General features: G+C 45.3%; 1 protein-coding gene and 1 long non-coding RNA gene across 6 annotated transcripts; both read left to right on the forward strand.

The window, feature by feature from the left end:
* Positions 1 to 36,096: 36,096 nt before the first annotated feature.
* Positions 36,097 to 50,385, forward strand: Kcna2 (potassium voltage-gated channel subfamily A member 2). 5 transcript variants are annotated; one of them, XM_047562190.1, is made up of 4 exons: positions 36,097 to 36,146; positions 36,337 to 36,430; positions 38,308 to 38,647; positions 39,086 to 50,385. In XM_047562190.1, exon 4 carries the CDS (start codon positions 39,249 to 39,251, stop codon positions 40,746 to 40,748), a length of 1,500 nt encoding a protein of 499 aa, XP_047418146.1. In that variant the 5' UTR covers positions 36,097 to 36,146; positions 36,337 to 36,430; positions 38,308 to 38,647; positions 39,086 to 39,248; the 3' UTR covers positions 40,749 to 50,385. The 5 variants fall into 5 exon arrangements, with proteins under 5 accessions (XP_047418146.1, XP_047418139.1, XP_047418151.1 ...); XM_047562195.1 differs by lacking the exons at positions 36,097 to 36,146; positions 36,337 to 36,430 and adding an exon at positions 37,110 to 37,770 and having other exon boundaries at positions 39,086 to 40,142; positions 49,768 to 50,385; XM_047562183.1 differs by lacking the exons at positions 36,097 to 36,146; positions 36,337 to 36,430 and adding an exon at positions 36,682 to 36,773.
* Positions 50,386 to 60,082: 9,697 nt separating this feature from the next.
* On the forward strand, positions 60,083 to 68,401 carry LOC124965299 (uncharacterized). Its single transcript, XR_007105160.1, has 3 exons — positions 60,083 to 60,162; positions 66,349 to 66,493; positions 67,568 to 68,401. It is a non-coding gene; the product is annotated as an uncharacterized LOC124965299 (long non-coding RNA).
* The last annotated feature ends 3,461 nt before the right edge of the window (positions 68,402 to 71,862 follow it).

A 71,862-nucleotide genomic window follows, 5' to 3' on the forward strand; every position in this document is an offset into this window, starting at 1 on the left:
CAGAGAGATATGTCCTTCAGCAGCTCTACATAATTTCCTCTGATAAAAGGGAGATAAAGAAAGGATCATCCAAAACTCTTTTATTTATTTTTATTTTTTGGTACCAAGAATTGAACACCAGGTGCTTTACCACTGAGCTACATTCCTGGGCCTTTTTATTTTATTTTATTTGCTTTCGTGAGACAGGGTCTCACTAATGGGCTTAGGGCCTTGCTAAGTTGCTGAGGTTGACCTTGAATTTACGATCCTCCCACCTCAACCTCCTGAGTCGCTGGGATTACAGGCATGAACCATCCTGTCCAGTCCAAAATTCATTTTTAAGGACTTTGTAATGCACTAAACAAATTGGACTGTGGCAGAGGCGACTAACAGATGTTTGGGATACGTTTTAAATGATATTACATTTTCTCCTGTACTCTGAAAAGGATAGCAAGGGAAGCTAGTTAGTGGGAAAGACGGGGATTGAAAACTGGCTTCAGGGAATCCACATATGACCTTGCAAGAGTAGAAAGCCATGGTGCAGACATCTGGGGTACAGCATTCACTCCAGCTGACTGTCTGCTGGACAGGAGTCATGCACATGGTAGAGTTCAAGAACACTGACATTGTGACTGAAGGGATTGGCGCCACCTGAGAGAAAGCGGCCTCATTAGGTGCAGTAGGGCCTCCTCAAACTGAAAAAAGTATGAAGGACACGAGAGAAGGGTCTGGTGCACGCTTGTAATCCCAGCAGCTCAGGAGACTGAGGCTGAAGAATCGTGAGTTCAAGGCCAGCCTCAGCAACGACGAGACACTAAGCAACTCAGGAAGACTCTGTCTCTAAATAAAATACAAATAGGGCTGGGGATGTGGCTCAGTGGTTGAATGCCCCCAAGTTCAATCTCTAGTACCATAGATAGATAGATAGATAGATAGATAGATAGATAGATATAGATGCCCAATTAGTCTTAAAAAAAAAAATAGAGTAAAGGGTCTGGATAAGATAATGTGTGCTTGGTCACCAGATCCCCGAACACTGTTCCTGAAGTGTGCATTTACTTGGGGAGGTAAATTTAGAATGAATAAAAGGAAGTTTTGTCCCCCACAAAAACTCATGTCAAATTTTAAACCTCACAGGGCTTAAATGTGATTACATTATTTAATTCTTATTGTAATAAGAAGGTGGAAACTTAATCAGAAAGTGGTATTTGAAAGTAGGACCTCTGGGGGATAATTAAAGTTAAAGGTGGGGCCCTAGCGCGAGGGAATTGTGACTTTAGAAGAAGAACAGGAGAGCGCAGAGTAGGATGTGCTCTCTTGCCCTGTGGTACTCTACAGCGCATTCTTGGGATCCTGCAGAGTCCCCACCAGCAAGAAGGGCCTTGCTAGATGCAGCTGTTCAGTCTTGAACTCTGCAGCCTTCAGAACCACCATGAGTAGAATAAATCTTTATTCTCTGCAAATCACTCCATCTTTGAAATTCAATTATAGCATCAAAAAAAAAAAATAAGCTAAGACAATAAGTAGTCAATTTATGGAGCTCATTACCCAAAATGTGATACAGATTACAGTGTAAACAGATTTCAAAGGAGTTCAGATAAATTCACATGAAACGAACACAAAATAAATTATTAAGGGAAACTAGGACAAAATGATAACCTTTATTCAGCACCTTCAGGTTATCAAACACTTACACATTACTTATTCAATCTCTAAGACATTCAAAAAGGTTAAGTATTAGGGCATCATTCCAGGCAAGCACACTGGCGGCTCTGAGAAGACAGGTCATGAATTTGAATAGTGCATCAAATCTTTTGATCTGATAGTCTCGGTATTCTGTCAGGTTTTCTGAGGCAGGGGAGGGCTGGGGAAGATAGTTACTAACTGGGGCAAACTGTCTACAAAGCCAAAGTGAAAGAATCTGTGGTTCTAGACTATGTCTGTAGCTTTGACTGAGAGGATTGGTAAAGGCTCCGATATTTACAACAGCAAAGTGTGAAGCCACAACTTGGAGAGTTTCCAGTGTTTATATCAACCATGAAACCATGCCATGAAACCCATTTCCCTCAGGCACATAGTGCTGCCTTTTCCCTAGTTTTGTTATCATCATCTCCCCCTACACACACACACACACACACACACACACACAAACTCAGACTTGTACTTCTGTTATCTCCCAGTCCCCTCTCTTTTCTCTTCTCATTGCTTTTTTTGTTTAGTTACACACAATCTTTCACTTCTGCATCAATTTTTTTATCTATTTGAAGCAATTTTTTGAACATCTTTCCAGTTAAATTCCAGGGCCCAGACTACCAAACCACTCCCACTGAAGATCTGAGAAAATTCATATAGTCTTGATAGTTAATGTCTACTGAGCACCTGATTATGGGTACCAGGATATCTCTCATGCACTCAGATTTCTAAGTAGTTCATTTAGTCCTTCCAATAACACATCCACCTTGGGAAGTGTTACTATCTGAATCAAGCTGAAGGAATCTGAGACAAAGACAGGTCAGTGACTCTCAGGAGTTGTATGTGGAATAGTGGTGCAGTTGAATTCCTGTGGGGCTTCCACTTCACGACTTTTGCCTCTCAATAACTTTTCAGATATACTTATATTTTCCAAGATGTTTACCTTAAGAATAAATGTTTCATATTAAAATATTTTCACTGACTCCTGTTAGGTTTGTAATCAGGCAATTCTATTTTATGATATTGTTTTCTTAGTGATTGGTCTATATAGGCCCACTCATCTTCTCCATGTTACTAACATCTATTTCTTAATTTCCTGGCATCAGCAACCAGCAACTTCTTTCTCTACTTCTCTTTTCTGAACTTGATTCATGCATAGGAAGATAGGAAGGCCTTGAGGGTGTTTAATAGCTCATCTCCTCCCTTATTTCCACAAGCCTCTCAGGTGTTCCCACAATTCTTTGAATTATCTCTTCCTTGCACTGCCATGTTCTCTGCCCATCCTGGAACTCATGCAGAGGCGCTCAGAGGTCAGCAGCAGATTCCAAGCAGTCCTTCCCCACGTCTCATTCACTTGAACTTCTTCATATTGTCATGGCTTCCATGATGCCAAATGCCTTGCTTTCCCCTCATTAGGAATTATTCCTCTTTCATCTTCCTTCTGGCTCCTTTTCATTTGCCTTTCCCCTCAGTGTCCCATCTCTAAGGTTCAGCCCCACTTCTCTAGTTCTGCAGTTCCTCCCAAGTTATTGCATACACTCCAATGGTTTGACTCTATGTAGCCAACTCCCAAAGCCATATTTTTATCCTTAGCTGCTCTCTTTAGCTCCTCCTCCATTTCCAGTCACCTGCCAGTCAATGCCACTGGGATGACTCCTTGGCACTTCTCATCCAAGCTGTGCAAGCAAAGCATTTTCTTTCTCCCAGTGAAGTATCCCCTTCTGCTATTGCTGTTCATAGCAGATACCACTATGACTTTAGTCACCCTGGAGGGAAAGAACAAAAAGAAACGAAACAACAGCAATGATCAAAACAAAAAAAAAAAACACCGATGCTGTCATCTTTGATTCCTTCATCTTCCTTACCCACTATTTCTATTAGTCTTAAAATATAAAAAGATTCTACTGCTACATTCTTACTACTACTCTGTTCAGAAAGTCTTGAGTGCCTTCCATTGCCCATTGATGAAAGGCCTGACTTTGCATTTCCCATGATCCATTGGTAGCTCAAGGCAACCCTGCTTCGCTAGTGTGGTCCAACCAAACCAGACTCCACCCCGTTTTCAGACACATGACAAGCTTCTTTGTCTCCCCACTTTGATTCATTCTACTCTTAATACCTTCTTCTCTGATGCACAGGAGGGTTTTCCTCACCCCACACACACAACTTAATGAGTTTTCTGCTACAGTTTGGATCTGAAATGTTCCCCAAAGGCCCACATGGTTGTCAGCCTGCAGCATCATCAAGAGATGGCGGACTCTTTAAGAGGTGGGGCCTAGTGAGAGGAAGTTAGGTCACTGGGGGCATGCCCTTGAAAGGGGTAGTGGGACTCTGTTCCCTTTCTCTCTCTTTTTTTCTCTCCTTGCCTCCCAGTCACCATGAAACAAGACGATGCACTCCCACCCTGATGTACTATTTTGCCACAGCTCCAAAAGCAACAGGCTATCTGATAAAGGACTGACCATAAAATTGTGAGCCAAAATAAACCTCTCCCTTCTTAAGTTGATTATCTCTGATATTATCACAGCGACAGAAAGCTAATACAACTTCCTAAATTTTTCAGGTAATTATCAAGTTGCACTCTTTGTTTTTATATGAATTCCACCTCCTGAAGTAGGATAAGGCCTCCAGGCCTCAAGCATCTCTTTTCCTAACAGCTGCCCATGCCTTACGCATGGCAGAACCTCACTATTCAATTTGATGAGTTAGATGGAGTTGGGTCTCAGCCTAGGAACCGTCAATTTTCCAAGACCTCTTTTTCTCTCTTTAAATCAGGAAAATATTCTCTTTCTTGTTTGGGTGTCTGTTTTCTCCTATGACCGGAACATCTGTTGTTTGCCTCTGCCAACAGTGAGGAAGTGGGTCAGATCTTTGGAAAAATGGTCATAGCAACTGAGCCCTGCCTGTATGCCAGGCACTGTTGGAAACAAAGACATTTTTTTTAAACCTCTCAGCAACTCTATGAAATTGGCACTGTGATCCCCCTTTTACAGATGAGGAAACCGAAGCACTGAGAAGTGGCATTTCTAAGCTCAAACAGCTAGTGTGGAGAGAACCAGATTCCCATGAAGCACTAGAGCTGATGCTCCCACCACTGTGCTATATGGAAATGCATATTCAATAGGGGAGATTTACTTGTAGGTTTTGATGGTGCAAATCTCAAAACCCAGAGCCTAGGTTGGTCTTCATGTGTTTGATCAGACGTGCTCTGATCTGTATTTGAATGTGAGTGTCTGAGGTGGGGGGATGAGGGCAACCTCTGTTTGCATTCTGCTGTTTAGGTTTCTTATTAATTTCTGAGAGAATACAGAAGTTTCCATGACTTTATTCTCACACAGTACCCTAATCCAGGGTTCATCACAGTAGGGACCCACACTTTCAGGACTGAATTGTATTTTCATGTGTAAGTCAGTGCGCAACCCATACCTCCATTTTAATGCTTCTGTCGACTGCCCTCCCTCTCCCAGCCTCCTGACACACACCCACTCCCTCATGGAGCAGGTGTACTTCAGCAGAATGTAAGCAAATCAGCTCTGAATGTCAAAACAGGATTTTACTCAATTATTAATTTGGGGGAACCAGGAGAGCAGCAAATAAATATCCATCCCAATGAGGTCATGCTATGAAGTGTGTACAGTCCTCTCTGATCTAATATTTAATGTAAACTTGACTGCCTGAACAGCTTTCCAACTTCTCATATGCAAGCCAAGAGCCATCAGACATGGCTTGTGATAGTAATGCAGCAGCTGTAGAGGTTCAATGCAAAGGCCATGGCTGAATGAGAAGCTGTCCTTCAGAGACAGGTGCCCAGAGGGCAGGTGCTAAAAAGTTTCTCCAAGGAGGCCAATCCTTTCTAGCACAGGCCCAAAGTTTGAGCCCTGAAGTCTGAAGAAATCAGGCTGCCAGTGAGGGCTTTGCCTCATGTCTGTGCCAGGAGGGCAGGCCCTGGTCTAGCACCAGCCTCCTGCTTCTCCAAGTTCCTTTTAGTCAGCTACACAGGAGACATAAACACCACCAAGGGCAGAAGCAAGTGGACTGGTTTGAAAGCTGCTTTCTGGTTGTCATATATTTAGGTATTGGGGCCACTGTGTATGCCAAAGAGGAAAGGAGAGGAAAAACAGAGAAGTGGAGAAGAAGGAAATATTCAGAGTGTAAATGTCCCAGCTCATCCAGCTCACCCACTTTGTTCACCAGTTCTTGGCATTCTTGTCTTTATAGTACCGTCCTCAGATCCCAGCAGGCTGCCTTCCCATGGCCTCCAGAACTGGTGATGCCTCCCTTTGTCATCCAAGTTTGCGCCCAGCATATCTGGTACACCAGGACACACACCACTGTGTTCAAGACCTGTATATTCACTGGTTCCTCTTCTCTAATGACTCTGAGTGTTAGGATGTGTCTGCTCTTAACTCAGCCTCCAGACTCCAGACTGCTGCCAGAGCCAGGAAGTACATGAAGGTGTAAGACACAGAACTGAATTAGTCACTCCAAGTTATTCCAGCAGAGGGCTTCTCAGGGTCCAGTGGGAACCAGCTGCAAAAGTCTCCCATCAGGCTGGGTTCAGACCACCTGAAGGACATCCATGCCACCCAGGCTGCATGGAAGAGCAGACCTAGAGTTCAGTCAGGTTCCAAAATGCTGGAATACTCTATCACACACTAAGGTATGGGTATGGGTTTGGCTGCCTTGGGCTACTCAGCCTGCAGAGCTGACGAGTGAACAGACGCCCGCTCTAAAGGGAGGAAGTGCTGCCAGCGAACACAAAGTTGCCCCGCAGCAGAGAAGGAAGGGGAAGGAAATGCTCCCACCCCTGGTCAGTTGGGGCTGGAAGGCCCACCTCACTCTGAGCACACTTCAGCCTCCCATGTAGATGCATAGGACTCTAGTTCTTTCCTACTAAGTTTCCTTCCAGATTAAATCTGATTTTAATGAACATCAAGGGCAGCTGTAAACCAACACCTTTGACTGGGTCATTGGGAGAACTGATTCATGCCATGTATTTCAGAGATTCTTGGTGGTTGTCTCTCCATGCAGTCCTGACTTCTGCCAGGTTGTACTGTCTCTTTAGTCCTGATGTTGGTAATGGAGTCCTCAAGTCTTTGTGAGATGACCCTCTCCACTGCTGGACAACTCCCTGGCAGCTGAGAGTTAGTGTACCCCCACTACCAGCCTCACCCTGTGCTATCACTGCAAATGCCATCCATGCATTCTCTAATCCTACAAGGTATTATTACTATTCCATATTCAGATAAGAAACTGTGTCTTACATAAGTTGACTTCTTGTCTAAGCTCACAAGAACCTCCAGTGATAAACCCGAACTGAACCCCTGGGAGCCCAACTAGAACAGGGTTGCAAACTATAATATGTACAGGGGCCAGACATCTGGGCAGCAGTGAAACTGCACAAGAGGAAGAAGGGTGCAGGGAGGTGGCACCTGTGATGAACAGAGGTACAATTTCCTTACTCAGAGGAAACAGCTGCGTCCCCCGATCCCATTCATTGTTTCATGAGAGCGTAAGTTTAGTTGATCAGGTCTTCAATTTTTTCAAGAGGCTATAAATATGAATTGGTAAAAGCATAGTCTCCCAATTTGTGTTGGTGGTGGGTGCAATTTTTTTAGAGTCCCAGTACAAGCCACCACCGGGTGGATCTCACAACCTCATCAGTGGGCATGAGATGTTTGCCCTACTGCAATTCAATTTCAGAACTTGGGGTCTTAACCTTTGGACTTTACTGTCTTAAAATGATCAGAGAGATTCATCTCTGAGGAACGATTTTTCTTCCATCATTGCCACCTACTGGCCTCAGTTCTGCCATCTGAAGCATCAGAGTTTCCCAAACACCACCTTTCCACCTTCCTCTTATATTGAGCGTGCCCAGCCCTGAAGCATCCTCCTTTTGGCCTGATTTGTTGGACCTTTGCCATGTTGTCCTACTATTCCACGCATGCTCCAACCCTGCCTGATCACATGACTGCCAAAATCCACTATTTGGACATGCTCTCTGTGCCTGCTCTGCGCATGCAGAGCAAAGCAGACTCTCAGTCCACCAGGGCTCATCTGAACATGGAGTCCAAAGTCACAGGCCTTCCTTGACACCAAAGGGTTCACCTCAGTTTAAGTGAAGAGATTCCAGTCTTCCAACCCTGAAGGAGGCTTCTTGATCTCTACAGTGACTGTCACTGTGTGGAAAGTGACTTCCCCTACCGTGGTCCTGAACAACTGCCCCAATCCTTGAATTCTTGCAGGGACTACTCCAGGGTCATTCCTTTAACACCTATGACTTACAGGCCCACAGCAGGCTGAGCTTTTCTTCAGAGAAGATGGTTCATAGTGCCAAAAATGCAACTTACTGTGTTGTAAAGAAAACCTCATTCTCCTAGTACCTCTTTCCCAATATTTGGAGGATTTCCCCATGATTCATCATGCCTAGTGTAAGGTTCACCTCTGTTTCCTGATACTGATTTCACTACCTAGAACAACCACATTTAGAATACAGTAAAGGCCTGGCCTTTACTCCATGTAGATTGAGAAAAAACTGATGAGTCCAAGTTGAGGACTCAGGATCAGAGGAGCAACTTTGATGGCACAGCCCAAAGTCCCCACCCTCAAGAGATGAGCTTCACGATATGCAAAGCGGGCAGCTCCTTTGGTTCCAATCCCACCTCCCAACTTCCCTTGTGAAATAAGGAACTGCAAATCTTGTAAGCTGCTGTGGAAACCGAGAAAAGTAAAGTGGCCTCTCTTCTATTCTCTCTCTGTCTTCTGGGCCCTTTCTTGTAGCTTCTGGGGCTGAGGCTGAGCCGAGCAGCTGGGTTTTCCCCTGGGTGGTGACTCACAGATGTAGTTTCTCTGGCACAGATTCTCAGAAAAGTCCCAGCTGGGAAGGTTCCTGGTGGCCAAGTGATCCTTCACAGCTGCCAGTCCAGCGACAAGGGATTCCAGCTGGTGCTAGGTGATAAAGAACAGACCCAGGCTTTTTCCCTTGGCTGAAGAACTTGTCTGTTCCACTCACTAGACTCAGGATGTAATTCGTCATGGAGGATCTCATGGAGCACTGGAGCCCTTGACCCATCAAAACCACACTAGTAAAGCTACCACTGCCAAAGAGTATCAGGTTATCACCATGTGCAGTGCAAAGAGGTCCCAGAATGCCTGCGTGCCTGCCAAGTGCTTAGGCATTAGAACTGGTGCCAGGACAGACAAACTTCCAGGGATGCTCTATAGCATATGAAGGTAAGTTATACCTTTATAAATGTAAACCAAGCTTTCAGTGAACCAAAACATTGTATAGGATCTGGGTTAGGCAAGAGTGTTTTAGGCAACAGAATCCTTTCCAAAAAAAAAAAAAAAAAATCACATAAAAGCACAGAACTCAGGCAGGTCCAAGGGTGGATGCTCAGGTGGACACCAGAGTGGAACCCTCTCAGGTTCCCTGTGAACCCCACCCCGGACCTAGGAACACTTAGTTCTTCCACCAAATCACAATAGCTCCACTCCCAAGGTGGAAAATCCACCACTCTGGTTTAACCTTTTATTGTTCAGAGAGGGAAACTGAGGCTGGTAGAACATGATGTGTAGTTCTGTGTTAGTAAGCTTTTCTGTTGCTGTAACCAAAATATCCAATAAGAACAATTTAGAGGAGGAAAGTTTATTTTGGCTCATGGTTTTGGAGATTCAGTTCATGGTCAGCCACTCCATTGTTCTGAGTCCAAGGTGAGGCAGACTATCATGGCAGAAGGGCATGGCATGGAAGTTTCTCACCTCGTGCCAGTCCAGAAGCAGAAAGAGAAAGGGGAAGGGGATGCAGGGAAGATGAACCCTTCCAGGTCATTCCCCACCTGCCAAAAGTTACCACCCAGTTAGTCCATTCAAACTAAGGTGGGTTGATTGGTTCACAACTCTTATAATTCAATCATTTCACCTCCAAACATTCCTGCATGAACATGGGAGCATTTGGGGAACCTCATAGCCAAACCATAACAATTTCCCAAGGTCACAGAGTGCACATGTATTTTAAATTCAGCAGAATAAGAAATCTTGTAAACCAAGATTTCAGTGAACCACAACATCTGTGCAAATGGGCTGTCCTGCAGGTCGATTTAAATTTTGTCTTGACCACTTTCCAACTGTCTATCCTCAGGTAAGTTGCTCTGGTTCAACTGGCCTAAGCATGGTCTAGTTGTGGTGGCCTCTTGATGCACCTCCTCCTGCTCAACCTTCAGTATCTAGAACACGACAAGACCTCCTCCCAGAGCAGCTCATCCATTCTTTGGCTTCAGCAGAGCAAAGCCTCAGGGTGAGCAGAGAATGGGGAATCCAGGCAGCAGACCAGCCCAAGGTCAGGAGCTGAATCAGGGCCTTTTCTTTGGCAGCTCTTAGAGCCAGAGTGGCTATCAGCAGGCCACAACTGGAATGCCACCGTGTCTTGTTTTGACTGTGGGAGTAGAGAACAATGAGGAAGAGAGGGATGGGCTGGAGAAGCAGGGGAATCCTCCAGGAGGGAAGGCAGCACACCAGGGTCTCCCACCTGCAACCAGGTCTGCCTCATCCCTCCTCTCCCCCATGCCATTCACAGCTTTCTCTCCCCTTCCAATTGTTCTCTTCTCTTCTGAACCCATCCCTGCACCTGGATCCTTAGTTGCCTGATGATGCTCCCTGTACTCCTCACCCAAGGAAACCTCCATCTCCTCTGCAGGCGTAACAACTTGCAGCCCTTTCAAATGGTGATTGCATATTGTCTCCACCCCTCTCTCAGAGTGACCACCCTCCTACAAAAACCCAGCTCTCATGAGGCTCCTGGGATGGACTTCCCTTCCCCATTTGGCCATCTTTCAACAACCTGATCTCTCCCAGATCATCAAAAGCCTTGACAACTGGCTCTAAGGCTTCTCCTTTAATCTGGGCATCCCCAGATGTCCAGCCCTTGTGACCATTCACCCAACACCTTGAACCTCTTCACCTTCAGATTCCTATACCCTGGCTCCACTCAGGCACCCCAAGTAGGACCACATGCTGGACTTTGACCTGGATATGCTACTACTTGGAAATTTTAAACTTAATCATCCCACTCTCACTCTGTCCTTCAAACAAATGCCACACACGTGATCTCTGGCACCTTACTGTCATCTTCTCCCTCCCCCCATCACACTTTTCTCCCTCTTGTCCTCATTCCTGTCAATAGTTAGTTCAGAGCCCTTGGTCATTGCATGAGGCATTTTCTTACTAAATTTTCAACTCCAATAATCTGTCCTGCTGTCACTCTTTTTCTACAGCAAAGCCCTACCTGGCGGCCTCCTCCCTCCTTTACCCAGTCTCTAGGATCTTGATGGAGAAAAGCACACAGCCATGAGGGTCCTTCATTCTCTCCAGGCTCTGTGCAGAGTTCATCTGGTCTCAGTGAAGGTCATTCCACCACAGATTCCTGAGTCCTCTCAGATTGAGGTTTAAAGGTGTTCCCTAAAGTCTGTATGTTAGAAACTTAATCCCTAACGCAACAGTGCCTGGAGGTGGAGCCTTCTGAGGTGAGTTGATCAGGAGGGCTCTGCCCTCACAAATGGGTTCATGCTGTTGGGGGGAGTTGTTAGTCATCACAAGAGTGAATTTACTATAAAAGTGAGTTTCGTCCTTTTTGCACTTCCACCTTCTACCATGGGATAACACAGCAGGAAGGGACTCATTGGATGCTGATTTCATGCTCTCAGACTTCCCAGCTTGCAGGGTTGTGAGCCAAATAAATGCCTGATCTTTATAAATTGTCCAGTCTCAGGTATTCTGTTAGAATAATACAAAATGGGCTAAGACACCTGACTTCAACCAGCCCTTTCCCTCTCAAAGTCAATCCTAGTCCATCCTTGCCTCTTCTCTCTCTCATCAAAGAAGAACACCAAGTCTTATCTGAGCATATTCTGTCTGTACTCTGAATCTCCTTCTGACTCTCTCCCTCCAGGAATCCTGAATCTTCAACTACTCATTTTGTACCCATTTTCCTCCATAAGTTTCTTCCGATTTTAAAACAAACAACCTCAAACAAAAAAAAATTTTTTAATCCTATATTACCTTCCCCTACCATCTATTTTCATTGTTTCCTTTATATTCAGATTTCTTCAAAGGGCTTTTCTCCTACCTTCTCACTTCCCACCTACTCCATCCATGGAGCACAGCCTCTGCGCAACACTGCTCCACTGAAACTGTGCCTCCCTGTTGCTATCTCCAATGATGACACATTCAGTGCCATCCTGAGATATGATTGAGATACAGAAAGAGAAAGACTGAGTCTCCAAAGAGAAGCACCCATGAGCCATTGGAATGCAGAAAATTCCCAGGAACCTTGGAACAAAGCAAAGCTTTTGCTTTCAGCAAAGCAAGCATTCCTGAGCAACACAGCCTGCACCCCGACCCAGATCCTTGCCTGCAAAAAGTAAGGAAGGCAATACTCAAGATCTAGAAAAACTGGAATGAAATTGTGTAACTCTACTCCGACTCCTCCAGCCCCTAGCTACTGTCCCTCTATAGAAGTTAACACCCCAGACCAATGGGTTGCTACCTTTTCCTCTGGAGATGGCCCATATTCTCCCTTGAATAAGTATTTGCTCTATCCCCAAAGCTTCTCACCCTCAAGATGACTGGCATTCTCCCCTGAAAGTGTATTTCTTGCTTTACTCCAAAAGATATCTCTCCCTTGAGCTAGCACACCTTTCCCCTTGAATGTGTATCTGCTTTCCTAATCTGTCTGTTCTCTGACTGTCATGTACTGAAATTCTTTTCCCTCCTGGACTCCAAGGACCTGTCTTGTCCTGAGTCTTCTTCTACAGGAACTCCTCCTGACCCCCAGCTGCCTTGGCCCTGCTGGGCCTGCCTCCACTGATCTCCTCCTCCCTTCTCTTTGCCAGGCACTCCTTATCTAGGCTCTTACGTGTTCCTGCTTCTTTCTCTTCTGCATGCTGTCTGGCCTCTAGGATAATCTCTTCCACGTCAGAGGCCTTAACTGTACTGACTTCCAGATCTTTCTGAGGATCCAGTCCAGGCCTATCCCCCAAGTTCCACGCAGGAAGATTCAAATCTGACCTCATTTCCTATGCAGATATCTCCCAGACCCCGCAGACCCTGCAGGTCTACATTGAACCCTCTGACTCTACCTCAGCACTGTCTCTTTCCAGAGCACACCCACGTGCTGTCTGCCTGGACCACTGTCACAGTTTCCCATCTGGTCTCCCCACCTCCTGGATTGCCCCTTCCATGTCCTCCAAAGTAGCCAAAATGATCTTCCTTAGTAGGAAAATCCCACCACAATGCCCGTCTACTTAGAATCATTTAAGATTCCCCAGCCTCCAAGGTAAAGTCCAAATGACCTTACAGAGCCTTCCAGACCCAAGATCTGGTCCCAACTACCCTCTCTAGACACCTCTTTCACTTCTAGCACATAATGCTCCAATTACAACAAATTCCATGTAGATCCCTTAGCCTTCCCTGTTGTCTGAATGATTTCACAAGGGCTGATTCCTCTTCTTAACTCTCCCTGGCTAACAAACCCCTGCTAATCCTTCAGTACTCAACTGCTAGACCCTGATCCAGAAGCCTCCTATGACCTCCTCACCCCCTCCTCTTTGTGTCCCATAGTGCTCCATGTTGTCCTCTTTCCTGGCACTTCTCCTGCTCTGTAGTAACTTGCTGTTTACTAGCCTAACTCCCCCACTCAGCTTTGAGGGCCTTGAGTAGCAGTACTGGATCCTATCTTTGTGTCCCCAGTACCCACAGACCTGTAAGCTCAATACATGTTATGGATGGATGGAAGGGTGAATGAATAGAGGAAGAGACTGTTTCCTCAGTAAGTCTCAGAAGGCACTAGATCCTAGGAGAATAAAAATCCAATTTCTCTAGGCTTTTTGGTTTTTGCAGTATCCTCCTTCCTGTCCTATTCACCAAGAAGTCTCAGGGGTAAGGGGGCAGAGAGAGATTGGGTTCTTTAGCCTCAAGCTTCTTACCTCTCCTCATTCCCACACATCACTGCCACCTCCTCCTTTCTCCCTTTAGCCCATCAGTGACTATTAAGGGTTCCATGAATGCAGGGCACAGTTCAAGGAAGTTAGAAGATGTTTTTGCTGCCCTCCCTTGTTGAGGGGGGTAACAGGAAACCTCTGAAGATTGCAGATAAAGTATCATGCAACAAGATTCGCTAAAATCTGAGATGCAGTGAGCATTTACCAAAAAAGAAAGTGCCACCAGGGGGGTGCATGGAGGAGTGAGCCAACATCCAGAGTGAAGCTAGCAGCCTTCTGCAGGATCACTTTCAGCTGGGCCTTCAAGGAGGTGAGGAGAAAGGGGGTGGGGTGCAGCAAATATGAGCTTAGATGGAACAGAAGGAGACTCTCAGGTTTTAAAATGAACAAGGAGGCAAGCGGTGATGCAGAGGCATCCTAAGGCCAGACAAGGAACACTGAGCCTTCTCAAAAAACAAACAGAGATCCGAAAGGGTGTGGGGGTGAAGAGAAGGGCACCCCAGATGCTCTGGAAATGATTCTGAATGAGAACCCCAAAGGTGTTGAGTTGACAGTAGGGTAGAGGGCTGGCTGGGGGAGGTTGAAATGGAAAGGAAGGGCCAACACCAAAGCATTAATGTAACTCTCATGGTATACCAAGGCTAGAAGGCCAGGAACTGGGGACCCTCTTTCCCCTGTGCTTCAGAGACATCTGGGGTCAGCTGCACGCCAGGCAGTGAGTGGGCTTTGTGCTGCCATCTGGTGGTGAAAAGGAAGACGACAGGTCTTTGCGGGTCCCGGCCTTGCCTCCTGGTGTGTGCCTGCTGAGCAGCCTGCTGTGCAGCCTGGTGTGTGCGCAGATATTGGAGCTTGCTGGGGCTTTGGTAAGACAGAGGGCCGATCAGGTGGAGGCTGTGTCACTGGGATCCTCAAACCCTTGCTTCTTCTAAAAGGTGCAATTTATTGCACTTCCAATTGTCCTTTACGCCCAGTACTTAGCACAGACCCTGGTACAGAGTAGGCACTTGGTATCCTCAACCACAATGATTAATTATAAATTGTTGAATGCCTACCTTGCACCAGGTGCTAATATGTTTCATCTAAACTTTTGCTTGTGACAACTTTGAGATGAAGATGATATGATTTTTTTTTTTTTTAAAGAAGCGGGAACTGAACCCATAAGAAGTCCATTGAGTCACTTAGCAGGTATTTACTGAGTACACACTACAGGCTATCCTGTGCTAAGCACTGGGACACAGAGATGAATGCCATAAGTAGGATCTGCCATCCTAGAATCAAAAGCTTGGAAAATAAAACACACAAATTATACCACAAGGTTTGATTTTAATTGTGATACCCTCAAAAGGAAAAAAAAAAAAAAAAAAAGTACCGGGTACTTCAAGATGCTAACAAACTTTCCAGTCCATTTGATTAAACCAACATATGTTTCTTCCAGCATGACTTGGAAGAGTATTGAATTATGTGAATAAAAATGAATACACTTTTCTTTTTTCTTTTCTTCAGTTTTGACTCCCTTAATTCTGCCTTCTCGTGGGCCCTATCCTCTTTTCTCTCTTCCTAACTCACTCCTCTTCTCTGCCAATGCTATACCCCTCAATCTGCCATTGGTTGAATGAATACATGAATTAATGAAGGATTCCCAGGCACGTTTATATCACAAATGTGTCACCCGTCCACTGTGGGTCAGACACTCTGTGCTTATGGAGATATAGTTCCTGCCCTGGAGCTGCTCACAATCTAGTATGGAGGAAAAGGTGGCAACGAATAATTAAAATACCAAATAAACACACATGAGAGAGTATTCGTGCTGAGGAGGAGGTGACCAGCTGGACTTGCTTCTCAGGAGGATCTACAAACTTCAGAGCATCTGGACAAATTCCAGCCCTCACACCAGATTCATCACTCCTTGACAAATATTCTATAGTCATATCTCCATTTGTGGGTGTTAGAGGCATGACTGTCCTTGACAATATTCTAATTTAGGTACACTTACTAATTTCAATAAGGAAAATACATTTCCAAAACTGGTAGTTCTCAAACTTTTCTGTCTATTGGGGATCACCTGCTGTAATGACTTTGTACCACAGGAAGGTTTTGTTGTTGTTGTTGTTGTTGTCGTTTTACTGATTGGGATTATTTGGAATTTTGGAGTCACTGAGGATCACTTGGGATCATTAGGAGTCTTTAAAAATCACTAATGTCAGGCTCACTTCCAGACATTTTGATTTAATTTATCTGAAATATGGACTGGGCATCAGGAATTTAAAAGTTCCCCTGGGAAATTCTAAAGTGCAGTCATTTCTGGGAGCTACTAGAAGATCCTCATGGGCTGGCCCTGGAAGTGAGTGGAATCAAATTCGAATTTGAAGGCAGTATGTCAGGTCCTGCTGCCAACTTGCTGAGTTTGAAGTATGGGCAAAGCCAGGATATCCAGAAGAATCAGCTCTGCTGAGCCAAAGGCAATCAGTGGTATTATAAGCCTGTATCCATTTATTCAAATAAATAGTTGTTTAGCACCTTCATTGTGCCCCACTTTAAATACAAGTCAGTCGATCTCTGCTCTCAAGGACCTGGCTTGGGCAAAGGGACCTAAAATGTACAAATCAATTTATGTGATTGGTGACAGATGTGGAAGTCCAGGGTGTTGTGGGAGCACAGGAGTGGGGCATTTTGTCTGGCCTCCACATCCTTTCCTCATACCCTCTCTCTAGTTCTCCAGAGAAAGATGTTAATCAACAAATGTTTATGGGGCATCTGCTGTATGTCAGGCACTGGACAAGACCCCCAACGGGCAGTGAAGAAATGAATAAAATGAATCCAGGGTTAAGAAGTCTTTCTCATTTCTTTCCTGCAAAACAACTTGGGGTGGATCCTATCACTGAATAGAAACCAGTGGAATAGGAATATGGAGGAAGGTCAAGTCCCCTCTAACACCCAGGAGGCTTCTTCATAGCAAACCTTCAAGACGTGTGGGAGTTCAGAGGGTGAGCACAGAAGAAGGGGAGAATGTTTCATTCCCAACCTACTTTGCTATACTCTTTCTTGTTCCTCCTACTTTTTTAAAGTCCCTGGATTAAAACTGGGAACTAACCCCCAATCGCCAGATACTCAATGTAGGGCAGAGTTGGGGACTACTTTGTGGCCTTTGCATGGCCCATACTCGTGGCCTGGTCCCCCAACAGTGTGCACATTCAGCAAGCACAAGACTTCATTGTTTAAGGCACTTTAAGAGGTAGAAGTGGCCTTTTAATGCCATTCATACCCGCTGAAGGCAAAAGAGGGGAAACCCAGCATTGCCCAACAGTGGCCCCTCTAATTATGAATGCTTTCCTCATCACGTTGCATTACTTTTGTTACTCTTTCTCCATTTTCTGTCCTTGCTATTTCACTTCCTGTCCCCCTTCCTCCCCAACGCAATCCTGGAATCCACATTTTCTGTAATTAAATTAGACCTCAGATGTCTCTAGTTTTATTTTAGTTTTTTGCTCCCTTTTTCATTTTTCTTCTCTGCTCTCTTTCTTCAGATTTCATTCATCAACAGACATTTATTGAGCATACTAAGTACCACGTTCACTGAGGGAGTATACAGAGAAACCCAGGAACTAGACCTGGCCCTAGGAAGCCTTATTATCTAACTGACAAAATAAAGACAAATGGAGATAGATAAGGGTACTATGGCATTGGTTGGCATGGTGTTGATCTACACAGAAGGCTGGAGTGGTGGGGACTCCACATTTCACCAGAGGAAGACTTCAACATGGGGCAATGGATAGACCCTACAAAGACTTTGTGACCAGCCAGTAATTGACATTTAGTATGTGCCAAGTAGTGTGCAGTGTTCCTTCCAGTGTCTCATTAATCCTGAGCCACTTCGTGAAGTAGGCATTTTTTAAATTATTCCCACTTCACTAATGATTAAGTTAAAAGCATCTGTAGATAATGTTAATTTCCAACATCAAAAAGCCAGGAAGGAGATGGGTTGAAAGTCTAGGCCAGATTCCTCTGATGCCAGACACCAAGGTTTTGGTCACAGAGTTGCACCATCTCTGGTGGTACCTCTTTTGGCTCCAGTTTCCTGAGTGTGGGAATAACAGGTATAAGAATTCCTCCTTCCCATGGTTGGTGAGAAGAAATTCTTTATATATTCTATATATGAATTCTTTATCATATACAGAATTTTCAAACATTTTGTCCCACCTTGCCCTGTCCTGTCATTTTATTTTAATAATGTCTTTGACTAGTTCACAAGATCATGAAGTATTTCAGTTTTCTAGTCATACAGCGTGGGCTCTTTCAGTTTGGTCTGTGTTCCATTTTGAGTTGATTTTTGCTTATGGTATTAGGAGGGGTATGCATTCATGGACTCACCTGTGGCTGTTCAAGCATTCCAGCACCATTTGTTAAAAGACTGTTCCTTCTACACTGACTTGCCTTTGCAATTTTAAAAACTCTATTGACCATATATGTATAAGTCAATTTCTAGACTTTCTTTTCTGCTCCATTTATATATTATTTGTCTACCTTGACATTAATACAACATTGTCTTTATCACTGCAGATCTGTAATAATTTTGAAACCAAGTAGTATTAGCCCTCTAGCTTTGATCTTTATCAAAATTCTCTGGGTTAGTCTAAATCCTTCACATTAACATATGAATCAATTTGTTGAACTTTCCAAAATCCTGATGGAATATTTTTATTGGAGCTTTATAGTTATGCATAGTAGTTGGGTTTCCTGCTGGAATTTTTAATGGGATTGATTAAATGCATTGATTAATTTTGGAAGTACTCATCTTGACAATATTGAGTCTTCTGATCTTAAAATACAAAATTTATCTCTATTTACTAGGTCAGTTGTTCACAGTTTTCAGTGTATAGGACTTTCACTTCCTTTGTTAAATTTGTCCCTAAGTATTTCATATTTGAATGTTATTGTAAATGGTGTTTTTTTTTAATTTTTAATGTCTAATTGTTGTTGTTAGGATGTAGAAATGATTTTTGTAAATTGCCTTTGTATCCTGACATCTTGGTAAACTCACATATAAATTACAGTAGCTTTTTTGTAGATTCCATTGGATTTTCTACATAGATAATCATGTCTTTGTGAATAGAAACAGTTTCACTTCTTAATTTCTAATCTGGATATTGTTTCTTTTTCTTATCATATTACACTAGCTACAATCTTGAACAGAAAGATTGAGAATGGACATACTTGTCTTCTTGAAGTTAGGAGGAAAGCATGTGACCTTTCACCATTAAGTATAATGTTAGTTTCAGGTGTTTTATGGATGTGCTTTTTCTGGTTTTAAAAAATTCTCTTCTATTCCCAGTTTTCTGAGAGATTTGATCATGAACAAATGTTGTATTTTGTCAAATGTTTTTTCTGTACCTGTTAATATGACCACATTATTTTGCCTTTTTAAAAACCATTTTAATGTGGTGAATTACATTAATTTTTAAAATATTAAACCAACCTTTTATTCCTGGAATAAACTTCATTTTGTTGGTGACGTATTCTTCTTTTTTATTATTTGTATTCAATCATTTTTTTATCTAGCTTGTACATCAATGCTCATAAAGCATATTGGCCTATCGTTTTATTTCCTGGTGATATCTTTGTCTAATTTTGGTATCAGGGTAATGCTGGCCTCCTAGAATAGGTTGACAGGCATTTTCTCTCCCATTTTCTGAAAGAGTTTGTGTAGAATTATTTCTTCCTTAAATATGTATTAGTACTCATTAGTTTACCCATCTGGGCCTATAACATTCTTTGTGAGCAGGTTTTTAACAACAAATTTATTTTTAATGTAAGTATAGGAATATTGGGTTATTTATTTCTTCTTGTGTGGACTTTGGTAGTTTGTGTCTCTCTGGGAATTTATCCATTTCACTGAAATTGTCTAATTTATTAGTATAAAGTTGTCCATTAAATTTTCCTTTATTATCCTTTTAATGCCTGCAAAATTGAGAGTAATGTCTTTTCTTATTTCTGATATTGGTTATTTCTCTTTTTCTGACTTGATACCTATCAATTTTATTGATCTCCTCAAAGAACCAGTATTGGTTTCATTGATTTTGCCTATTATTTTCTGTTTCAGTGATTTCTGCCCTAATGTTTATTATTTACTTTCTTCTGCTTATTTTTGGTTTTGTTTGCTCTTCTTTACCTAGTATAAGTTAGACACTGTGGTCATTGATGGGAGAACTTTTTGAATATAGGCATATTATTCTATAAATTTCCCCTTAAGCACTGCTCAAGGGTCTCCACCAAATATCACTGCATTCAGGCTGTATTTTTTTTGATTTTTCTGTTTTGTATCTCTTAAAATTATTCTTAGTTATAATTCGCTTCATCTTTGAAGGCTATTTTACTGGATATAAGTTCGCATTTGACTTTTTTTCCTAGTGCTTTTAATTTGTCATTCCACAATCTTGGGACCTCCATGTTTCTCAGGAGAAGTCAGCTTTAAATACCATTGTTCACCTCTGTGTGATAAGTCATTTTTCTCTTACTGTTATTAAAATTTTCTCTTTGTTTGAATATTATACGATTTCTTTGTGTCTACCCTGACTTGGATTTGTTGAATTTTTAAAATCTACATGTTAATGTTTTTCCATCAAATTTGAGCAGTTTCTGGTCATTTTCCTTTTCTTCAAATATTTTTCTGACTCGTTCTCTTTTCCATCTGAGACTTTTCATTACACATATTTTGGTACATTTTTCATTGTCCGAAAGATATTGTAAGCATATATTCAATATTTTCCATCTTTTTTCTCTTTATTCTTCATTTGGATCATTTCTATTGATCTACCCCCAAGTTTAAGAATTCTTTTTTACTGATTCCTCAAATCTGCAGTCAAGTCTATCTAGTGAATTTTTCATTTCAGTTATTGTACTTTCCAGTTCTGGAATTTATGTGCAGTTCTTCTTCAGAGTTTCTATTTATTTATTTACATTCCTTATTGGTTGAGCCATTGTAATCATATTTTCCCTTAACTATTTAAACACATGTCAGTTCTTTTAAAATGTTTATAAGTAGCTGCTTTGGCTTATTTTTTCTGCTAAATCCAATATCTTGAACCACTGAAAAGTTTCTGAAGTGCTTTTCCCCCACTAGGTATTGAACACACTTTCCTATTCTGAATGTCTTATCATTTGTTGAAAATGGACATTTTTTAGATATTTGTAGCCACTCTAACCTCTAATTTTTTTCCTCTGAGGACTATTGTTGGTTTTCTGCTGTGTTTGGTTTTGGCTTTGGTTTTAGTGTTTGTGTAGCTTTTCTAAACTTAATCTATGGTTATGTCTCATTCTTGCAAGGTTCTGCTACTGCTGATGTCTCTATTCAGTTTTGTTTTGTTCTGTACAAATCATATCACAATAATAACCCTGAATGTTAATGGCCTAAACTCATTAATCAAAAGACATAGACTGGCAGGTTGGATTAAAAAGAATGATCCAACAATATGCTGCCTTCAAGAGACTCATCTCATAGAAAAAGACATCGACAGACTAAAGGAGAAAGAAAAACATACCACACACATGGACTCAGTATAAAAACAGGGGTGTCCATCCTCATATCAGATAAAGTGGACTTCAAACTTAAGTTAGTCAGAAGGGATAAAGAAGGATATTTCATACTGCTCCAGGGAACCATAAACCAGCAAGATAAAACAATTTTAAATATTTATGCCCCAAACAATGTAGCATCTATGTACATCAAACAAACCCTTCTCAATTTTAAGAATCAAATAGACCAAAACACAATAATAGTGGGTGACTTTAACACATTGCTCTCACCACTGGATAGATCCTCCAAACAAAAACTGAACAAAGAAACTATAGAACTAAATAATATAATTCATGATATAGACTTAACAGACATGTATAGAGTATTTCATCCATCATCAAGCAAATATACTTTCTTTTCAGCAGCTTATGGATCCTTTGTCAAAACAGACAATATGCTATGCCACAAAGAAATCATTAGTAAATACAAAAAGCAGAGATACTAACTTGTATTGTATCAGAGCACAATGGAATGCAATTAGAAATCAATGATAAAATAAAAAACAAAAACTACTCCTATACCTGGAGACTAAATAATATGCTATTGAATGATGCAATGATAACAGAAGACATCAGGGAAGAAATAAACAAGTTCTTAGAGGTAAACAAGAACAACAACACATCAAAATCTCTGGGACACTCTGAAAGCAGTACTAAGAGGAAAGTTCATTGCATTGAGCTCATACATTAAAAAAATAAAAAGTCAACAATTAAATGACCTAACATTACATCTCAAAGCCCTAGATAAAGAAGAATAGATCAACAACAAAAATAGTAGGAGACAGGAAATAATTAAAATCAGGGCTGAAATCAATGAAATTGAAGCAAGAGAAACAATTTTAAAAATTGACAAAACAAAAGGTTGGTTCTTTGAAAAAGTAAACAAAATTGATAAACCCTTAGCCACACTAACGAAGAAAAGGAGAGAAAAAACTCAAATTACTAGAATTTGTGATGCAAAAGGAAAGATCACGACTGACCCACTGTTGTGCTTTTTCTTATCATTAACTCTTTTGGCCTGGCTTTAAAAGAGTTGCCCCTCTTTTTCATAGCTTAGTGGTCAGCTGATGGTTGCTCAGAGATTGTCCTCAGGACTTGTTTGAGTAAGTCAGTCTTCCAGGAGTGGGTCAGGGAGCATGTTCAAAGCTCAGGAAGGTTTGTAAGTCAGCTTTCGTTTCTATCAGGTCTTCCCACAGGAGTGAGCACCGCCTTCCAATCTGTCAAAGATCTGTGTAAAGAATATCTATTCCCTTAGTGGCTTTCTTAGTTCCAGATTCCTGGGAATTTCTGTGTACTGTCCTGGTTGTTCCTTACTACAAACATCATCTCAACTTCAGGCAAGCTGGCTGTGGGCTTTCCCATTTGTTTTATATCAAGTTACTGCTTTTACTGAAAACCCTGCTGGAGATGGGTCTTTTATCTTCCTTTCCACATCAAGGTAGACTCCTCCATAGTGAAGCAGTTGGTGGCCGCCACCAGCCATAGCTCTACTTCATCCAAGGACAAAGGGAAGCCAGCAGTCCTAACCAGGAACACTGCAGGCTCCCAAGTTCTTATCAGAATTTCAGCAATTCGTCTTGAATAAACTTGTCAAGGTGCTATTTGAATTTGCTTAATTTGCCTAGAAACAATTTTTTGACAATTTTGTCTAGTCTTACATTGTTTTTTAATATGAGGATTTGTCAACCTCTCTGCTTTGCCATAGCTAGAAAGTCTACCCCTTATCGTTGTTTTTAATGGAGTAATAATCAGACTATACATATAATCTTATGCTCCAGAAACCCCTGTATTTTATTGAGCTAAGTCATTTTACTATCTGGGAAGGTTACAGTTAAAATTAGCCTATTAATTCATTTTGTATGGAAAATTTTTTTTAATTAGCTAATCACCCAGCAAATGAGTGAGACTTAACCACACAGAGCAAGTCACACAACAAAGCTAGTGTCTTTCCCAGGAATCTCCAGAGATTCAGTATCTAAGGGGACATGACTGAGGTGCTTTTGTGGTTTTCAAATTACAAAACACCTGAGGAAAAGTCACAGCTTTACTTTTGACAAGACTGCCTCAGCAAAAGAGAAGGTCAAATGGTTTTACTTTGGACTGAATTCTCACACTTCAATGAGAGAGTAAAAACTCACACTGGCCTAAAGCAATGTTGGCCATTATAAACATTCAGATGGCTAACAGTGGATAGACACCTTCATCATTACATAATAAAATCAGTTTGTTTTGCAGTCAAAATGATCTAAAAACATAGGGCACTTGGGAAGGTTAGGGGATATTTTAAAAGGAGCTTTCAGGCAAGGCATGGTGGGGCAACCCTGTAATCCCAGTGATTCCAGAGGCTAAGGCAGGAGGATCACAAGTTCAAAGCCAGCCTCAGCAATTTATCGAGGCTCCAAGCAACTCAGCAAGACTGTCTTAAATCAAAAAGTAAAAACAAGGGACTGGGTATGTAGCTCAATAGTAAAGCACCTCTGGGTTCAATACCTAGTACTAGAGAAAAAAAAAAAAAAGAGCTTTCAGAATGAGAACAAACAAAAAGCATGAAATATATAGAAGATGAGAGATCTGGGAGACTGACTTCACCCACAGCAAACGCCAGCTTGACTCTATCCTTGTGTACACTCACACACTCGCCTACTCACTCAGGACTCTCCGTTGGTTAGACCAGCAGTTCATTGCCAGTACCCTGCCCCACCCTCTGGCCTTGTGCTAAGTGAAGGCCCCAGTTCTCAGCCACAAGGCGTTGCCTATGAGAAGAGGTAATGGAAAAGACTTTTCCCATGCCTGGGAGACACGGTTTGCTTACCGTGGTGGGGCTTTCACAGTGGGCCAAGACACAGCAACAAGACTGGGAAGGGGCAGAGGTAGGGAGCCGAGAGTTCCTGAGAGCTGTGGTTTACTGGACACACCCAGGAACATGTGAGGTGACGTCTAAGACACTGACCAACACTGAGGGCTTTGGAGGCTGGTCTACCTGAACAAGGATCTCAGAAGGAGAGAGGATCTGGAAAGAGAGATGGGGATGTGTAAGGATAGGAACATGGTAAAGATGAAATTCCGTTTGTGGACTGTCTGATAGGACCCTCCTGACCCTCGGTATGCCTCAAGTTAGTGCCTAATCTCCCCCGACCCACCCACCCACTCTCCCTCTCCTTCTCTCATTAAGTCACTCTGCCTTCAGCAAGCCGCACATTCGCAGTTGCAGTTGACAGTCACATATGATTTCACAGTACATAAAGCAATGGCCCCTGGATTCTGTCCTACTCATCCCGGAGAGCCTGGCAATACTGCTCAGGGAAGGCTCAGAGGGGTTTGTCAGGCAGATGTATGTTACTTAACCGCACTGAAGTTCCTAGAGTCTGTATTTTTAGATTAGGGAAGGAAGGGTGTTGTAAGAGATGTGACCTCAAGTGACAAGAGGTGCTGGGTTTGGGGCTTTTCAAATAGGTGGGAAAACTCATTTTTAAACTCTCAAAATCTCACCTGTCCTTTTTTTACAATAAGCCCCCAGGACCTGGTTTGGGAGCTATGCAGAAAGCCAGGTACTGCTGGTGCAGAAACCACGGAAGGCGTCTCTGCAGATCCCACCTCCCCCGTGCTGCGTGGGTGGAGGACCGCTAGCCCTCCCAGGTTGCTGCAGCCGCAGCCCGAGCCGCAGTGCGCGGGCGCCGCCGCGTGTGGCTCCCTCTGGTGGCCAGTGGCCGCGCATGCATCTGGCCTTTGAAGAGCTGATTTTCACCTGCTTTGCGCCAGATCCAGCCTCCTTTTCAGAGAATCAGCTATTGATACCCTTGGGAAGATTTCACACCCAAGACAAGAGCTCACAGCCAGGATACGATTACCTTTCGGTTGTTAGACGCTTCCTATGTCAGGCACAGGGTTAAGACAGGTCCCCTGTATGTATCGGGCTTCTTATGCAGAGACCATAAAGGAAGGAAGGGACTCATGAGTGTGAGGGTTGAGTCTCTCAGGAGTGAGAATAGCTGATGCATAAGCTGTGGTGGGGATGCGTTTTGCTAGGGTTGGGGACCAGCAAGGAGGCAGCTGGCCCAGGCCCAGTGAACATGAGGATGGTGGTTGGAAATGAGGTCAGAAAGGTATCCAGGGACAGATGGGAGAGAGCCTTCTAGGCCACAGAAGGACTTTTGCTGTAGTTCTGAGGGCATGAACAGGCATTGAATTTTGAGCAAAGATGAGATATGACCTGATTTTTCCCCCCTAATGGTTCTTGTTTCAAGAGGCATAAGTAGGAGAAAGGAGGCCTGGGAGGAGCCCAGGAAAGGACAAGTGTTTATACCAGACTTGGTGTGGGGGGTGGTGGTGGGGGTCGTGTTTGCTGTCTTGGGGAGGAAACCACAATTTGGTTTTGACCATGCCAAGCTTCAGCTGCCTATTAGGCTCCAAGTTCTGGGTCATGTACACCTGAGCAGGGCCATCCCCCCTGGAGCCTACCTGTGTTTCTGTCATGACTTTCCTGATCTCTTTCCATCTTAAGGCCAAAGCTTCCCCATCCTACCTCCAAAGGAAATCCCACCCAAAGCAATTCAAAAAAGAAAGGCTAGAGGGAGTTGGTGATTTCCCAGGGCCACAGGCCAGGTCATTGACAAAGTAGGAGGAAGTCAGGATTCCAAGCTCCTTGGACTCTCCAGAGAGGAATTAGAAGAGGAGGAAAAAGTCTTTTCTTACCAGTTGATACGATGTTCTCCATGACCCTGGGCCTGTCCTACTATGGAGTATGCAGTCCCATGCAAGGAGGTAGGACTCCACTTGCAGGGCAGAGTGAGTCTTGAGTCCTCTCTGGGTCTGCCAGCTGCCCAGCAAAGAGCCAGACACCCATGGCAACCCAGCACCTAGCACCCAGCACCTGACCACCCATAGGACCACCTCTCCACCAGTCAGCGATTTCTTGAGGGCAGAAACCTACCTTATCTCCTCCCCTCAGCCTCTACCTGCTGCTCAGGGGTCTTTCCACCTCCTAACCCTGCTCAACATGCCCCCATCTTCCCCTCCATAGGGCCCACATCTGGAGGTACATCCTTATCTTTAGACCACAGTTCTCTCTGCCAGAGAATGGGAAGGACAAGTTACTTTGGATAAAGCTCAATGAAGCTTTGTCACATTTTTAGGTACTATTTTTAACTCTACAGATGCTAATACTTTTTTTATCCCTGCCTGAAGTGAAAGCCCTGATCCTGATGTAGTATAAACATTAGTCCTAAGTAGGGAGAGAGTGACGTTCAGCCCTGTCACATGCCACTGTGCTGAGAAGACAGGGAGGGGCACACCCTCTCCCTTCCTCTTGGTGATGAGTGCTCTAAAGACTTCCTCCTGCACCCTCCTGCCTTCTGTCACCCTGGAGGGCCTCACTCTTCTCCATGTTTCAAGTGCCCTTCCATGATGATGGCTCCCAAGTCTCCATCCCCAGCCCCCAGCCTCCCTCCTGAGCATCACACAACCTCACCATCCACCTAGTCACAATGGACAAGCCTGTTATGGTGGCCCCACAGACTCCATGTCTGCCAGAACTGCTTAACCGTGTGAGTGTCACTCCCCAACACAAACAGGAGCACACACAGGCACATACACGTATGCACCGCCCTTCTGACTCCTCACTTGGCCAAGGGACTCCCCTATCTGCTCTCCTCTCACTGATCACTGACCCCCAGTGACATTCTCCCACTATCCTCCTGATGAAGTTTTTCTCTCTACCACCATCGCAGCCCCGTCCTTTCCACCCTTCATTTGTGAACAAGTGCCTGAGTTCAGACCCCTAACAGCTCTCATCAGGTGGAGCAGCCTCCTTCTTACTCCTTTCCTGCCTCTGCTTTCTGATTCATTCATTACACTATGCTTTCATTACAAACTTCATTACTAATTACATACATTTCTTAAATTCTCTTTGTAAAACACAGGTTGGATCCTGTCACCCTCCTACTGAAAATCCTCAGTGGTTTCCTATCGCCTACAAGATAAGTCCAAATTCCTCAGCATGACCCTCAAGGCCTTTCTCAGTCTTCTTCTGAAAGACCTCTCCTGCCTCACCCTGTCTACTCCACTCTTAGAGGTTCAGTGTTCCTGAGCCAAAGGAGGCTACTTCTGTGCTCCGTTCCTATTGTCCCCTTGCCTTGGAATTCACTAACTCACTTAAGCATTTATTTTGAAATATGAATTGAGCACCCAGAGAGTCCCAGGCACTGGAGATACAGGAGACAGCAAGATCCTCCAACTCTCTCCTCATGGTATTTGTGGTTCTATAGGTAGGGGAATAAAACAATAAAATACACAACAAATCGGCAGGTAGAGATACATAATGTGAACAGAAATGCAGTATGATAAGGTGCAGAGTAATGAGCACATGTGAGATAGTCTGATCTGGAGAACCCTTCTGCAAACAGTCAATGAATGAATGAATGAGTGAATGGATGGTGCTCGCATCAACATCCCCTCAAACATTCTGCTCCCCATTAACACTCTCAAATGCCCATTCTTTATAAAGACTCCTTTTCATGTGTACTTTTGTACTCTGTTCCCCAAATTAAGTCAGTTTGTTCTGCTTTGGGTTGGAGAAAATTGTTGACAACTCTGCTTCCCTATCCAAATCTATAAATTCAACTAATATTTGTGAGCCCTGCCTATGTGCCAGGCTCTATATGCCCCATAGTACTGGGCTCAGTGCCTGGCTTGGTGCACAGGACAGACCATAGCTGTTTACTAGCCACATGGCCACCTGCTGACTAGCTATGTGGCCATAGGCAAGTAACTTGACCCTGCTAAGCATTTCTTTCTTTGTTCAATGAGAACAATAAAAGTACCTACCTCTGTTATGTATTACACTTCTTACCTAGGGTTGGAGATGAGTTTCATTTAGACTCGTTTTTGTCAGCCCTTTCACTGCTGTGACTAAAAGACCCAACCAGCACAATTTTAGAGGAGAAAAGGTTTATTTGAGGGCTCGCAGTTTCAGAGGTCTCAGTCCATAGAAGGCTGGCTCCATTCCTCAGGGCTTGAGGTGAGGCAGAGGGAGGCAGCTCCCATGGTGATCAGTAAGCAAAGAGAGACTCCACTTTCCAGATACAAAATATATACCCCATAGCCACATCCCCAATGAACCACTTCCTCCAGCCTCACTTCACCTGCCTCCAGTTACCACTCAGTTAATCCCATCAGGGATTATTCTTTAATTAGATTAAGGCTATGACCCAATCATTTCTCCTCCAAATCTTCTTGCATTGTCTTACATGTGGGGAATGCCACATCTAAACCATAACAACCCTTATCCCCAGATTCTTAGGAACCATGCTACCTTCTCTGTGATCTAACTCTGGGGTCCCACCTTTCTTAGAGAGTGGAGAGGGTGCCGCTGGAGGGGAAAGGAAGTGGTTTGAAATCCACTTGAAATGGCTCCACTGTCTGACTTTCAGCCCACTCCACTGTCGCCCCAGTGACCCTGCTGTGCTGCCCCAACAACCATGACCTTGATCATGACCAGATGAGCCAAAAGGGAAGGCCAGATGGCAGCTGCATGCTCAGCCTTCATCATCCCGGAAAGCAAAGCCTGGGGATGGGACTGCAGACACCCCTGCCTCTTCAGGGAAACTCAGGGATCTGTGAATTAACCAAGTCCTGGCTTGACTCTAGTGACCAGAGGTCAGAGAAGAGAGGAAGCCCTTTGGAGTATGCAAGACTTAAATCTTTGTTCGCCCTAGGCCCAGATACGCATGAGAAGTCCTTTCACCACATCCTCAAGGAGGAAGAAATTCAGATTTCTCTTTTTCTACATGATGTGGTGTTGCTTTCCCCTTCCGCTATCCAGTTACTGATTTTGTTGTCACTTCCCTGCACCTCCCCAACATGGCCACTGGGTGGCACTGTGGGATGATCCTGGAATTTCAGGTGCAAAGCAGGCAGTGAGTGCAGAGTAGAGGGAAGCTTGAGGCTCTGTCAGGAGCCTTCTGACCCGAATCCCTCCTTCTAGCTGTCCCTCTTTGCCCCCAGGCTCTCTCCCACTCCTAGATCAACTTCCCTCCACTTTCCAGGCGCACCTTGGCTCTGCAACACAGGAAGGTTGCCAAGATGGTTCAGCCCCCTTCTCCATCTTTATCTTTTCCCTCTCCCTGCTTCAAAGGTAGGTCAGAGTCTGAATCTCTCCATAACCCCAGATCCAAGTTCCCTCAACAAGACCTGCTGCCTCTACACTCTAGAGCTCCTTCCATTCAGCAAAAAAAGCACTTGTTTTCTGATACTTCTCTATCTAGTCTTTCTCACAGCTACCTCTACCCCCTTCATATTCTGGGGAGGGCATACCCATGTGCTTAGTGGCAATCAGACCCTGTCCTTAGGGCCTCCTTTGGGGGGTCTTGCTCCACTAAACGTGGAGTCAGTTGTTTTCTTCATGCCTTACCCAACCCCTCTCTTCAGCTCAGGTCTGTTTCCTCCCTGCAGGGCCTCAGAACTGAAGCTCCCCTGAACTCCCCTTGTAGCAACCCTTGGTAGACTCAGGAGAACTTCATTAAGATGCACTGAGCATCAGGTTTGCATTGTTCTGAATTTTTACCAGAATCATTTTCAAAGTGATCTGGTATTTCCAAAAGTCCTTCCCACTTAAAAAATAAATAAATAAATAAATAAATAAATAAATAGGCAGTGAACTTCAATGGGGAACTGCTGAGGTGGGGCTCAGAGAGGCCTCAAATCCCAGCTCTGCCTGTTTCTAGAACCACGTGACCTTGAGCAGGTCACACAACCTCTCTTGATTTCAATATCTTTAAGTAGAACAGTTATAGTACAGAGAAAAAAAAGATGCTAATGGAAATTAAGTGAGGTATGCCCATTGCCTGCTTGGGGCTCCCCACTAGGAGAGCAAGTGAGGCTGAAGAACTCATCACAGAGCAAGAAAGGGTCATATACATCATGTAGCCCAGGTTTCCCATTTTACAGGTCAGGAAATTGGGGCCCAAAGAGGACAAGTGACTTACCCAAGGTCACATACCTCACAGTCCCCTAGGTAGTAGCAGAGTTGGGGGCTGGCCCCTTGGCAACTCAAGGCGCTTTAGAAGCAAGGGTCTTCCACAGACACCAAGTCTAGGTGAGACAAGACAAGGGGAGATGGTTAAGCTGTGGGGCACCACAGAGTTCAGGCATTTGCTGGAGTTCTCTGGTTCACAAACACTGCCATGTTAGCTGCTCTGTGCCTGGCGGGGACCAGACATTGGGCTGCAAATCTAGAAGACTTGGCCTTGCCCTTGGGCTACTCCCCACTAGTAGAAGACAGCATGGGATTGAGAAAGGTCCCAGGAGACTTGGTGTGGTGGGCCTGTGTCCCAGGCATAGAGTAAGTGGGTAAAAACCAGAAAAAGGCCCAGAAAGACTTTCTAGAAGATGCAGTGTGAGCTGAGTGTCAGAAGAAGTCACTGGGTGATGGGGAAGAGGAGAGCAGAGCTTTACACTGGAACCAAAGCAGAAAGATCTGGAAACTCAGGATTTTGTTTCGTTTTGTTTTACCGAAGATGTAATTTATTGATTTTTAATAAACATTTATATGGAATTCCACTGTATGAATATGCATAAGCTCAGTTTTCTTGAACTCTTCTTGCAAGTCACTGGGATAAGCACCCTATACACATTATCTTTTAGAGTTCAGAGCAAGAGTTAGACAGGATTATTCCCACTTGAAAGCTTGGAACCTGAGGCTCAGATCCCCCATGGGAGGGGACAAGGAGTAGAGGCAGGAATCCACCCCCAGGCCTCATCTTAGTCTTAGCCTCATCTGCCTGGTTGAAGCCAGTTAGAGCCATCGAGGGCCTTCAGTGTACACAGTACAAACTTCTAGGATGGGGACCAGGGGAGAGCTGGGGGCAATCAGATCACTAAAGGCTTTATTTATCTTTTAGGAAATGTAGTTTCATCACAGCAATAGGAGCCAAAGAGAAGTTAAAGAGGCGACATGATCTGATTTGCATTTTAGAAAGATTGCTGTAGCAACTGTGGGGACAAGAGGCCAAAGGGGAGCTAATTTGAAGGCAGGCTACAGTAAGGGCCATGACCAGGCGGCAGCAGCCCAGACCAAGCCTGCTTCAGTGGAGCAGCAGAGGAGGGAGAGGAAATCAGAACACCAAGCCAAGACCAAGTGGCTGACTGGAGGTGCAGGTATCGGAGGTGAAGAAGGAAGAAGAGAGTTGATAAGAACGCCTGGGGGTATGGTCTGGATAGCGGGGAGAATGGCAATGTCTCTCAGCACAGGGACGTGGAGCCCAAGAGATTCCTGGGCAGAAAGCAGAGGATCCAAGGAGCCAAGTGGCCAAGAAAAGGGCTGGGAAACAGCTGAGCTGCCTGAAGCACAGTCCCAAAGAACGGGTCAGGAGACATCTACTCTGGACTTTGCCCTGCCTCAGTCAGATGGTCACGAGATGGAGTGGTTACCACTGGGAGCGACTGGGAGTCCATATTGACAGGAGTCATCCAGGAGGCTTCTGTAGAACATGAACTGTCTCCCGTAGGGGCGGAAGGCTGGAGCCTATAGAATTGCCTTCCCCAACCTCCTGCCACCCCGGGCGGTCCACGTGGGCCACCACAGCCTCAGAAAGAACCTTGAAACAGAAAAGCCAGGGGACAGTGACTGAGCTTGTTCAGGCATCATTCTCCACAGGCCGCTGAAATCACAGGTGGCCTGAGGGGAGGTGACTGGAACACAGAAGGCATCTGCCACAACGGCTCATCGTAAAACACCCGACTTCCCAGTGGAGAAGACAGCAGCAAAGCTCAGAGGACAGTGCCACCAGTGGTTGACCTTCCTGTTTGTGTGGCCTGAACCCTGATCTAGGTTTTGGTCTTCCAGTCACAGGGTGAAACTGTACTGTTGAGGAAACAGATCACAGAGTTAAAACTTGGCAGGCCCGGGATCCAGCCCTAGAACCTGCTGGTACCCACTGCGCTCCGACTGAGCCTGGGGGTCAGCTTAGAAGGAGGGAACCCGACTGTGGGACCAAAGACAACAGAGTGACCGACACAGCATCTGTGCAAAGTGTGCAGGAGGGCCTGCCCTCTTCAGTCATTCCTGAACAGAGTCTTTTATTTGGCCAGTATTTCCCTCAGTGGGATGAATGAGTAGCCAACTCAGGACGGGAGCCAAGGGTCAGGCTCCACAGCAGAGCCCCTGGAGGCAGCAGGAGTTAATCTAGAAAGCTTCCTGCAGGAGGCTGACCTGGACTTCTGAGTTAAGTAGCAGACTTCTGAGGTCGGTGGGGTGCCAGAATGGTGGCCGTTCCACTTCCAAGGGAAGCTCTCCGATGTCAGGAGTGGTGCACACTGGCAGGGCACGGCCACCACAGCAGCAGCAGTGTGGTCTCCACGGACTCCTCCACACCATCCGGGCTTTTTCTTCTTCAGGCATGTTCATGTGTGTTATCCTCTTTGTTCCTAACAAACGCGATTTGAATACATGCGATGATGAGCTTTAATTCCCATCCTTCTGTCCTCCTTCTCCCTCTTTGCACCTTATGAGCAAGGAGTGTGGGTGGAGAGAATGTAATCCTTTCTAATTCACAAGTGAACTGCTACACAGAGAGGTCTAGTGAATATCCTAGGGTCACACAGCTCAGCATGCTAAAACTGAAACCCAGCACACAACCCTAATCAGATGACTGCCTTGTACTTCCCTTTCATCTCACTGAGTGGTGCTTAACCCAGTGCATGCAAATGTGAGAAGCATTAAAAGAGTTGCTCTGGGAACCAGCACAGATCAGAGACTCTGGATCCAGAATCTTGCACCACTACCTTGAGTCCCTGAGTTAATGTGTAAACAGCTAAGCACCAACAGTAGTACTGGCCCCTTCTAAAACAGGTCTCCTGTCAAGCAAGACTCCCTTCAGAAGATCCACACGGTTGTGCCCTGGACTGAATTCATGTTCCCGAGACTAACAATTTAGTCCAAAGGCCTGAGACTCAGCTAACAAAATGGCTTGGTGACTTTCAGTATCTTCATCTGTAAAAGAGAAAGAAAGACAACTTTCCTTCTGGCCGATGGCAAACATTAGACCAAATGCCCTGTGCAAGGTCATCAATTCGGTGCTCCCCTGCCCTGTCTCCCGGTGGGCTAAAGAGGTTATGCCATCACCCAGCAGAGTCAGCATCAAGCAAGAGTGGTAGTCAGGCCAGGAAGGACAGCTAGTCCCCTGAGAGTGACACCTGAGAAAGAATCTGTAGTCTTCCTAGGTTCATAAGTGATGGGAGGAACTGAGAGGTCCTCCTTCCTGTGCCTGTGTGAGTGCAGGTGTGTGTGTGTGTGTACATACCATATAAACTCTTACCTTTTCCACATTTTTGTTGATGCATTATAGTTGTACATAATGGTAGGAGTCATTGTTACATATTGGTACATGTACACAATATAAGAATATAATTTAGCCAATATCACTCCCCAATATGTCCCATTTCCCTCCCCTCCTCCCTCCACCTGCTCCCCTTCCTCTTCTCTACTGATCTCCCTTAGATTTTCATGCTGATCCTCCCCACCTTGCTTTTCCTTTTTCCTCTCTAGCTTCCGCATATGAGAGGAAACATACAACCCTTGACTTCCTGAGATAAACTCTTCTTTTAAATAATTGCAGTTACCCACCACTCACTGCAGTGGGCACCACAGCCCTTCTCTCCATGGAAGGAAGGCCCTCCCGAAGTAAGAAACCAGACTAAAGTCAAAGGTAGTGGTCTTTGGGGGTTTTCTCCCTAACCCAGGGAAATGATCAAGAGACCCTTGGTTCTTTTGGAGCTAAAAATGAGAAATGGTGACCTCTATAGGACTAGAATGGTAGTGCAGGGATTGAAAACGTGCTGGCTTAGCCCACCCATGAAGCCAGCTGGCTGTCCTCTCCTTATAATTAATCCTTAAAAGCTACCCTGTGAAGTAGCTTTGCTCTCTCATTAGAGAGTTTAGGAAACTGAGGCTCAGAGAGTGTCAATAACCTGCTTAAGTTCTCATAGCTAGCAAAGGTCAATGCTGGGCATGGGCTTATCATTTCACTACCATTTTCCTTGCTGCCAAAGCAAGAAACTGGAAGAGGTACCTTTAAAGGAAGGAACCAGATATGCTCCTAAACAACAGTTATTATGATTCTTTTCTTTCCCCTCCTCCTTCACTTCTCCTCCTCCTACTCCTCCTTCCCCTCCTCTTCCTTCTCCTTCTTCTTTCATTAACTTCTTTTTCACTGTAATTCACACTTAGGTCAGACTTTAAAGGGAAAAAGGAGGACGACGTACCCCTAAGGCTAATCAGGAGATAGTAACAGATGCCAAAGAGAGAGATGAAATTCCAGGCTGCTCATCCCACATGAAGCAGGGTGCTTCAGGGATTAAGAGTGCAAGCCCTTTGGAGTCAAAAGACCTGATTTGAGTCTTAGCGTCAACATTTCTTGACCTTGGACAGGTTACTTTCCCTCTCTCTGCCTCAATTTCCTTTCCTATGAAATGGCAATGATGTAGACACCATGTCACAGAGCCATGAGGATTCAGAGTTGCAATAGGTTAGAGGCACTTACCATGTGATAAGCACGTGTCAAAAATGAGAACAATGATTAATTCTCCCTCAAGGGCTTTCCTATGTCCATGTCTTCTGTTAAACAAAGACAGCAAAGAAAATATATAGGCATGATCAAATGTATAAAACTGTTGTAATTTAATGGAGATGAGAACCCAGAGTAGTCAGTAGGAGAAAGAGAGACCCTCAGCATTGGTCAGGGGAGGCTTCCAGAAGGAACACAGAGCAGGGTTCTGGAGGACGTATTTGTGAAGCAACTAGAAATACCTAAGACCTCAGGGAAGGAAGGTGGGAAGCAGAGAGATTGAGCAGCAGGGACCAGGTGATCAGGCACACAAAGAAACATAAGTTGGAGGCTAGGAAGTCAGGCTTATGAAGAGAGTGCCACAGGGTCACAGAACAAAGAAATCATCGTTTATTGAGTGGTGGGTGCTAAACTCTTTACATACAACAATTTAACCCTCATTACACCCTGAGAGGTAGCTTCATTTTGGAATCAACTTACCTAGTAACTGGTAAAAATTTAAGTCTGGGTCTGGCTGGCTCCAAAATGGCCAAACCATATTCTGACTAGACCTTGACAGCCCATTCTCAAGGAATCCCAAACTAAATCGGATCTGCCTAAAGTCATCCATCATCCTCCAGGTACACTGAGGTCACTACCCTCCCAGATCACCCCCTACAGCTCTAGACAGAACCTCAGTCTAAACCTCACAGACTACCTTGATGAAATGCCAGAATCCCACTTAGCCTGACATTATGGGTTCTCAGAGCTTCTATCATGAGGTACAGATACAGGGAGGGAATTATGTGAGCAGGGAGGAGCCAGCAGGAGTCTTCTCCATATTAAAACCCCTCTGAACCCAGAGTTCTGTGTCTACTGTGGTCTTATCTCCAGGAACCATTGTTTGGAACACTTGCCTGTGAGATTCTAACAGGGACCTAAAGAACAGAACTAGCACGGACGTGAGGCTCTCATGTGGCTTCCAAAAGCAACCTGAACCTCCTGGTATCCCCATCTAAACAAAGAGCAGGCTGGGTTCCCTATGCACATTATCCTAAGAGTAAAGGACCTCACCCTATGCTCCACTCCAGAATGCTTGGAGCGCACCCCCAAGTTCAGAACCCCACGGACCACTAGTTTTGTCAGGTCTGCGAAAAGGTCCAGCATCTGGCCCTTCCCAAGAGCAACTGCGTGTCCCCCAGCCTTCCCTGCCCAAGGTCCTGCAGGAGTTAGGGAAGCAAGAGGGCCAGCCCTGCAGTTTTCCCTGTTCCTGCGGCTCCCCCAGTTGGGAACAAATACAGCAGCGAGTTTCTGCCACACTGCGGCTCAGCCGCACCTGCTGCATTCCCATGAGAAGCCAAATAGTTGCTAGGTAAGAGTTAGATGGGACGCAGAGCTGGAAAAGGGGCACACGGGAGAGAGAGGACAAGGAGGGGGTCTAGGGTCTGCAGATGCTGTCTGACATCGTCGTAATAATAGCAACACATCTCCCGCGGGACTGGATCCCGCCTCGGGTCTGGGATAGCTGCTATTGATTGTTTCCTCTTTGCCGACTTCATTAGGTTGGCAAGAGCCTCTCCTGAGCACTCCTCAACTTGTGCCCCCTCCATCTCTCTGGCCCCAGCGCACTCAACTGAGTTCTGCTCGGGGATTCTGGTTAGTAAGTTGGGCTCCGCCAAAGAATGGGGTGTATTCTGGTGGGGTGGGGGCTGAGGCCAGGGGATCCAACTGGGCGACCGGCACGCTGGCAGTGGCCAGCAGTGCGCTACTGGCTCTGGCTCCCACCGGTCCCTTTAATTCGAGTTCGCTGCCGGGCCAGGTGCGGCGCTGCGTGGCGCGGTGCGGCGCGGTGCGGCTGCGGGCGGCGGCCGGGCGCTCCGTACGCGCCGCCCGCGGGACTGCAGAACCGGCTCCCGGCTGGCCGCCTCCTGCTGCCGGGCTCCTGCAGGCGCTTGCCGTCACTCAGAAACATGGAGGCTCCCGGTGCCGGGTCGGAAGGGTAAATCAGTGTCGGGGCATTGGACTGAGTGGTACCTCCCCTGCCCAGTTGCGGCTCCCAGAGGGTTGCAGGGCACCCGGCGGCGCAGCCTGCAGCGCAGCGGGGTCGGGCTTGTCCCCGGGCGGGTGAGCCGGTGCCAACCCTTGATGTCTGCCAGTCGGGTCCTAGATTAGGGCGGGCCAAGGGGGGTTGCGCCCTGCAGAAGAGTGCATGAAATGGGCTCGGGGACCCTCTGGGGTGTGCGTGGTGAGGGGCGGAGGGCGCAGAGAGGAGCCGGCGGGTGATGGGAAGTGCAGGTGACAGCATAACCCTGTCTGATAAATAACGCGGGTTGGTAGGACCCGAATCACTTGGTTCTGGCACAAGATAAAAACAGCTTCACTGCGGAGAGGGGCTTTTCCCCTTCGCAGGGGCCATGGGCTGCCGGGACCCCCTGCCCGCGCTTAGAAACAGCTGAGATCCGGGACAGCAACCTGGTGCAGTCTACTCCCCACCCCCAGAATTCAGTCTCCTGTTTTTTCGGGTGGAGGTGGAGCCTCGGTGGTCCCTCCGCTGAACCTGGCGGGGAAAGCAAGGCTGCACACGGGCCCGCAGCCGGAGCTAACTGCACCAGGCAGGAAGGGGTTAAGGTGGCGCTCTCGCCCGCGGCCAGCTGGAAGGTCTAGTCCGAGGCTCGGAGCAGAGCTGCGAGCGCGCCGGGCGGAATCCCGGCTGGAGCCCGGGGCGATGGGGAGAGGGCCCAGACTCCTCCCCGCCCTGGGGCCGGCGGGATTGGGTCGGCAGGGGGCCAGGCCGGAAGCCCGCTTCCTCCAGGCTCCCCATCTCGCGGCTGCCAAGCCGCCTAGCAGCCAAGCAGGCTGAGCGTTTGTTCAACGCTCCCTACCGAGGAGATGTAAGGGATTTTCTCTTGGGGAGAAATCAGTGGTCCAGCGCCTGCCTAGCTCAAATGCCACCCGGCTCAGAGGGAGGTCTACGGCCCAGGGATCCCGGAGGGAGAGTAAGTTCAGCGACTAGGCCATCCAGCTTTCTATACAGGTGACCTTGCTGCGCGTGGGGTCTCCCTGGACGAGCCCTGAATGAGTGTGCGGGTCGGGAAGGGGTGGGGTGCTGCTTCTGCCAGGACGTGGCTGAGGTCAGAGCTTGTAGTCAGGCTGCAGAGAGTGAAGTCCTCCCCTTAAGAGATGGGTGTCCTGACATGGGGTGGGGATGGAGGGTGCTTTACCCAGAGCCCCTCATTATGGCAGCTAGAAACAAGGGGTCTGGATTAGCTTGGGGAGGCCTCTGGAGAAGGCAGCCCGGTCAAGCCTGAAGACTTGTTCCCTGGGGAAAAAAATGCTTCAGCTGATGGGAATAAAACGTGCTGGGAAGCTAAGGGGTAGTTCTCAGGCATGGACGGCCAAAATAGAAGGTGGTCATCAGGGTTTGTCACCTGCAGTGAGGGGAGCTGCCAGAGCCCTCCATAATCTTGGTACCAGCTGCCCCAAAGCCCTGGTTCCACAAAGCCCCCATCCCACTTTGCTGCTGTGTTTTCCAGGCAACGTCACACCTCCTGAGGACAGCCAGGAGGACTCCGGCTTTAGCTGAGCTGTGCATCTTACCTCCTTCCTTCCAAAGGCTCCAGACCCAAAGCGCTGCTGTTCTCAAGTCCTGCATGCCCCTGGTCAGGCACCCCACTGCCCCTCCAGCCCAGTTCAGCTCTAGAGCTCACCTCCAGGACCTGGAGCCTGCCCTCCTGCCCAGAATGACTCACCATTATTTCTAGCTCAAGTGAGAAGACGTGATGGGGAGTTGGGCTGCCTGTTTGTGGATCTAGGATTCCTACAGCATCTGATCCACTCTGCAAGGAAGAGAGCCAAAGGTTCCTGCCTGGCCAGGTAAATCTATCGTTTAATAACAGTCATATGTAGAATCATGGGGTGAGATCAGTGAAGGAGATCCAGGCCTGAGATCCCAGGGTGCAGGTATATGTGAGACATTAGTGCCCTTCCTGAGAGAGGGTTCCCTTCAAGACTCCTAGTTTGGTTTTATATCCCAGGATGCTGTGTGGAAAAGAGGGGGCCTGTACCAGCCCCCATTCCCCCAGTGCAGGGCATTCCAGAGCTTCCTTGAGAGATTCCTCCCTGCTTCTGGTCCCCAGACAAGTTACAAGGTGAAAGTAATTCTGCTTTCTGGTGGTGGTGGTGGTGGTGGTGGTGGCAGTGGTTGTCATGTTTCTGGACTCTTGGCTGAGAGATGGGAGACAGCAAGCAGCAACCCAAGTCGGGTTGCCAGTGCTAGTTGGTCTCATGTCCTTAACTGCCTCTGTCTTTCAGCCAAGAGAGGCTGCCTCTCCAGCTCTCGGAGAGCTTGCAGAGCTCTCCTGCAGGAGTGCAAGCCAATGCTTCTGTGTTTCCTGGGGCCGTTAGCAGCACCCTGAGCCCCCTGCCACCAGGCAGCTGGAAGGCATAGCGCCAGGCACTCCTCTCAGTCCCAATTATGACAGTGGCCACTGGAGACCCAGCAGATGAGGCTGCTGCCCTCCCTGGACACCCACAGGACACCTATGACCCAGAGGCAGACCACGAATGCTGTGAGAGGGTGGTGATCAACATCTCAGGGCTGCGGTTCGAGACCCAGCTAAAGACCTTAGCCCAGTTTCCAGAGACCCTCTTAGGGGACCCTAAGAAGCGGATGAGGTACTTTGATCCCCTCCGAAATGAGTACTTCTTCGATCGCAACCGCCCTAGCTTTGATGCCATTCTGTACTACTACCAGTCTGGGGGCCGGCTGAGGCGACCTGTGAATGTGCCCTTAGATATATTCTCTGAAGAAATCCGGTTTTATGAGCTGGGAGAAGAAGCGATGGAGATGTTTCGGGAGGATGAAGGCTACATCAAGGAGGAAGAGCGTCCTCTGCCTGAAAATGAGTTCCAGAGACAGGTGTGGCTTCTCTTTGAATACCCAGAGAGCTCAGGACCTGCCAGGATTATAGCCATTGTATCTGTCATGGTGATTCTGATCTCGATCGTTAGCTTCTGTCTGGAAACATTGCCCATCTTCCGAGATGAGAACGAAGACATGCATGGTGGTGGAGTGACCTTCCATACCTACTCCAATAGCACCATCGGGTACCAGCAGTCCACCTCCTTCACCGACCCTTTCTTCATTGTAGAGACTCTCTGCATCATCTGGTTCTCCTTCGAATTTTTGGTGAGGTTCTTTGCCTGTCCCAGCAAAGCTGGCTTCTTCACCAACATCATGAACATCATTGACATTGTGGCCATCATCCCCTACTTCATCACTCTGGGGACAGAGTTGGCTGAGAAGCCAGAGGATGCCCAGCAGGGCCAGCAGGCCATGTCACTGGCCATCCTCCGTGTCATCCGCTTGGTAAGAGTCTTTAGGATTTTCAAGTTGTCCAGACACTCCAAAGGTCTCCAGATTCTAGGTCAGACCCTCAAAGCCAGCATGAGAGAATTGGGCCTCCTAATATTCTTCCTCTTCATTGGGGTCATTCTTTTCTCTAGTGCTGTCTACTTTGCAGAAGCCGATGAGCGAGATTCCCAGTTCCCCAGTATCCCGGATGCCTTCTGGTGGGCAGTCGTCTCCATGACAACTGTAGGCTATGGAGACATGGTTCCAACTACCATTGGGGGGAAGATAGTGGGTTCCCTGTGTGCAATTGCAGGTGTGTTAACCATTGCCTTACCGGTCCCTGTCATAGTATCTAATTTCAACTACTTCTACCACCGGGAGACAGAGGGAGAGGAGCAGGCCCAGTACTTGCAAGTGACAAGCTGTCCAAAGATCCCATCCTCCCCTGACCTAAAGAAAAGTAGAAGTGCCTCTACCATTAGTAAGTCGGATTACATGGAGATCCAGGAGGGAGTAAACAACAGTAATGAGGACTTTAGAGAGGAAAATTTGAAAACAGCCAACTGTACCTTGGCTAACACAAACTATGTGAATATTACCAAAATGTTAACTGATGTCTGATTGGAACCCATTAACATACTCACAGCTCAATGGAACTAATGCAGATGTTGCATAATAGCCTGCATTGTAGTCAGTGTGTTCTACAGTGTGCATCTGGTTCTGCATGGAAAGCAATAGTCGTGCAAGTGACTCTTGACCTTTTGATTTTTGATTTAGAACGCAGAATATCTATCACAGCTTTCATGCAAATCTTCATCACCGGCTTCTGGGTTTCCAAAGATGAGAGTCACCTATGGAGCCATGATTTCAGAAAGACACATTGAGGCCACCTCATATCCAACATACACCCCACCATATCAGTACTCCCTCTTCTTCTTAATTAAATGCACACAACACCTGGGAGATGCACTCCCCTCCTCCCACCCTGTCACCCACTCGAGCCCACCTGCCCCTACCCAGAAGAACACCATCATGGCTTAGCTTTAAAGTTCTGGTGATTATTCGAAAGGTCATTCCCATCTTTGCATTGAAAAGAGCACACAGTCCTGTGTGTGTTGGAATGACTTTCTGTGTCACAACCTGGAGTTTGTGAATTGCAGTTGCCAAGTAGATGCTCCGGAGGCTTGTGTTTCGTAATGAAAAAATGCTGCATTCTGCTTTTTCTCTTTTGATGTGAGGGAAACCCGGGGGAGGGACAGTTAGAGTGACCAAATGTGAGTTGTCAAGTTTCACATTTGTTCCCTTAGGCCTATGGGGAGAAGGTACCAAACCAAGGGACCTCTCAGCTTCAGATTTTACCATTTTTGCAGGCTTCAGGGTCACCAAAAATATGTCTGATTTCTTTGTCTACACTGGAGTTTGCAGACATCTGCTTTCCTAGTGATGTGGCCCAGCTACACTGACGCTGCAGTGAAATTTACCAGTGATGCGATAGAACTGCATGGGTGTTCATTGCATGAATCTCAATATTTAAAACACAGGAGATAACCTATTTTCTTAGTAGCCTACACAGTATTCATATTTAGAGTATTAATAGGCTTGGGATGGCATTGAACTAGGGGTTTTTTCCCATCAGAAGGCAAAAGCCCTCCATCAGGAGAAAAAAAAAAATAGGCTATTTGGAATGGGGAACCAAAACTTCTGGCCCTCCAGCCCACCCATCTCTGTTCTTTCAATAGGAGAGCAGACCTCTGCCACGCCAGGAGAATGAGCAGTGAAAGCAGAGTCTAAACACTCCCATGACTGCACCTTAGGAATTAATCTAGTCATGGTCGTGACTGCATAGCTGACCAGGGCATCAGTCCTGAGAATAGGCAGGTCTGTGGATCCAGTGTATATAAATATATATCGGGTATCTCTCTCTCTCGTGCATTCCTCTACCTAGCTAGCTATAGGAAAAAAATGCATTTGAACATTGTATAAGCTTATGCAATATTTTTGACACAGGGCAATTTATGCATGTGTTTGACTATGTGCACTAGAGTGTGTGTATATATATATATATATATATATATATATATATATATATATACATATGTGTGTATATGCACATATACACACACACACATATATATATATTCATTCTCTGGAGTTCAGGTTCAGGTGTAAATCCATTGCTCAGTGGGTTGGTAGAAGCCCATTGGGTTCATTGGTCTCATTGGTAACCCCGCTGGGCCTGGGTTTGCTACCATTGCCTCAGATACTCCAGTCTTCATGGATTCCTAGACGTTAGAATTGTCTTTCTGCCCTCCATGTGCTGCAGCTTCAGTTTCCCATGGCTGAAGCTTGTCTTACTGAGTGCACAAGGGCCCTATGGCCCTCACAGCTCCAGCTGTCCTGGGCCAGACCCACCCCAGGCCTCCTCTCTACCGTCCATCCTGTTATCATCTCCATTCTCATCTTGTCCCACCCCATTTGGTTTTCAGTATCATTTGGCTCTGCATCCATCACTTTCATGAACCTGTCCCTAGAGAGCCAGTATGGATCCTCTGCTTTGAAACCAAGGTATAGGACTCCTAAGAACCAATTTCCATTGATTTGGACTTAAAGGGAGACTTTTCGGTATGGAAATTTCTAAAGTCTAGGACCAAGAGATGTGATCCCTAGATGATCTAAAAGCATCATTTTGATGACCAGACTCAAATTTTCTCCCCTTTTAACTGGAAACCAGAACTAATTAAAAAGAGAGAGAGAGTTGGTAAAGAATTGGCCCCCACCTTCCCAGAACAGGTAAGGAATAAATAAGCACTGCATAGCCTAAAAATAGAGAATAGGTGGGACCTGGGATTGGGGGCAGGGGCAGCTTTTGCCTCACCAGACTGGGTTTTTTGCCCTTTTATATTGTGGCTTAAATTTCCCAAATGTAGCAAATCACGATGGTCAGGCTGTCCAGTAGCTCCTACTCAGGTCTCACTGTTGGCTAGTTGGCACCTTCAGTTGTCTTGGGGGGTGGGGCACCAGCTCAGGGTGCTAGGCCCAGGGTGCTCATTAGTTCCTGGTCACCCACATCCCCAGGTATCTGTGCCCAGCACAAAGCCTCTGTGCTTCTCTTCCTCTCCTTCATGGGAGGTGGTGCTGAATTTCAGGACATGGGGTGGGAGGGACACAGACCTTTGGAAAATAGAAAATTAAAACACCCACACTTGAGACCTAGGTCAGAGGGTAGATACCTTTCCATAGCATCCTTGGCTGGGGACTGTAAAATGTTCAACACACATACATGCACATCCACTCCCAAATTGATGATCCTTTGTTGCCACACACAAATATAAAACATGTAACATACATGCAAAATACACATGAGCCAAATTTATATAAAAGGCAGGCACAGAAGAGAATATGATTATACCTAGATATGAAATATATACACTCAGCATGGACATGGACTGTACACAACACAGAACGCCTACAAGAAAACTACATACACCCAAGTACAAATACACGACCTGTAACTCAGATACAAAATACACAAAACTACATGGACATGGTAGGTATGCATCAAAAATACACAAAGGATACTTCACTATTATTTATGTACACAAGACACACACAAACTCAGAATGTACACACAATGCATGTACTTACACTAAAATACAAAATACAGCACACATGCCAAGAACACAACACTCTACTCAACATACAGACATCTACTCAGATTCTTTGTTGTGCCCCCATATCTCCAAATTAATAGACACAAAATAACAGTTTTAATTACCTTTTCCTAGCTCATATTAGTATTTCTCAGTATTCTCCAAGGAGTCTTTTCCTCTAGTTGCTTTGCTCACCTGCAGATTTCAGTCCTGAGAAGGAACCCCTGAGATTTCAGGCAGAAAGATGGGCTGCCACATCAAGCATGGGAATCTTATGAGATTTCTACCTGTTCATCTTCCTTCCACCAGCACCTTGGCGTGCAGAGTGTGGAAGACCCCAGGGTGGCCAGCAGCCTGATTTGGACCTCCTTACCATGACATTTCCCTCAAAGCAAGACCACCCCAACAACCCAGGAGCTCAGGGTCCCTGCCTTCCATCATCCGAAATCCCCAGATTCAGCCCCATTCTTTTCACAACAGTGATGGCTCCTGGGTCCCATCGTGAAGACATCCTTAACACACAGACCTTTTTTCCCCTCCGTCCCCAGCAGCTTTTTTAGGGACCAGGTCAGAAAATTGAGGCTCTATATAGACTTGCCTCGCAAAATGAGCCACCCTTACTTTCCGTGGCATTTCACTTGCTCTTGGGCACACGTCCAACAAGGGCAGTTCCTGATTGCCTTCTATGGGTGTTCAGTTCCAGGCCTGCTCTTCCCCTTGGCCAGGGCTCCCAGGATGCCCTGCCTCCCATTGAATTTCTATGCCTTGAGAAAATGGCAAACCAATTCAGTTTAAGTAAAACATGATTAAGGACATAAGCCTAAGGCTAAACAATCAAATAATACTTTTTTAGAGGTCCTGATTTTTATCTTGTTTTCTGACACCCAATTTAAATACCTTCTAAGCTTACCCACCATCTTGGATTACCTTGGAACTGGTTCTTCCAGTTAGTAGGACTGAAGGCTAAGTACAGTTTGGCAAAGACTTCACTTGCAATGGATTTAGGAGAATCCATGGGCCTGGGATCAAGCATCATGGTCCCTACTTCTGCACTGTCCCAGGTGTGTGACTCACCTTTCCCTCCTAAGGATGGTCACAGTTCCCAGTCTCCATTGAGGACACAATAACAGCAGGAAATGGACACAGAGGACCTCAATATGTAGTTAGAGTCACTTGCTGGAACTTGTGCTTCCAAGCCAAGAAACACTTTTCCTTTTGTCTCTATGAGGTCCCTCTGCAGGCTCATGCTTTCAAGAAAGTTTGGGTTTTACAGAACCTGGAGAGGAATAGGCCCAGGAAAGGTAGAGAGGTTGTCAGAAAGAGGAAGCAACTAAACTGGTCAAATCTCAAAGTAAACTCTTAAGGAGCCAAATTTTAATTAATTGATTAATTAAAATCTAATTAAGGAGCCAAAATTTAATTTAGTTACGCATATGTTTCCTATGCTGTCTTTCTTCCTTCCTCTCTGCTTGCCTAGATCCTGCTCAACTGGGCTTCTGAGGGTGGCACAGACATGTCACCAGGTTAGGCTTTCAAAAGGAACCCTCGGGGAGTGCCCCTCCAGATACCATTGACCAAGTGTGGAAAAGGCTTCAATTAAAGCACTGATGGCCTGAATCCCAGGCCTGAGTGGTCATGTTGCTGCCCAGGTTGGGAGGGCTTTAAGACTAGCTTGTCCTACCTGCTCTCTCTGGATTTCTCCCTCCATTGTAGTGGACTTTGGCCAACTTCCTCATAGTCAGCTATGAAATATTAAGTGTTGAGAGAAGGCAGCACCCTCTGAAGATCCTCAGGCTTGGAGGTCCAGTGTTGCCCACAGTCATGGGAGGAGAGGCAGAGTCCGACCTCCCCCAAAGGAAACTATAGGACAATGGCAAATTGTGTATGTGGCAGTCAGGGAAGCACAGTACTTTGACTTGTCTACCCAGGAGAGAGGATGGTGGTGCTGAGCTCCTGGAACCCGTTGTCATAACAACCTGCATGTGAGTGATGATCGACTGGTCTAAGAGGGCCATGATGTCCAGGGTGCTCCTTGGTTACACAGCGGAGGTTCTCCCAGCCTTGGGGAAGTGTCCATTGCCAGGTTTGACCTTAACCTCATTAGCATCAATAGCTACATGAGCCAACCAGTGGGGAGGTGGATGCTGGGAGCTGTCTCAGTAGCTATTGTGACCATCATCTGTACTCTCAAATTTGATCCTTGTTGAGACCAACCCCATGTCCCCATGGAGTAGCAAGAAGGGACAGGTAGAAGTGCGGGATCCCTTAAAAGCTGAGATGAGTCTGTTCCTTAAAGTAATCTAGTTCATTTTCCTCTTCTTTCTGTTTCCCTTACCACCAAAGCTCAGTACCATCTCTCATAGTTTGTATTTAAATATTTTTAAAGAGGAAAAGTGCAATAAAATCAATAGTGACTGTTTTCTTTAGCAATAGCTCTTTCAAAATCTTGCTCTCAGGACTGAAAAGTGATAGACAGTACCTGGATTATCAGATAATGCCCTTGACTTCTGGGCATTTGTTCACAGTCTCTGTAGTTTCTTCTTCCCACATGTTCACATGACTTCTGTCCTAAGATCTGACCTTCTGGAATGGACACATGCAGATGTGCAGCACACACACGGAAGGCCCATGAGTAGGCATTCTTTGTCACTCTCTTTCCTGTGTGGCCTCTCTGTCTCTATGTGTCTCTCTATCCCGCTCTCCCTCTGCCTACCCCCTTCTACCCACTCCCACATAGCATCCTCACCACCTCCAGGCACTGAAACCTTGAGTTTGAGTGACCTCATGCCAGCCCATCTTGTTGACTTTGTGTCAGTCTGGCAGGGTGTAATGGAAACCTGAAGGAAAACGCTTACCAATAGATGAGAATAAAGCATCCTGAGCCATTACAGAAGATCATTTCCATGCACTAAAAGCCATTACTTGATCCTTTTGCTATCCCTCCTCTCCTCCCTAGGGAGATGGATACTGAAGGAATGTGGCCCTGGAGGTTTGCACCTGGAATTGGTAGCCTGGGCAGATTTGGAAATTGCCCTCTGACTCTCCTTCACAATAAGCTGACTTGCTCAACTACAGGGACTCTATGAGAACTATAAAGGGAAGCAAGTTCTTGGCTTGGGTAGAAGTCCATAGGCATAGAAGTTTTGGGGTGGTTAGGTCATGACATTAGTGAGACGAAGACCCCACCGCCTACTGCAGTAAGCAACTGCACAAATTTGCGCACATCTCTAGGGCCTTTGGAAGAGTCCTCGTTCCTGAAACATCTGTGAGGTTAAATATTCAGACTAGACAATCCAGGGAAGGCTGGCAACCCCAGAGCCCCATTCCATTCCTTTTTAGTCTACCTTGTTCTATACACATGTGTACAGCCAAACCTCAGTTAAACAACAGGGAAAACTCAGGGAAGGGAATGTCCTGGTTGCTTTGACATTCTGGTTATTTGAGTGGGAATGGGAACACGTGTGGTTCAGCCTCTGTTATTGAAAAGTAGTATTTCCTAAGTAGGTTAGTATAACCTCTCCTGCCTTAGTAAGTAGAGCATTTGAAGATGACAGAAGACCTTGCCTGGCTCAGGGTCAACCTTTCAAACCTCAGTGCTCAGTGTATGGTGCACAGAAATGGAGACAAAGTCGACCAAAGAGACAGGCTGAATGATGCTGGCTGTTAAGACGGACGTGGAAGTGGATTACTGGGCACATCCAGACTTATCAGATAATGACCTTGCTGTCCCTTGCCTCTTTCTACTGAAAGTACAGAAAGAAAACATAATTCTTGCCAATCAAGGTTTCGGTTGATTGGTCCTGAGTTATTAGAGGTTTTCCATATATACATATGTCTGTGTGTATATATATGTATAGTATATGTATATATGTATGCCATTATTTCAAATATTACACAAATATACATTAACCAACCCCCTAGTTTCACTAATGTGGAATAAATTTGGCAATCTAAGGAATGAATCACTTTTGTTTGAATTTTTTTAAATGACCTTCCTTTGTATTCTTTCCATCTCTCCAGTTATACTCTTTTTCTGTTTAGGCAGTTCTTTCATAACAAAAGAACAGGCTCCAGGATCACCTCTTTCCTTTCCCTCCCAGGTGGCCACCTGACTCAGGGATAAAAGGGGAGTGTGATCTAAAGGCTCGGTGCTTTTTTGCCTTTATTTCGTCTACCCTGGTTAGTTGTAACCTCATCACTGAGAACCTGAAAAGTTATGCCAAACTTTGTAGACCTGGGGGAGTGGAAAGCTTGAAGATCTGGCAAAGAACCAATCTATTTAACTCTCTCTGTCTTTAGTGGTGCCCTAGGTTTGAATTGTATGAGTTGTGAAAGTAATATTCAAATGAAGCATTAAAGATCATCTCTGTCCTATGGAAGGTGAGATTTGTGGCAAATGATGGAACTAAAAAAAAAAATCCTGTTGTTCATTCTGACCAAATCTAGGTTGAGGGTGTGGGCATTAGAGCAACTGTAATCCAGGTGCCTCTTTGGGGCTGAGCTATCCACATCACCCGAGGTATAGCTGGGCTTGAGTAGATCAACCCTCCTTCCCCATCTTGCCTGGCAGTATGTTAGACTCACAGGGAATCATATCTCTCAACCTCACCTCCTGCATTTGACTGTGCACTCTACTTGGACAGGGATAGTAGGGATTCCTCCCTACTATCTGGAGCAATGGAAGTGGTATAGGGTGTCTGCCAACTCCCCACACTTCCAGAAGCCCTCCAGCATGGTCAAATTAGCCATGATCAGGAAGTAGAAGCTCTTAACCCAGATTTAGCATGACTGACTGGTAAGCTGGGCAGTTGATGTAGCCTGTCTGGATGGCCCCTTCTAGACTGTATGACCTTCAGCGTGGAAACTAATATAACTTCTGTGCTCCTAAAATAGTCAGATATGTTCCAGATGAGTTTGCAGCTGAGAAGTTCCTGCATCATTTCACTGACGGATGCACAGGGCAGGTGTGATTACATAATAATGTGGACAGCTGCTGCAACATCTAGATAATTGAGGGCAGTGTAGATGTGGCTGTGTGCTAGGACCTTTGGTAGCTACCCAGAGGACTCGGTGCTGTGTCTCTCAGTCTTCATGAGAGGCCTCCAAGCCCAGCCTCTCCTTGAAAATGACTCCCTAGACACTGATGCTTTGTTTGGATGAGTGCAAAAACACTCCAGATGCTGGAGAAAGCAAGAGGAGTAGCTGGGAGGAAAGGAATAGCGAAGGGTTCACCTTCCTACCAGACAACTTCCATGTCAGCTGCTGACATTTCTGCCTTTTGAGCTTATGAAGTGTAGGGCAGGTGGGGCTAGAAAGGAGCAAATCAGCTCTAGGCTAAGAACTGCAATTGAAAAGCAAGAGGAGAGGCCTGACTGGCTTGGGCGAGGGTTAGTCTCAGCTCCTGAGGGTTTGAACATGCTCTGTGCTTGCCCCAGTTCTGTCTTCACGTGGGATCCAGCGACCCAGTTTCCTTTTGTTGTCGTGCTTGGATGGTTCCTTCATTTGAAGGGCCCCAGGAAGCTGGAAAGTCCCATGATTGAGCTCCAGCCTGCTGAGAAAACAATGCCCCAGTCAAATTGGCCTCTTCCTTGGTTTCTGCATCCCTGTATCCCTCTCTCCACTGAGGGTAATCTTGGAATAGTCAGGATTAATGGTGCCAGCAATCAAGGAGAATTCTCTAGTTTCCATTAGGGATATAACTATAAAGCTCATGGGTGGGGGATGCTGTTTCCTTTTTCAGACTTGTGTGCTTATGCTCATATAGGCTGTCTCTGGAGGGGTGTGTGTGTGTGTGTGTGTGTGTGTGTGTGTGTGTGTGTGTAAAAATATATATATATACATATACATATACATATATATGTATATATGTGTATATATATATATATATATATATATATGTGGTGGAAATGGCCGCTCACTTAGGCTCATGCAGCACAGACTCTAATTAAGGTTTCCATTGGCTTCCTCACTGCTCGTGCATGACTCTGCAGCTGCCCTCCCGTGTCCTGTCTCTCATAATTGCTGAAAACTCAAAGAGGAGAGGCAGATAAATAAGCCTCCACGGGATCAATAGGAGAAGGAACTCCAAGGCTGATGGCAAAGCTTCGTAAGGATGATGCCGAAAGGGAACTGGGGTCTCCATGGTGATAAGAGACAGGGGACCAATGGGAGCTGAAGGCGGAGCAGGACTTGTGGGGAGGACTCATGGGAGTTGGGAGTCATTTAACTATTTGTTCGCTTCATGAAAATTTAGACACCAGCTGTAACTGCATTGCACAGGATGTATAGATAGTATCATTCTTGCTGACATATTCTGGAAGCTTTCAGCCCCACCAACACTGCACTGCCCAGGACTTCTGCAGCTGAGGGTTCCTGTGTCAGTAGGGTCTGATATTTGTACATAGGTTATACATATATGTGTATATATGTGCCTCAATGAACATTGCCTGTCCACTGGATCATGGGTGTACATAGACTTCATAGAGCTCCACAGTCTTTTGTAAATATTGACACAGGTAAATAAGTATATAAATATATATTATTGAGGATTTATTTTAACATCATTCTGTGTGAAATGAAAAAAAGAAATAAAATTTTTGACAGAGGTTGATGGTTTCCGCCTTCTCTCTTGCCTGCTTGGATTGTCATGCCTGTAAAATTCAAGGGTGCTTCCCTCACCCTCACTCCAGTTTCTGCAGTCCTGAGAGCCCAGTCAGAAACTAGGGCACGTCAGGACAGGGGGCTCCAACATGCATCCAGGGCCATTTTAGCCGTGTGCCTTCTGACCTGACCTGAGAGCCCTGTGCACCCAAAGCAGGGGCCTGTGGAGGAGTGGGTGGGTGGGGTGTTTGGATCACTGGCACTCAGCACTTCCTGTGTCTGGAGTGTGTGGGGAAGGGGGACTGATATGAAGACAACAGGCAGACTGGGAGCCATTTAACTCCGGCTGCACCCACCTTTGTAGGTCCTGTTGTCTTCAAACCCACCCCACTTCTGCCCACTACTGCTGGTGCCAGGGGTCTGACCCAACCAGGCTCTAAACACTCAAGTGAGAATGTCTATCTTGGCCTCCCAAATGAGTCTGATTCTCCAGCTAAGCCAGATCCCTCCTACTGGTTTCTCCCGTTAGATATGGAATCCCTGCCTCCAAGGAGCTGGGGAAAGTTTGTCTGTCTCTGACTGTTTAGATCTTATTAGAGGTAGAATAGGGATGGGTGGAAGCTAAAACATCAAAGTCCCTGTTTTTACATCAAGTGTAGACCTCCCAAGCCACTTGAGCACACTGAATGCTTCTCTACCTAGCTTAGGACACCTAATGCAGGAGGGGCTTATTGGGGCAGAAAGCAAGTGGGAGAGCCCATTTAAGTCCAGGGGCCAGTGTGTTGGCAGGAAGAGCAAAATGGTATCAGCCCAATTGAGAAACAAAATTAACCCCTGAGGAAAAGAGCATCTCCAGCACCAATTTCTGGGGTTTGAATCCCAGCTCTGTTCCCACCAGTTTTGTCACCCTGGAGCTTACTCTTGCATGCTCCTTGAACCTCAGTTTCCTCCCCTCTATAAAAGGAATCAAAAGGCCTGCCCTATCTTGTGAAGATTAAATGAACAACTGGCACGTATTGGGAGCTCAACAGAAGCATGCGAGTGTGTCCTCTCTTGGACTCCCATGCCCAGAAGATCCACATGGGGCAGGATATTCAGCAATCTGAGATGTAAAAGGTGAAGGATGTTCCAGCTTCTTCTGGTCAGGGGCTTCCAAATCTGGGCCAAAGGGCACAAAGTCCAAATTATTGAGAAACCTCTGGAAATTATATATGACATGTGGCAGTATGGTCATTTTTCCGTGGAGTCATTCACAGCTCTCCAAAAAACTGAGTCAAACTCTGATCCCTGGTCTTCTCCCCTGTGTTCAGGAAGGAAAAGTGATTTGCCCAGATTTATTTTCATTTATTCAAAAATATTTTTGCACTTGGTGCTTTGGATACTCTGCCCTTGTAGGTCTTCGAGTCAAGAAGGGAAGACAAAAATCCACCCAAAGTGAATTCGTGGTGGACACAGAGGCAGGCCAGGTTTCTGCCCCCAGGACTTCTCCGCATTCATCAATCCCTCTTGCAGCGCAGGGGGTGGGTTGCAGGCTGGAATCCATACCTGACACCTCTCCCCAGGCTGGTTTAGCACAGCAGAGGGGGAAGGAGCACATATTTTGATGTGAAATTAATGTTATTTAAATGATATGCAAATGAGGCAAGTCTACATCTCTTTGATCCATTCTCAACCTGTCAGCTCTGATTATCTGCTCCCTTTTGTTCCCACAAGCCACCCCCTCACTAAGGTCAGTAAACAGCACACCCACAGGTCATTGGCTTATCAAGAAAAGATCAAGGTTCTTTGGCCTTGTACCTATTTCAGCCTGAATGCTAGCCAGGGCTGCGGATGCTTAAGGGTTTGTAGTGAAGTTAGGAGGAAAATTTCCCATCTGCACGGCTGCCTGTACCAAGGAAAATCTGCCTCTCTCCAGGTCTGTTGCAATGGGAGATTTACACTTTCTGTTTCACTGATCATTTGGGGAGCCACCAACAACCATGTGAGAAGTAAAACTACAGCCATTCTGTTGCCATGACTTGTGGTGTATTCTCTCCCAGCCTAAAGGAAGCATCTTGAATGTCTTGTTAATCTCAAAACTGCCAACATCTGACACCGTGCCAGGCACAATAAATATTCATTGAAAGAATGAATATCTGCATCACATAGTCATAATGGCAACCAAGCTATTCACGTCATGGGGTACAGAGATAAGATGATATTCTAGGACCCCTCACCTCTGTATCTCTCCTTGGCCCTACAGGAGATACAGCTGGAATGGTCATCTGACCTAAACGCCCCGTGGTCAAAGTGTGCCACATCTCCTAATGCCCTGTTCCACAAGTTGCAGAGAGGTTGCCCTCCACCGCATGCACACCCCACGCCAGCCCCAAGGTTAAACCCTTCTCATATCCCAGTGGACTAACCCTCCTCCATACTCCCCAGATTCTAAGGCAGGAGAGGTCTTAACAGCCTCTGAGTCAGGGTTGGGTTCCATTCCTGGCCTGACTGCATAGTATACTAGCTATGGCCTATTTTTGATGTGACCTTAAAAGAAAGTTAACATGCCACACATCAAGGTTTAAAAAAAGATATATAGAGAGATATACATCTCTGTCTATCTATCATCTATCTATCTATCTATCTCTATAAATATATCACCCTCCATGTGTCAAGGCCATACTTTGTGTCAGATGCTCTGCAGAGTGCTTGACATGCCTTATATCATTTACCTATATCACCACAGTCCCGTGAGGTGGGTGTCATCATGCTTATTTTACATATTTGGAAACTGAACCTGAGGTTATATCTGTAGTCCAAGGTCACACACCTAAATAACTGGCAGAGCCATCGTAAAGCCAAAGCCCATTTTTAATGAGTATTACAGTTAACAGATGTTAGTCCTTCTGTCACCACCGCCTTCTTCCCCCATGTGATTGAGAGTGCATAGATATGTCTCACAAGAAGACAACAAAAAAAAACTTCATTTGTCTTAGGAACTTTGGTATAATCAAAATAGTCCACCTAGACTGGTTGAGCTGGGATGAGATTGACCTTGATCTTAGCTCTCAGCCCCATCTTGCTGAGCCCAGGGAAGTGACATCAGAGACCAGTGGGAAGGGGAAGGTGATATCCCAGAGAAGAAGCATCCCACTCCCCTTGTTGTGCAGGAAGCCAGAGCAAGCAGGGAATCAGGCTGGAGAGCCCCTGCTTTATTTTGAGGGATGGTAGATGAATAGTCTCCTGCCAAACGCTGGTCACAGTAACAAGGCTGACCCCAGCTGAGCTCTGCCTTGCTCCTGGATCCAAAGCCCAACTTCAACTCACAGCTACCTCAAGGTCCAAGATAGCAGGTAACAGACACCTTTCTGCCTACACCTTCCACAATCCATCCGTCCAGACCTTGGCATACTTATCATCCTTGCATCAGGTGGGGCCAGAACTCCTAGCAACACTGTCCCCACCTCCCCAACCCCTGCTCCACCAGTTCTCAGTGCTCCTTCCAGCCCAAGATGCCTCAAATAAGAACTTTGGCTCAGCAGGGCAGCTCTCTCCTCCATTCTTAAAAGTGAAGGGGCATAGAAGCACTTTGAGAAAGGTGCACACATGCACACTCATAGCCACACAAATACTTGCAAAGTCCTAGGTAACTCTTGGAACACTACCAATCAAATGTAAGAAGGGTTCCTTGTACAGGTAGGTATTCAGTAAAAATATTGATGGAAAAAATGATTCATATTCAACTAAGGTATAAGAAACACCAAGCATGTGCCAGTGTTGTGCTGGGAAGTTTTCCTGTTATCTCATTTAACTCTTAGGATTCTGTGAGATCATTGTAACCATCTCAATTTTCAGATAAGGAAATCAAAGCTCAGGGAAGCCAAGTAATTGACTGTGCTCACACAGCTAATGAGAGGCTAAATCTAGGACTCAGATCCAAGACAGCATGGAACCCTCAAAGCCTTTGACATGCCCTCAACATGAAACCACAACCACCTGTGGGAATTCAGCACTCTGCTGGGACTAACATTGCAGCAAGGACTCACACTCTGTCCCCCTAAGCCCTCTGATGTCTGGGAGACTCCAGGAAAATAGGAGAAGGAGGCCTCTTGGGAATAGTTGGGAAGTCTAGGGATTGCAAGGTGCAATGAAATCAAATCACCCTCCTTGGGTATTTTTGTCAATGGGATTCACGAGACGGCAAGGTGTGAATGAGCAATCGCTATATTAAAATTTCCTGAGAAAGCTTTCCTCCCTTGGGTGTCAGCTCCTGAGAAGAGAAAGGAAAGGCTAGGGGATTCTGAGACCCTTCCCCAGTCCCCCTCCTCACTGCATTTTCAGGGTCCTGGAAGTGAGTGAAAGGCTCTTTACCCTTCCTCCCCGCTCTAGTGGCCTGACCCAGTCTCCTCATTTATAAGCAGGGGCGAGAGCAGAGAAATAGGGATCACAGGGAAGCCATGAGAACAAAGTTGGATTGGAAGTTACCTACCACTAGGTTTGGCATGCAGTAAGTGCTCAGTAAATGCTGCCTTCTACTCTAGGGGAAAGTGCCCCGGGAAGCAAAGACCCCCAGCTCTGGGCTCACAGGTCTGCACTGAAATCCAGTCCTAGTTTCCTGTCTGAATAACTGAGCCTGCTGAGTTCCAACTTTCCATCTACTAGGTGGGGTGACCTCTGTTGTTGTAGGGATAAGGACCTCATATAAAACGTCTTTCAGGGAATTGGTATACAACTAGTGCTGCAAGTGTTGGGGCCTCTTCACTGTTGGTCTGCTCACTAATTCACCCAGGGAACATTTACAGAGCCCCAGACACTGTGCCAGGATCTGCAGATCAGAGATAAGTAAGATATCATCCTTGTGCCAAAAGTCTCACACAATAGGGCCATTCCTCTTCTTGGAAGGGAAAGGTGGAAGAAAACTTCAAATGAGAGCAGGGAAAACATGAACCCTGAACCAGCAATAGCACATAAATAGGCTTTTAATAAGTGATTGTAGAATGACGAATGAATGAATGATTCTATGAATGAATAATAAAAGTAAAAGCTAATATGGCACATACACTGTGCCAAATCCTATTCTGAGCACTTTACCTATATTAACTAATGTGATCCTTATGGTGACCCTATGTTGTAGGCACTCATTTTCCCCATATTATACTAGAGGAACTGAGGCACAGAGAGGCTTGCATAACTTGCTGGGAAAGCTTATGTAACTTCAAAGCCAGGATTTGAACCCAGGCCATCTGGCTGCAGAGCCCAGGCTGCTCACTGTCCTTCTTATTTATGACCCAGACTCCATAGCAGTTTCTTGTCCACTAAAACCTCACAATGCAGCTGTGTAGCAGTCATCTGTCCAGGAAAACATTCTTATCCCCAGTTTATAGATGAGAAAACCAAGGCACTGAAAGGATTGCTGGTTCACCAATAGCATGCAACTGAAAATGAAGGAAAGAACTCAGGTCTGTCATCCTCTGGTCCTTGCTTCCTTCTGCACTAACTACCTTCCAAGAATGAGGAGAGGACTGCAGGGTGGGGAAGAGGGGCAGTTTGAGGGCAATAGAATCCTGATTATCCATTCTGGAAATGGTCTTAGAGATCAACAAGACTGATTGCTTTATTTTATAGATGAAAAAATTGCAGCCCAGACAGGGACAGCAGCTTGATTAAGGCCACACAGCAAATTGGTAACTAGAAGTCTAGTCTACTGATTTCCAATCAAGCCGTTTGTACCATGATCTTCTTCAAAAGAAGTCCAGGGCCACAGCATTTGGCAAAGAAGAGGCACACTAAGTCAGGCAGCCTGAATTAAGCTGCTATCATGTCCCAGGATCTCACTCCATTTTATGGAGATGCAAGGAATTATGTCCCCTTCCTTGCTAGTCTAGGAATAGACATCAACAAACAAAACCACCAGAGCTCCTGCTCTCATGGACTTGACCTGGTGGGAGATGAGCAAGATTGAAAATACTATTCAGAAAAATAAATCAGGGTAAGGAGATGGGAAGTGATGGCAAGGGGTGCTTTTTTATGTAGGAAAACTCTTTGGAAGAAGGTGACATCAGAGCAGAGACCTTCACGGAGTCTCCATGCAGATATGGAGGAAGAGCATTTCAGGCTCAGGAAAAGAAAGGGTCCTTGAGGGGTAGAGGGTGTGTTTTGAGGTCAATGTTGCTAGAGCAGAATGAGCAAGGGAGAGGAAACAAGAAATAAAGGCAGAAAGTTTGGGAAGGGGACTTGGGGATATCTTGAAGGCATGGAAAGTACTCTGGATTGTACTCTAGGTAAGGTGGGAAGCCACAGAGACTTCAGCAGAAAGGCCTGATTGGACACATCTGCTGTGTTTAGAGAGGACTGTAGGGGTGAGGAGGGAGAGGGGACTAGTGAGAGGCTATTGCACTCATGCGGGTGAGAGCATGGGCTTGGATGAGGACAGGCAAGGAGCTGGAGGGAAGTGTTTGGGCTGTGGATATATACACTGAAGGTGGAGTCAACAGGATTTGCTGGTGGACTGAGTGTGCAATGTAAGAAAATCCAAGGCATCCAGGATGACTCCAGGTTTTTCACTTGATCATCTGGTATAATGGAGCCACTCTTTCTTGAGATGGAGAAATCCATGGAAGGAACTAAGCAAGAGTTCACTTACCCAAGACATTCATCCAAGAATTCTCACTTTCAGCTTCCTCATAGTCCTAACTGTGGACAATTAAACACTGCTAAGGGGTCCTTTCTCAGCCACCAACTGAATCAAGACAACCCCGCTCATGAGCTTACCCTGGCCCTCCCATACCCAACCACAAACCTTCTGCCTCTTCAGAGGCAAATCCTGGGAACCAAGGGCCAGAGCCCAAGCAGGGTTGGAGCCCAGACAGTCAGTCAGCCCTGGCCCTGATTTAATTACAAGATCAATTTGACCAGTTGTCCTGCCAGCAGGAGAACCCCTGGGCCTCAACTTGGCCAGCCCCTGGGGTGTAGTTCCTGGGCTTGTCAGAGGGAGTTAGGCTCATGCTCGGTGCCCTGGGTCCCATCCAGCAGGCCTGGCTGGCCTGGCCATTGTCCACTTGTAGCCTGAGAAGTTTCCACTCCAAGGCAAGTCTAGGCAATGGGACTTGGGCACTGAGCCTGCTGGGACATGAACATTCAAGGTTCTTGAGAAAGGAAAAAGGCCACGAACAGTGGACCTGACTCCTTGGGAGCTGTCCAAGCTGCAGGACTAGTTGGAGGAGCATTGAGTGCTGATCTGGATACTTAAGCAGATTCCATAGATGTTTCCAGACTAAGGAAACATAGCAGAGATTCCAGGGAAGGCTGCATTTCTGAGTGTCCAGGCTCATCCCCAGGTGATACAGCATAACAGATTTCAAACTAAGCCCAGGGACCTGTGGGGGTTGAACATGCAGTGTGCAAAAGCTCAGGATTTCCGCCAGGGATCAATAAGGGAAGAAGGAGGTGGATGAGTCCAGTCTTCATGATGAGGCACCTGCCTTGGGTTCCTCCATGAGGACCACTCACTATTCTCCAAATCAGTTGATTGAGACATGGTATGTTTCCATAGCTTCAAAATGGAGCCACACCTAGTACATAGGGTCTTCCCAGGTATAGATGTCACGTAGATTTTCCAGTCACAGCCTCCCCACCACCTCCCTCTAGGACTTCCCCAAAGACAACTCACTTCCCTTGTTTCTATCCAGTTGTAAAACCACTCTTGGGGCTTAAGTGAACTGGCTGTTTTCTGAAGAAATAGAACATCAGGAGCAGACAGAGACTTTAGAGATTGTCTGACTCATTCTATAGAGGGGAAGTATGAGACCAGAAATCAGAAGGGGCTTTTCCAAGAGCGCAGAATAAGTGGGTTATCTCTATTATCCATCATTTATCAACAGAGCCACATAACCCCCCTACTCCCCAGGGCCTCTTCCCCAGTTCAAATAGCTAGTGCTCTGTCCTGTAATGAGCCCCTACCAGTGATTCCCTCCAATCTTCCTTACCTTCTCCTCTTTTCCCCTTGTCTGTGTTAGTCAACTTTCCGTCACTATGACAAAATACCTGAGAAAATCCATTTAAAAGGAGGGATAGCTTATTTTTGCTCACAAGTTCATAGATATCAGTCCATGATCACTTGACCTGAGACCAGCTGAGTGAGACTGGGTCTAGCTAGCAATCCAGGGTCTCTGCCCTCACCTTGGGAGGCCCTGATCTTAGCCCATGGCCAGAGTGTCTTCCCTCTGATTCCTAGTGATCCATATTGGCTCTCATAAACAAGTAGCCCTGGTTCTCCCTTCCTCTGAATCTTCCCTACCAGACTTGGTAGTCTTTGGAGTTTGCCATAGAGAAATTCGAGAAACCATGCAGCCTCATTGCCCAAAGTGAGGCAGGCCCTGGGCCCAACTCAGAAAGTGCAATGATAGTAATGGTAACAGCAGACTTCTTGAAGGAGCCAGGAACTGCACTGGATGATATCTGTACACTCTTTATAATCCTTACAGTCACTCTCTCTAGGGAGATTTTATTACCACTCCATAGATAGATAGACTAAAACAGAGTCAACGAAGGGCTAAAGGAGGTGGAGTAAAGAGGTGCTGAGCGGGACCCAGCACTGCTATGCTGCTCTGATCACTGATTTCCTTCTGTTCTCAGCTTAGATGTCACCATCTCAGGCAGGTCTTTCCAAAAAAGCCCCCATTTAAGTGGGACTCAGTGTTCTTGGCATCTGCATTCTGTTTATTTTCTTCTGAGGATTTATTACAACCCACATTTCACTTCAAGTTTTTATTCACCTATTTATTTTCTGACCATCCCACCAGAATATAAGCTCCAAGAAGACCAGAACCTCCTCTGTCTTGATTCCTGTAGAGTCCCTAGAACAGAGCCTAGCATACAAGAGGCGCTCACTGAGTGTTTAATGAATGAACAAAGACTCTCAGAATTGGCCAACAAGAGCCTGACCAAAGAGCAGTGTGACTGACTGAGCTTGGGTGTGTGAAGAGGTGACTCTGCTGGCCCAGAGGGGCAGGGAGAGAGTGGAGTCACCCAACCTACATTCCAACTTTGAAGAACTGTGTTGCTGTGGACTAACTACAGCCCTCGACTTTCTCATTGGCTGGATAGAAACAGTTATGCTTGCTATCAGGACTGCTGGAGAAGATTAAATAAGATAATAGCAAGTTCCCAGGACAAATTCAGGGTATCCAGACTTCCAAACAAAACTGGTCCCTTCCCCGTCCCTACGAGCAATGGGTCCCTGCACTCCAGGCTGCGAGAAAGATCCAGGACTCTGCTTGCATCAGAAGCGGCTGATGCGGGCCAGCCTCAGAGCCTGTCACTGCTCCCCCACCCTGTGCATGCAGCAGCCAATTTCAAACTATGTAAATACGCCAGGCTGCCTCCTCAGCAAGGCAACAGATAGACTTAGTGCAATTTGCATGTATTTTAAGCTAACTTGTTCCAGGCAAAGAAGCCGATTCATGAATTTAATAACATTCAAAGATTCCCAGAATGTCAGCACTGGAAGAAACGTCAGAGACCATCTAGCCTGGGGCCTGATTTGGCAGAGGGGGACACCAAGGGCAATGGGGTATCCAAGGTCATGAAGCTGGGAGGGAGCTGGGCTGGCACAGACACTTGGCTTCAGATTCCAAGTCCCATGTTCTTTTTCAGAGCTGTCCATATTTCATTGTGTTCCCTCCCAGCATTCATTTAAGAGGCTATGAATCTTCAGCCCTCAGATCCTAATGCTGCCTGGATCATCCTAACTCCAGGGGAGAAATCTGGCTTCCAAGGTGGCCTTCAAGACAGCAGTGAGGCTGCAGGTATGGTCTGAGGGTCATCTGGGGACTGGCCATGTACAGAGGACAAAACAGTTCAATGGGACCCAGTCCCTGAATCCTTCCCTACCAGGCCCCTGAGCGACCCATACAATGAAATCTTGTGAGTATCCCCACTGCCCTTAACAGCCCATTAAGATGATGCATTAAGTCATCCAGGGATTTACCTAGAGCATATTTTTAACTCCAGTTGACGGCTACTGCATCCGCCTGGCCAGCAAGGCTTCTCCCTTCTGGTAACTGCGCACTTCTTTGCTTTATGGGAATAATCCCCCTTCATGATTCCAATAGGGCTGTCATCAATCAGAGGGCCCTAAGGGTTCTACTACGGACTGGGCTTGTGACCCAGATCCAATCTGGTCCGTGGTCCATGGTAGTCATATGACCCAAACAGTCCTTTTAGGAGAGTAAGACACATGCCCAGGGAAGAGACAGTGTTACTGGCTTCTCTGAGGCAAGCTGCGGGGTGATGCAAGCCCAGCACTGGCAGCAGCTCAGCTGCCACAAAGAGAAAGGCTGCCTGAGAAAGCTGTCAGCACAATGAAGAAGAGAGCCAGGGACGGGACCCAGAGCCGTGTGCGGAGGCCAGCGTCAGCATCCAACCTCCGAGGTGTGCTTCGGGTTGAATATCTTCACTTGCCCACGTGCTTCTGCCTGAAGCCACTGGATCTACATCATCTCCTGAGGTCATGATTCCCCGTGACTCCCTGGCACAGGCGAGTACACCTCTTTGCAGGAAAGATCCTAAACTGACCTTTTTAGTGATGCTGGAACTCGAACTCAGGATATAGCACTAAGCCACGTCCCCACCCCCTAAGCTGACCCGTAAGCTTTCAGATGATTTCTTCATTCTAATTAATGCATTTGGAGCCTTTCCTGTGCCAGGTGGTAGGTATTGAGTCATTTAGTTACCCCAATAGTTTTTTTGAAAAGGGTTTTTTTATTGTTAGCCCTAATTCAGAGATTAGGAAACTGAGGCTCCTAATGGTCAAGCACCGTCACTTAGTAATTGTATGTCAGAAATGGTCTCAAATATAGGCATTTTGACTCCAAATGCACTAATATAATAGCAAATAATGGTGATGATGAAGATGACTGTGGTTACAGCTATCCAGCACTTCCTACGTAGGCACTATGCTAAGCACTTTTGTACCATTGACTCCTCCCAACAACCTTGAAACTGGACCATGGAGGAAACTGAGGCTTGAAGTATTGGGGTAGCTTACCAGATAGTGGGGGCACTGGGGCCAGGCTTCACCGTGCTCCTGCCCCCCACCGCAGGGTTCTAGATTATAGGGTTGAACTTTGCATTCACACTGTGCAGAGTTTGCCTGAACTTAGTGGATCGACTGTCTCTGCACCAGGGAGAGACTATTGTGGTAGCATTGTCTCCAGTCTCTAACGGGGAGATTAGAGATTGGGTTGTCCACCTGTCTATCCACTCAGACTGGGCTCAGAAACTATCACCTGGATCCTCACGCTCAGGCTCTAAGGCCAGATGCCAGGGCTGCATCCAAGATGCCTCCTTTGAGCACTGCTCCCAGTGAGGGGCTAACTAACGGTTGAGCAAAGGTGGAAGGGGTGACCTCCAGATCCCCACTCCCTTCAGCCCTCATGGTTCCACCCCCACCTCTCTGGGAGCCCTACCTGGAGGTCTGCTGGACTGCAGGTCCCTGGGGCTATGCACCCTGGCTCCACTGCACTTATTTACAGAGTAAGAACAGTGCCTGCCTGGAACACTGGCACACTGCCTACCTTCCAGGAATAGCTCAGTGACCTAGGCCAAAGAGTCCCCATATTTGGTAGAAGGAAGAAAATCTTTACACACAACAGCAGAATGGTCCAGAAATGCTGTGCTTTGTCAGGGCCATCTCTCCTTAGGCCTCACTCTCCCAGGACAGACACTCCCTGCTCTCTTCCAGGCCCCCTAGATACCGCTCAAGGAGACATACAGCCAATGAAGCTCATGTTCTCTGCTGGCTGCACCCCACCTGGGATGCCAGGAGGAAATGCAGGTACCCAACCAGCAAATGGAAACTTGGTCTTTGGTCACCTAACTGGGAAGATAGCTTCTCAGGATGGAACTGGCCTAAAAATGCCAAGTCAGGCTTGGAAGGAGACAAACAGGACAGCAGGCCCAGATGGCTCCACTGCATTGATGAGATTCCCCTTCAGTGGCCACCGGGGTCATTTTGTCTAGTCCTCAACCTCCACTTCAGTCATAAATGAGAAGTTATAAACTGTTTCATAAAAGACTGTAGAGAGAAAAATTCTATTTTCCCAACCCCCAGTCCAAGAGTTGATTGTCCTTTGGCCTCATAAGAGTCTCTCTTTGACCAACTGGCAGCCTTCCTCCCTCCTTGCCCTTTGTCCACCTCCATCCAGTGTCCCACCAAGCCTTTAGTGTTAGAAGGCAGCTTGATGGAGCAGACAGAGCACCAGCTTTAGGGTCTGGCCTGGGTTTAATCCCAGCCCTCCCACTCAATAACTGTGTGACTCTGAGCATATAATTTAACTTCTCTGAACTTTGGTTCCCTGAACTGTATGAAAGGGATAACCGCCCACTTATCAGTAGCTGTAAAGATTAGAAAGTATCTCTATGTCAAGTGCCTGGCATGGAATAACTGCTCAGTAAAAGATAGCCCTATCAATTTTGTTATTATTTTAAAACTCTTATCCCTCTAAAATCCCAGGTCTTCCCCCAATCAGATCACGTAGTCAGAGCTACTTTCCCGGACAAACTCTTCCTGATGGTCTCTTCTAATGCCTGACCCAAACCTTTATTTTCCTGAGTTTTTTTAGAGACAATGTCACAGTCCCAAGCACTGTTATCCAACAGTGAGAGGTGAGACCCGCTCGCCTCCTCAGGATGCTCCACACAGATCTGCTTTCTTCTCTATCTGCAGACCCCTGGGTAGAGACACATGCGCCAAAGTGGGATCTACCTTCCCCATCTCAAGTAAACCCCTCAGAAAATTCTTGAATATTTACACCACATGAATATTTACATTTAATTCAAAATGTATCACAACCCCAAGGGTGAAGCATAAACTATAAAACTTGTAAAATAGAACTGGAAAGAAAAATCGCTGTGTTCTTGGGTTAGGCAAAGCATTCTTAGTGATGGCACCAAAACTACAATCCATTTTTTAAAAATGATAAATTGAATCTTGCCAAAAAAAAAAAAAAATGTTTACCCCATGAAAGACTATTAAGAAAGTGAAAAGAAACCCCAGGCTGGATGAAAATGTTTGCAAAAAATATTTGCAACAAAATTGATAGTGTTTATCTTTTATTGAGCAGTTATTCTGTGCAAAATATTTGCAAAGTATTGCTACACACGCACACACAGGAAAAAAAAAAAAAACCAGAAAACTAAAACTTCTCAAAACTCAACCCTACGAAAACAAATGATCTTCTCCAGGCAGAGTATTTGAATAGACACTTCATCGAAGAAGATGTATGGATGGAAAAGAAGCACATGAAAAAGTGCTCAATTAATTGCTTTGTTAAAGAAATGCAAGTTAAGCCAGGTACCATGGCTCATGCCTCTAATCTCAGCGACTTAGAGGCTGAGAGAGGAGGATCACAATTTCAAGGCTACCTTTAGTAATTTACTGAGACTCTGTGTCAAAATAAAAAGGACTGGAGATATAGCTTAGTGGTAGAGTGCCCCTGGGTTTAATCTCCAGCAGAAAGGAAAAGAAAGAAGGAAGAAGAAGGAAAGGAAGGAGGAATGTATGAATGGGTAAATAAGTACAAATTAAGACCACAATGAGATACCAGTACATATCTATTAGGATGGCAAAGTTTAAAAAAAAAAAACCCTGACAATAGCCAGTTAGAATGTAGAGAAACTGAACTCTCATACCTTATTGGCTGAAAATTTCTACAGCCTCTCTGCAAAATGGTTTAGTAGTTTCTTATAAAGTCAAACATAAATTTAATATACAACATAGTAATTCTACTCTTAGATATTTACATAAGAGAATTGAAAATGTATGTTCATCAAAAACCACCATGCAAATGTTTATAGTAGCTCTATTCATAATCATTAAAAACTGGAAACATCTCAGATGTCCTTCAGTCAGTTACTGAGTAAACAAAATGGTACATCCATACCATAGAGTATCACTCAGCAGTGAAGGGAAATGAACTACACATGCACCCAATGACATCGATGAACCTCAACTGCATTTTGCTAAACAAAAGAAGCCAGGTCCCAAAGGCTATATAAGATGCCCTTTTATTTATACAGTTTTCTATATGAGGCAAAACTATGGTTTGAGATAAACAGATCAGAGGTTCCCAGGGGTTAGAGTTGGGAGCAGGGCAGAAATTAACTGCAAAAAGGTAACATACAAGAATTATTTGGAGTGATGGAACAATTTGATATCTCAATGATGGTGGTGGACATATGACTCTTCATATTTGCCAAAATTCACCACAAAGAGAGAATTTTACTGGATATAAATTTAGAAAACAAATATCTAATATTTTTTTAAAAATAGGTAAAAAGTAATAAAAGTAAAAGTAAACTGGCAGCGTTCAAGAAAAAAATGGAAGAGAAAAATGACATCACAGGTATGAAAGCATTAAACGAATAGATATAAAGCTAACTAAAATGAAACAACTAACTAAATAACTACAATGCTGTCAACAACATGATAGATGGAATGGAGGAAATCACAAAATAAAAATGGAAAAAAAAAGATGTAAAAATTATTGTATGAAACAAAAATACAAAGACAAAGTGAATATACTTGCTGTTTCTGGAGAAGGGACTCGATGGTAGACTACATAAAGAATTCAAAGGTACGGTAAAATAAAACTTGCCTGAAAAGCTACATATCCAAAAGGGTACAACGTTCCCAGAAATAAAAATCTATGAAGAACAATCTATAGCAAAACATTCTGCTGAAATTATTGAGCTTCAAGGATAAAGAGTTATAGTGATGTTAGAAAAGAAAAAAGGTTATACATAATGTAGCAAATATTAGTCAATTCCTTAATTAAACTAGCACACATTGACAGTATTCCAGGCACTGGCTCAGGTGCTGCAGATGAAGTGGTGAGTAAATCAAAGTCCCTAGTCTCGAAGAACCGACACTCAGGCAAGAGAAAGATAAAATAGAGAGTCATAAACAACTGAGAATGTCTGTCACGGGTACGAATGTTGAAGAACAATGAGTCAGGATGTAGGGGTAAAGAGTGGAAGTGGGGCTTTGTGTAATAGATGGGTAGAAAAGGGTTCCCTGATGAGGAGACTTAGAGCACAGGTCTGAAGGAAATGAAGAAGCAGCCATGAGGATATCTGGGGATAGAACATTCCAGAAAGAAAACAAATTCAAGAGTTGGGATGTTTCAAGGCTCAGCAAGAAGATGACCACTAGGACACAAAGGGCAAGTGACAGGCTCACTGATAGGAATAATGTCGGAGAGGCTATCTGGAAAGAATGTCATAGGTACTTGCAGAATATTTTATAAATGTGATGGGAAACTATTAGGAACTGAGAGCTGGGGGATGGGATGGTTTAGTTTTAAAAGGATAACTGGGTGTCGGGTGAATTATCTATAGGGTGGGAAAGGACAGGGCAGGATAGAAGCAAGAAGGCCGGGGTAATTACAATACTGCAGGGGATTGTTTAGGTGTCTCATCCAGTTGTTGAGTTCCTTATATATTTTGGATACTTATCCTTTTTCAGATGAATAGTCTGCAGAATTTTTCTCCTATTCTCTGAGTTGTCTCTCCACTCATTTCCTTTGCTGTGTAGAAACTTCTTAGATGGAAATCATCTCATAAGGTCTAAGGAGACACAAACACCCTCTACCCTGATTTGACCTTTACACGTTGTATATGTGTATTGAATGATCACACTGTATCCTACAAACTTGTACAGTTAAAATTGTAATAGTTCATAAAAATAGAGGCAGAGAAAACTAGTGAAGGGAGCAGCACAATGACATGCTCTGGGATCGAATCAGTGGAGGAAGTGTGAAGTAGTCAGAGTCTGGAAATACTTTGCTGAAGTTCTGAAAATGAGGTGTGAGAGAGAGGAGCTCTACGGCATGGCTGCTCACCTGGGCGGCCCAGGCACCTACTGTGGTGGGAAACGTTGGTGGAGCGATAGTTTGGGGTAACTCAGTTTGGGTTGTGTTAACTTCACACAGGCCATTAACTATCTAGGAATAAATGCCACAGCTTCTCCTCAGCAGCACTTAATCTCCAAGTCAGGGCAAGTGTGCCCACAACATCCTGAGAGAAGAAAGCCCCACTGAAGATCCCAGACATGACTCTCAAGTGTCAAGTCTATAGGTAGGTGTATTCACATGTGCTAATAAAGAGCCTTCCTCATGAAAGTCATGTGACAATGAATCTAGCCAGCCAAGTTGTGAATCAAAGTGACTCAGAGAGCAAAGTTGTGGTTAAAAGAACAAAAACAACTAGCAGTGAGTGTTTCATAGTAGTCCCCAGTCCAGAGACTAAACAATTTGAAATTATAGGTGTAGAACATAAACTAAATGTTATTACCTTGAACAGTGTGAAAGTAATACATTTAATAAATGTCTTGTGTTGTGGGAAGGGAGAAAGGAATATGCTAATTTTCTCATCTTTCATAACAGAGAATTCACAGACAGTATCTATAATTGTTTTGCTTAAAACAGTTTTATCCTCCTAATATTTATATTTTGTTTTAACTTAAAGCTATTTTAGGAACTAATATTTCTTGTGGTGAAAAAACATTTATCTGATGTTCAGAAATTCTATGTCATTCCTTGAGTTTCTTATCATCCTATTAAAAATTCCAGTTATGTTAAATTTAATGCATTTTAGTGAAAATGTCATATAGAGCATGATTCCATCTTGGTAAAATCACTTTTCTACTTCTCAATGTGCCCATCCATCCAACTAACCCTCCATATGTAAAGAGAGACACACCCAAAATGGTTACCACAGGTTTTTAATGATGATTCTTTTGGGGGTAATATGAATCAAACATTTTCTTTTATAACCATTTACATGCAAACAAATAGATGATTAATTTTAAGAACTGAGTAGCAAGCACAACTCAACTGGGTGAGTAAAGAACAATATGTGGAGGCTCTAGGGGAAGATAAATGGAACAGTCCCATGACCCTTGTCTGATTTCATGTTCTCTGGGCAAACGTTTGCATGAGCTTCAAATGGGGAAGTCAGTGGTCAAGGCCATGGTGCATCCTGGAAAACCCCGGGCTTCCCACACTTGAGGAATCTGTAGTACGTGGTTTGGGGCAGGGACTAGTGTGGTGTGGACCAGGACAGGGTACAGTGGAAGGTGAGGGGAAGGAAGGTGGGGGTGTTCTATTGTTTCTAAGCTCTCCATGGACAATCTCTACTTCCTGTCCTCAGCTCTGATTTCTGTGAGCCTTCAGAATGTAAGAAGTTGGAAACCAAGTGTGATCTCTGAAAAACACCACCACCCAGCTAGCAAGGTTCTTTTGTGGTGACCAGAAGAATCAATCTGTTCTGCTGTCAGGAAGGCACTCAGCAGAGCTTCTGGCAATATGGACAACTTAAGTCTCTAATGAAGAGATGGCTGCCTCATGATGAGACCCCTGTCCTCATCAGCATTCCCACAGACCATTTGGGTGAGGAAATGGAAAGCATGGTAATCAAACCTAAGAGACCTGAGGCCAGAAGATATTTCAGAGTCCATCTTTTAAAACTCCTGTAGGTTAAAACTATGGACTGCAGAGCAACAGCATCAGTTAAATAAATACAGAAGGGGGAGTACCTAGCTTGGGGGCATTTCTTCGAGCAAAGACTTTGGGGTTTTAGTTCATCTCTCTCCTTATAAACTGATCATGTGTCCTTGCTCCTAAAAGCCATTCCACGCATACCCCCACATTGTCCTCCCTTGGGTTTTCTAAAACACATTGTTTCTTCTGCCCAGACACCCTTCACCCTTTACCTTATTTATCAAGGTACACCTTCTTCAAGACTTAAGTGTCAGTCAGCAACTTCTAGAAGAGCGCCCCACCACCAGTACTCTTCCATGATGTCTAAATCGTCAGTCTAAACCTATCATAGCTTTTAACAAAATGCCCTTTTCCCCTCTTTGCAAATAAACTTAGTACATTTGCCCTCTGTGTCCCCATCACTGAGTACAGCACCTGGTACACATGACTAATGAATAAATGCTTGATAAATGAATACATGGAAAAATGAATGAAGTACGATGAACTCACCAATGGGAGCAGCAAGGTCTGGGGACAGACTGCCCAAGTTCTATGACCACATCCTGGTAGATCAGAAGTTCCCAGTGTTCAGTAACCTCGGCACTGAGCCTAAGCTCAGAGAAAGAACCCTGAGATTATTAATGCTTCTGAGTTTTCTAAGCAGAGCTGAAGTCCAGAATCTCTGTTTTCTCACAAGTAGAGTGAGTGCATTGGATTGATAAAGCTATCCGGTGCTGGCTTCAGTTGCACAGGCCCCTGCTGAGAAGGCTCCTACTTGGCTTAATGTTCTACCATCGCCATCTTGAAATTCTTGATTTTTGAACCGGGGACTCATGTTTTCATTTCACACTGGGCTCTGCAAATTATGTAACTGATACTACTCATTTAAGAATATGAAAGAAACCATTTTATTTTTACTATACTCTTTTGATGACTATAAACTTTTGATGAAAACTAAAATCTATGCCAACTTGCCTCTCATCTTTGTCAAATCGTTGAGCAAAGACAGGTCTCTATTTTGCAGAGTCGCCAAAAAAAAAAATACCCACTACCTAGCTTTTTTTCCACTTATTATTTTGCACATACATACTTGTCCATGCCTTGACATAGTTTCCATATTTGTCATTTTTAATAGTGCTATCATATTTTAGAATGTAAATACACCATGAGTTTCAGCCAAACCCCAATGTCTGAGCATTTGGGTTGCTTCCATTTTTTATAAATAGCTTTCCTAAGAGCAACTAAGTACAATTTTTTTTTCTTTGGGGCTATTTCCCTTGGAGTATATTCTCAGAAGTGGAATTATCAGGTCAAAGAGCAGGAATAATTTTATAACTCTTAAATAATACTGGATTGTTCTTTTGAAAAACTGGACCAATTTATCGAGTCCTTGACAATATATACCTGTAACTGCTTCTAAATCCCTAAAATAATTCTCTTTTACTCATTTAATAGGTATATAATAATATCTTAAAATTAAAAATAGCTTAAATGTTCAACAGTAAGTGAGTGAGTTTTTAAAGTTTGGTAAATCTGTATACATTTTTTTATATAGTCAGTAAAAGTCAGTTCTTAAAAACACCCAAGTTCCCTGACCTGGCTCCCTCTCAACCTAGTCACTTGTGCTCCACAAGGTGATCTTAAGCATGGATCCCACAGCAGTCTGAAGGTCTTTGACCCACATCTGTGCAACAGAGGCAGACAGAACAAGTTGGGGTCCAGGCATCACCTCTTAAATTATGCACCTCTGTGATCCTCCAGCCTGTGAGGTAGGGGTGATGCCACCAAGTGCCTCACAGCATTGAGAGGAATCCACAAAACAATGTCAGAAACAAGCTCTCTGAAAGTCTTCAGGCTAGCTGCTTCATTATTTTCTGGGACATACCTGCTGGTGTAGTCACTATTCAACACCAATTTTCCCTGGGGAATCTCAGCTATCCTCAAGAAGGAACAGCTGTGAATTCCTACTATGTGTCATGGGCTATATACCCCTGGGGAGGAGTCCAACCTGGTTCCCACCCCACTTCTCTGAACACAATATGAATACCTATTTATGTAGTTAACATGGAGAGAGCACAATGTGCTGGGCACTCTTCCAAGGGCTTCAGAAAATCAACCCATTTAATCACGGTAACAATGCAGTGAGATAGGAAATGTCCCCATGTATAGGTGAGGAAATTGAGACCACAGAGGTTGAGGGACTTGCTCTTAAGTCACCAGAAGACTAATGATGGAGCCAGGACTCAAGCCCAGGCAGTCTTCTCTAGCTCCAGAGTCCACATGCAAGCCCTATATGTTGTTCTATGAGGTACAGCAGGGCCAAAATCGACCCTGGACATCATCTACTTTGAAGACTTCATTTTTGAGTTAGGGAAGTGAGGGTTCATCAGAGAAGGTGGCCCAGCCCAGGCCCACATGTGTGGTGGTTGGGCCAGATGGAAACCTGGTCCCTGACTCCTGGGTAGCTCTCCCTATCGCATCTCTCTTTGGCCCCTCAGCTGCCCTTGGATACATGACTGGACTGAGAGACTGTTCTGTGAGTTCTCAAGGCTCCCCACTCCTGAGGACCCAAGCAGGAGGGGTCAGCAGCCTCAATGCTGGTAGAAAATCAGACTGGACAGTCAGCCCTGGAAAAAATCAAGCTGAAACTAGTGCTTTCTGGAGAAGCACCAAACCCATCATTTGCTCTAGCCAACAGAGCAGTTTCTTTCAGGTTATTTCTGTCCAGAGGAGTCGAGGGCTGGACCAAAGAGGCAGCTAAATCATATTTCTTTTAAAGAACCCAATGCACAGAGACAGAGGAGGAAGAATTCTCCAAGGCCCATTCCATCGACCCAGGAGAGGCACTTTCCATCAGGACTGGTGCCAGGCTGGGCCCTGCAATGCCCTCTCCCACCAGTTCTTCCCATCCCTCCCTGCCCTGACTTCCCCATGGCCAGTCCTCCCTGCATCAGGACTCCCCTTGACTTCTTTTGAGAGGAGTTCTGCTTCTCCCTCCCCTCCACCTCTGCTGATGGGCACCTTCTTTAAGCTTCTGTGGTTATAAATAAATGATGTCTGAATTGATTAGAGGACTGACTTCCCTCTAGCAACAACACTGACCTCTCATTTCTGAAATCTTGCTACTGCCCACTAGCTTCAGTCAAATTTCACTTTGCACTGGGATGTTAGCGGAAAGAGTCCTCACCTGGCAATGCAAGACCACTAACCCTGGGATTGAGAAATGGGGCTCAAGTCTCAGTCCTGCCACAGACTATGTGTCCTTCTGTAAGTCAGTCAATTCTCTGAGCCTCAGTTTACTCCAGGAAGCAGATCATTGATGCAACCTTCCTTGGAATCTTGGAAATAGTGAAAGAGAAGAGTGTGAAAAAGATAGTGAACTGCAATGCACAGTGCAGAGGGCAGCTAATAGAGCATCTCCACTCTGCAGCTGACCAGCTCAGAGACCAAAAGAGAGTCCTGATAATTGCTTCAAGCTGCACTTTCCTCCTCCACATCAGGGACAGTCTCACCTGTTCTTCCCAATGTCTGCTAATGTTGTTTGGGGGACAAAAATGACATACCTATAAAGACACTTTTAAACAATAAAATGGCCCTCCCTTCTGATATTACATAGTGGTTTTAAATGATGCTTATGGAGAGTTCAAAGTGTAAAGTTCAGGATACAACTTTGTATGTATATTATTTAAAGAAAGAAACACACAGAAGATACAAAAAAGAAAGTTGACAAAATGTTAATAGTGGATGTCTCCAATTATTAGAATTCTTTTTAAAAATATTTTTAGTTGTAGATGGCCATAATAACTTTATTTTTTATTTATTTATTTTTATGCAGTGCTGCTGAGGATCCAACCCAGTGCCTCACATGTACTAGGCAAGTGCTCTACCATTGAGCTATAACCCCAACCCAGATTATTAGAATTCTTTACCTAATTTATGAACTTTCTTTTCTCTACAATGATCAAA

Source organism: Sciurus carolinensis, chromosome 1 (genome assembly GCF_902686445.1).
Source record: "Sciurus carolinensis chromosome 1, mSciCar1.2, whole genome shotgun sequence".
In the NCBI taxonomy this organism is placed as follows: domain Eukaryota; kingdom Metazoa; phylum Chordata; class Mammalia; order Rodentia; family Sciuridae; genus Sciurus; species Sciurus carolinensis.

What these genes read in the sequence shown, in the direction of transcription:
- Kcna2 (XM_047562190.1), top strand. Translation starts at nt 39,249, where the DNA reads ATGACAGTGGCCACTGGAGACCCAGCAGATGAGGCTGCTGCCCTCCCT.